Raw genomic sequence first — 60,948 nt, 5'->3', positions numbered from 1 at the left:
CTGCCTTGCTGACCAGCTCACTGGGGCTTCCCAGCACTCCAGGAGCATGCTCCTGGCAGCAGCAAGGTGACCCAAACAGTGCTGGGGATGTATCATGTTGGGTGGCAAAAGGAGGTCCTCTCAGCAGCACTGGGCTTTGGACCTGTTCCCTTGGGCTGGCAGTCCTGCTGTGCATGGGACCAAGCCCACACACAGCTTGGGGACGCTGCCCAGCCATTGCTTTTATTCCTTCTCATCTTCAAATTGGCATTATCTCTGGAAAGGCCAGCCCTGGCCTTCTCAGAGAAGCCTGGTCTGGCACCAAGCTCCAACACACTGTCTCTGCCATGGCAAGCTTGCCACAGGCAAAAAGCCGTTTCCTAGTGCACACGCTCAAGGAGACCCCCCACAGCTGAGGGCCGCGTGGTCATGCCACGGAGCAGCATCTGCTCCCCTGAGTCCTCACCCCGCACCTCAGCTCCATGGCACTCACTGGCAATTTCCAAAGCTCCTCAGAGTTTCACCTGAATTTACCTCTCGCATTTGGGGAAGTGATGGGGCAAGTTTGGGGGGAAATGACATGAGAAACCATCATTTAATACTTTCCCCGAATCCGGAGTATCACGACTGAGAGGCAGCCGGTGATGTGTGAAACCACAGCAACGAGTGCTGCAGAGATCAGCAAGTGAGGTTTTGCACAGCTATTCCTGAGCCCTGACTGTCCCTGGCAGGCAACACCTCTTCAAAATCATTTCTGGATAGCCACTCATCCCTGTTTCACCAAAATGAGAAGAACCTGTAGGCAACAGCATCATCATCCTCATCGCATGCACCTTGCTGGCGAGGCCAATGCATGACACGTGAACCATGACATGCCTCAAACAGCTGCCAGGTTTGCTGAGGACGATGGGGAAAGGCTCTGGTTTTGGGTACCAAGCATGAAACATCACCAAAGAGTTGTGCAGCTTGTGCTGCAAACCAGGAAACGGAGAGTCATTAGTCACTGTCACCTTGATGGGAGAAACGGGGCTGAAAATATGACAGCAGGAATGCTGGCAGAGGCTCGTTAGCAGGGAGGGTAGGCTGGTAGCTCTTCTGCAGAAAACTATTGCTCCACATTGGCAATCCAGCCCCTTGCTGCCCTGGCTGGTGAGAAACAAGCCCTCAGGACTTGCCTCCTCCACCCCACACCACCAGGTCCTGTGGCTTCTCCAGCTGTAGCTGGGAGTCGATGCCAGCGGTGCCAGATCTACCAGGAGGTGCCCACAGAGTCCTGGGGAAGGCAAAGCCCCATGGGGCCATGCCATTACCACTGCTGGTCAGAGCCAGGCAGACCAGGAGGACAGATCTGCTGCAGGGTGTGAGTTGGTGTTGCCCCTGGAGACATGCTCTGTGGCCACCTCACTGCTTCACATGGATGGTAGAAATTAAGAGAAAGACCTTAAATCCTCAAAACCCATGTTATCCCATGCCAGGGCCAGGTAGCATCATGGCTGCATACCCTTGGCTGCTGTAGTACATGGGAGGGCATAGCAGGGGGAGGAACAAGCTTGGGGAAACAGAAGCATGATCCAGAGGGACAATGGGCAACAGAGAGAGTACCTAATACCAGAGGGAAGAGTCTACCCACCTCCAGAGAGGGTGAAGTCACACCTTCACTTGGTGATGAGCCTTCCACCAAGAAACCAACAGGGTTTTGTGTCCCCCTCTGAACGTAACCGTACCCATCGAGGCGTGAAACCAACCTGGCACACAGCCTCCAGCCAGAGAACCCTTGGGTGAGACGATGGGAAAATGTGATCCATCACTTGCATTCCTATTGACCTACTTGTGGTATTTCCACTGATCAGCACATTGTCTCCACTTGTGCTCGGCTCTCGGAGCTTTGTTTACTGAGAAAATATCCGGTTGCCTGCCCCGGTGGTGTGTCAAAGGCCGAGAGCATTTCTGAAGGCAGCAGGGTGAAAGCTGATGAGAAGAGAGTGATTTTTTTTTGGGTGCCCACTGTGGTTTCATGACTAGGTCTTTAAAATGTGCTGCTCAGCCTGCCTGCTCTCTACAATTAACAAAAGCTGGGTGCTGTGCAGTGCTAAGAACAATACATTCAGAAAGAAGATTTTATTTTGAGTCACAAAAGGAGTTTGCCCGTGATGCCGTGGGAGGGATGCAGAAGGGAATCTATGAGAAAAATCTAAATTAAGTCCCTTTCAGCACAGGGTCACAGGCAGAAGAAAATTCGAGCTGAAAATCTGAGCTTTTCCATCATTTGCTTTGTCACTTCTTTGGATTTTCCACTCTCCTGCATCCTCTGAGCTGTCGCGTCTCCAGGACAACCCCGTCACCAGAGAGGAAGAGGGACCAGACATAGCCAGAACACCGCAGAAAACATCAGCAGCATCCGGAGAAGGAAAGGTTGTGTTGCAGTTTCCGTTCATTCTCTTACCTTGGTATGAATGAGAGAAAGCTCTTGGAGAAAGCTGAAAGAAGCAGCCTCGGGGACAGAAGAAGGGGTTGATACTTCTGATGGTCACAACTATCTGTGGAAGAAAAGAGCAGAAGATGGTGGCTGTAGCCACTATGGTGACAATGGCAGGCTGCAGCCCTGTTGCTTGCCACAGCTCTCAGCCATGGAGACACCCATGTGGAAGTCATGAAAAGTTCCAGGCTCCAGCAGCCATGAACATGAACTGTCCCTGGCTCCCGCTGCCTGACAGGTGCATCACAGCAGAGAGCAGAGCACCATCTCCACTGCATTTCCCCCAGAGGTGTGAGGTTATATCTGACCCTTCTCTGCCACCCTCCAGAGCAGCAAAGAGCGATGGGAAAGAGCTGCAGGGGGGTGGCAGTGGGGTGCTGCTGTCCCTCTGAGCTGCTCTTCTCCAAGGACCATCATCTCCTGTGCTCCCTTCCCTCCTCACCTCCCCACCCCATGCCAACCCTTCCTGAGGGGATTGAGGTGGGTGGAGAGCAGGGAAAGGCAGTGAAACGAGCCCCATTGACCCCACAGAGGATGAAGGACCCCAAAAGGCGTGTGGCTCACACATCTGGGCTGTGCTTCTGGGCAGCGATGCCAGCCTTGCAGTGCTGAGCCACCAACAGCTTCTCAACTGCTGACGCCGAGCCTGCCCCGAGCTGTGAAACCCCAAACTGCACTAGAAACTTCTCTCTATGTTGGCTATACCTGCTTCTCCTGCCTTCCTAAAAATAGAGGCTGGTGTGGGGAGCCCCACGGCCCCAGCCCTGCCGAACAAGGGCCCGGGGCAGAGCGCAAGGGAGCGGGAGCATCCCGCACGTCCCCCGCACGCGGCCTGACCCGAAAGCAGCTCTCCTGGCCATGGGCTGCGGGGGCCTGCCGCCATCAAAGCCGCAGCAAAACGCCCCAGCGAGACTCTGCCCTTTCATTTTGCGAAAAGAGAGAGTGGGAGAAGGGAAGAGCAGAAGCCGTAGGAGGCCGGTGCCCGCAGGCGCCTCCCACGGCTCCGTGCCGGGTGGGTGGGGAGGGCCCCTGGCATTGCCTTCGAAGCGCCTCGTCCTCCCCCACCCGCCCGGCAGGATGGCACCACGTCTTTTGCATATCTAGGGGACATGCAAACAAAACAAAAGCCTGGGGAGAGGAGAGGGGATGCTGCCATCTCTCCTCACCCTGCGGGCCTGAGCCCTGCGCAGTTCCGGCCAGCTCTGAGCTCTTGCTGGGCTCTCAGGAGCCACATCCAGTCCTGGCAAAGCCATCCAGCCCTTGGCTTCCACCACCTCATGAGGGTCCCCAGGCTCAGAGTGGGATGTGGTCAGAGGTCAGGGCTTGCACTGTGCTCTAGAGAGAGTTTGACAGCTCTTGGCCAAAGTTCAGGATATGATGGCATGTGCAGAGCTGAGATGGATGGGACCCCAAGGATTTGAATCATAGAATCACAGAATGGTGAGTGTTGGAAGGGAGCTCTAGAGCTCATCCAGCCCAAGCCCCTGCTAAAGCAGGTTGCCCTCAATGAAGTCACACAGAAACGTGTCCAGGTGAGTTTTGAAAATTTCCAGAGAAGGAGCCTGCACACCCTCCCTGGGCAGCCTGTGCCAGGGCTCTCTTACAGTAAAGAAGGTTTTCCTTGTGTTTAAGTGGATTTTTTTCTGTTCCAGCTTATGTCCATTATCCCTAGTCCTATTACTAGACACTACAGAAACAAGGGTCACCCATCCTCCTTAAATCCGCCTTTTAAGTGTTAACAAGGTCCCCCTTCTGTTTTTTAGACTAAACAGCCTCAAGTCTTGCAGCCTTTCTTCACAAGAGAGATGCTCTAGTCCCCTGATCATCTTGGGAGCCCTGTGCTGGACTTTCTCTAGAAGTCCCCTGAGTCTCTCAAGCTGGGGAGCCCAGAAGTGGACACAGGACTCCAGATGAGGCCTCACCAGGGCAGAGTAGAGGGAGAGGAGAACCTACTTTGACCTGCTGGCCACACTGGCCCATTTGGGCTGGATTCTCTCATGGGTGGTGGGTGAGCAGCTGCTGTCCTGCACAGCCTTTCCCTCCACAGCCAGAAGTCTGCTGTGAGCCCTTGCCCTGGCTGAGCCCCAGGGCTGGCTGTCCCTGTGATCCCACCGGGGCTGTGTGACACTGACACACCTTGCTCAAATCATCTGGATCCTCACTGGAAATCAAGAAATGGGTAATCTCCCAGGGTTGATTTGGCAGCCACTAATTTAACCTTCTGCCTTTCTCTCCTGCATTAAACCACAATCTCCCTGCCAAGGCAACATTAATGCAAATTACCCATCTTTTCCAAAACCTTACACGTATTGACCTCCATAAGGCTCTCATCGTAGGCTTTTCTTCACTGCTACAAGAATCACCCCTGTGGCTGTTTACTGCATCCTCTTTCAGCCTTCACTGTCAGCTCTCCCCTCTCCCTCTGAATCCCAGGAGGCTGTGCTCATCCCTGGGATCTCCTCAAGGGTGAGAGAGAGTGTTGCTGCTGCTGATGGCAGATGAGCCAGAAAGGAGAAGCAGACAAAAAAGGGTGAGGGGCAGACATGGAACACTGCTCTGGGGCTTTGGGAAGAAAATCCTGCCTGGGACTAAGCATCTTGATGGAGAAGGCAGTGCCTGGGGTAGTAGGGATTTATGCTGGGGTGGAAATCTGCATGCAGCCATGCTGTCTGGTAACACTTGGTCTGAGAGCCCAACCAAGACGATGCATACGTGGTCAGAGGCAGCAAAACCAATCAACTCTCTTGCAAAACAATGCAAAGGCAGAGCATTTTGTACAATAGATACTGCAATGGTAACCTGCAGCCCTTTTGTCTCGGTGCCGTGAGCTTTGATGCTCTGAGCCAGGCACAGAGGTGTCACTAGGAGCCCTCTCTCTGCGCAGTGACAGAGTCTGTACGCTTATCCTAGCCAGCTGGTTTGCAGCAGCTGCAGCCACAGCTTACTCATAGGCCAGGCTGCAACTGCCTGAGCTTTGGGACAGCATCTTGATAGCAAATCCATCATAAAAATCCCTGCAAGCCTGCACGGCAGAGGGCAGACGCTAAACCAACTCTGCCATCTACTGACTTCTCTGGCTGCCCTCCTGGCCTCATCCATCCCTCCATCCCCGTCACACACAGCCACCTGGAAAGTTGCTGCTGAAGATGAAGGGAGCAGGCAATGCCAGAAGAGGCCTGTGGCCAAGCAGGTCAGTAGCCCTGCCTGCCCTGTGCCCCATGCTTCAGGCTAGTCAGTCTCCACCTGAACTGACGGCAGCTGCAGGTTTCCCTTTGCATGGCCCAGTGCCCCTGGCTGCTCTCTGTCTCCCCAGCCACCTCCACTGTCCCCACAGTCATACAGAGTGACAGAATGGTGGGGGTTGGAAGGGACCTCTGGAGATCATCCAGTCCTTAGGAGCAGGGCCAGCAGCCCCCAGCCCAGGGCCAGCCTGGTGTGTGCCCAGCTGAAGCACTGGTAGCCATAGTGGGGATCCCCAGCCTGGCAACCCCAATGCCATGACCAGAGGTGGTGCAAAGCCCAGCTCCAGGCTGAAACCTCCCTTGGCTGGTTTCACTAACCACCACAGAGAGAATGTGGCAGAGTGGCAGACAGAACCGCCAGGCAGGAGTGGATGGCAGCCTTTGGGTAGAAACTACTGCCTGTGCACAGAAACCTGAGAGGCAAGATCAGCTCAACATCACCTCACCATTAGAATTTAAAGGCAATAACACATGCAGAGTGGAAAGAGAACAACATCACCGGTTCTATGGAAACCAGCGTGGGAAGGAGCCTCCTGGGCTAAATCCTGGCCACTGAGGCTGCTCCCTCTTGCCAGCACTGCTATGCAAAAGGGGCTTTGACTGCAAAGATAGGGGAGACACCCAAACATAAGGACAAGGGTATTTCTCCCTCTGCCCTGGTAAGGCCACATCTGGAGTTCTGTGTCCAGTTCAGGACTCACCAGCTCAAGAGTGATAGGGAACTTCTGGAGAGTCCAGTGCAGGGCCACCAAGATGATCAGGGGACTGGAGCATCTCCCTCATGAGGAAAGGCTGGGGGACCTGGGGCTGTTCAGCCTGGAGAAGGCTGAGAGGGGACCTTATCAATGCTGATAAATACCTAAAGACTGGGTGTAGAAAGGATGAGGCCAGACATTGTTCTGTGGTGCCCAGCAACAGGACGGGCGTTAATGGGCACAAGCTGGAACACAGCAAGTTCCACTTGAATGTGAGGAGAAACTTTGCTGTTTAGGTGAGAGCGCCCTGGCCCAGGCTGCCCAGGGAAGGTGTGGAGGCTCCTTCTCTGGAGGTTTCCAAACCTGCCTGGACACTTTCCTGTGCCCCCTGATTGAGGGGAACCCTCTTTAGCAGGGGGTTGTTCTGGATGAGCTCTAGAGCTCCCTTACAACCGTCACCATTCTGTGATATCACCTTGCCTCAGCCCAAGCTTGGGCCTTACAAAGTTCATACCTAAGCAATGCAGAGATGGCTGTGTGTGATAAGTGGGAGTGTCAAAACACACTTAGGATTTGTTTTCTCTTTTGCTTTCCTCTGCAGCACAGTCCCAGCACACACTAGAGCCAGACGTTGCTGCTGGGAGCACCATGGCCTCAGCCTGAAACCCCCGTCCCTATAGCAGCAGTGCCAACGGCTCAGGGGCTTCTGCACAGGGAAATGGTGGCAGTAGGATGGATGGCACACATCCAGCTTGCCTTGGAGGCAGGGAATGCTTCTCCCTGCAGTGCTCTGGGAATGCACCAGATGGAGGACGGAGACTTCCCGTGGCAGTGCTGCCTTGGGATAGTGCTACCAGAGCAAGATGAGGATCTTTAAGATGTGTCTCTTTCTAAACAGTGAGAAAACTAAAACCTTGTTCCCTGTGTAGATGAGCTGTTCCACTGGTACTGAATGGAGATATTTCCTTTTCAACAGAGCTACCAGTGACAAAAGGCTGTGTTGCAGCTCTACTGCCCACTTGTACACCATTTCCATCCTGGTCAGACACACTTGTCACCAAGAAGACATGCTTTGAACTTTTTTGGTCATGACCCAGAGAGATGCAAGTCTCCAAACTCTGCTGAGCTGTCTGTGCTATTTTCACACTTGAAAATGAGTCAACAGTTGTGGCCACACATAGTGCCTGGTGTGTGGCATTGCATATGCCAGCTTCAGCATCCCCCTCTTCCCTTTTCAACACAAAGGAGAGCCATTTCCAACAAGTGGCTCCAACCCAGGTGAATCTCAGCCCTGACATTCAAGCAAGGGCATCATCTCCTGTCCTTCCAGGAATATAACGGCAGAGGATGCTGCAGCCTGGGCCCTTCATCCCACCGACACTGGGAGCAGCCCCACTGCAGTTTCTGGGTACAAGTCACTCTTACTGGCAGATGCATAGCATTTCTCAGAGCTTGCAGCCTGTTTGTAGAGGGCTGAAAGGCCTCAGCTCATCTCACGTTCACCACAGGGGCCAGGCTGCTCTGCAGAGCAGCTGCTGTGCTGGGAGCCCACACCCAGCCCAGCTGCAGCCGAGCTCTGCCCCGGCTCTGTCCCACCACACTCAGGCTGTGATGGGCTGGGGGCTGCATACCCCCTGGGAAGCACTCTAAGTGAGTTAGCTCTCTTCATCCTCCCCAGAGGTTTCTCATAAGGCGTAGTTCCTGCAGAGCTACAGAAAAAACATGGCTTGTTCAAGCACTCTGACTGAGGAGGAGATGAGGCAAAGAACCCTAAACTTAAGATGATTATCCACATGCCAATCATCCACAGGAACCCCACAGTTCCAGCCACCACAATCAAGTCCTGCCAGAGGAACAAACTTCACCTGGAAAAGACTCTTCCAAACTCATCTCACACATAACAAATGGGACAGAGAACTGTGTGCCTCATGGCTGGTTGCTAGTTATGGCTCCAGGGGACAGATCCCAACATCAAATACAAGGGCCATGGGATTTCAACTTCACTGCTGATGGCCAGGCTCAGCCAGAATCCCAGACAGCACATCCACACCTCCCCTCAGGTCCCATCATGCCACCACTTCAGCTGATGAAAGCTGGCCTGTGGACAAGTGAACACTGCTCGAGGCACACCTCTTTCTTTCTAGAGCAGCTCCTCATAAGCCTAGGTTGGGGGACACACTTCTCCTCAGAGACTGTAATTCCCTTTTAGAAGAAAAGCAATCTTTTGTGGAAAATCTTTGGCCTAAAAAAACCCTGCACACCTGGAGAAAACTATTACACAGATATGATGCAGTCAGAGACACTTGCACGCTGAAATGGCCACTTGCAGAGAAAGAAAACAGGGGAAGAAAAAAACCCTCTTCAAGGAAAACACCCAAATGGTATTAACCATGAGGACTTTAAAAGGGACTGTTTTCCACTACTATTCAGGGAGGGGAAGACAAATGTGCAGCCATCAAGAAACTATCACTATTTTGCTGAGCCACAAGAAAATCTACCCACAAAAGTATTGAATGTTGTCAGCCCTGTGACAGTAAGTTGGGGAACCGTACTGGAAACAGGGCTAAGTGGTTTGAGAGAAAGGAAAGAAAACCCAGAGCACATCCCAGATGGTTCCCTCAGCACCAGCCTCCCTGTGCCCCACCACAGGCCAGAAGCCAGCTGGGATGCAGATCCTGTTGGCCTCCACCATCTGGACCAGGTGGAGAGATCTGGAAGGCAGGACATTGGCTTTGTATTTTGCTGATTGTGTCTGGTTCCTTACAATACTTTTAGATAAGTCAGCTGGTCTCAATTTGAACACTGATGAAATTAAGCATCTCTATTGCTGGGAAGAGCAAAGATCCAGAGATGGAAACAGCCAAATATATTGAGTAGATACAGAAAAAAATCACCATGCCAGCTCTACTCTTCAGAGCAAGTGTTTCAGAGTGGATTGTATCTCAAGGCGAGGCTGCAGGACGAGCAGATCATCTTTTTCCCCTGAGGTGAGTCTGTTTTGGACATGATGATAATTGGTGAGTGATCTCCAAGTCCTTTTCTCAAAGCTCCTTCTTTCTCATTTTGCCTTCTTTCTCATTGAGGAGAGGGAGGGAGAGTACAGCTGGGTGGCCATCTGACAGCCAGCCAAGTTCAACCCACCACAAGATCCCAGTTCTTCCACAGCCCCATTCTTTTCCCACCCTGCAATGCAGTTCCTGAGGAGCATCAGGGTGAAGCCCTTCCTGGCTTCCTGACCCCTGAATTCACCCTTATTCTCAAAGAACTGGGCTGAATCACTCCAGGCAGTAATTGCACCCTGCAGGATGGAGTCCCAGTGCTGCCACAGGCACACACCTCTCATCTCCACCATCAGTTCCCCCTGGGATGTGAGGATCTGTGGCAGTTCCCAAGCGTGCAGCCTCTGGGGTGGTCATCAGGATCTTTGAAAGAGCACTCGAGTCTTTAGCTCTGCAAAGCAAGAACATCAATAGAATCAAAAGTAGGTTCACACCACAAAGCCCACCCATCCAAAACTAGAAACAACCACAAAACCAGGCAATTACAGCATCTTCTTCTAATGTTTACCAGGTTCATTTTCTGAGCACCCACTGACTGCTGCCAAAAGCAGCCTCAGAAGAGTTTAGTGGTAGAAATGACCTCTTGGCATGCTATTGCCAGAAAAACCACTGAGTTTGTCCTATAAGGTAGAGACATGTGATTCAGATCTCTAAGAATGAGCCCCAGTCTTCAAATAATCCTGCAAGCATTTTGATACAAACCCAGAGCTCTCATATCACCTTCCTTCACGTACCTGAGCTCTGAGGGAGAAGATGTTAAGTAAGTTTTCCTCCCTGCATGGCAAGGATGGACAGACATCTACTAGGAAGATGGAACTTGAGGTTCATGGTGCCTGCAAAGAACCATATGGAAAGGCCATATTTGATTAACAGTAGAAAATAGACATCTCAGACCCAACTATGTTTTTCCAGTCCATTTATGGAGCTGCCCAACACTGTACCCACCAAAATCCAGACCAGGTTCTCCAGCTTCTCTTTGGTTACACCCAAAGGCACTATCACACATGAATTCCAGCAGAGGAGAAGGTGGGTAACCAGAGACAACAACACACCACCTATGTGATATTCTACAAACCTCCTCAAATAACTAGCTGCTTTTATTGAAAACCCCTCAGTGTGCTGTCTCCTCCAGCATCTCTGAACTGGAGCACCGCAGTTTGGTTACAGACTGTGACAGAAACACTTGTTTGCCCTTGTTTCACCCATCTGTCTGAGCCTTGCCAAGCTGCTCTACAGTTTTCAGTTCCTTAGCTGTGGGATTTCACTAGTTTTACTGATGCAATACAGTAATGTAGCACTTCCTCAGGTTAAACCTGGTGGGAAGTTGCTTTCCACATTGTGCCATTTGACAGCAGCTCTGGGACACAGTGCAGCTCCCCAGGAAGTAGCAGTAGCTGTGGGAGCCAGGAGCTTTGGAAGAAGAGTTGGCTTGCAAACAGTCTGTTACTGCTCCCTTTTGAGGACTGAGGCACTGCACTTGGACCATACATGAGCTTTGCATTATCCATCTTCCACTGGGCATTGCAGGTGGCTTTTCCAAATATCTTGTTCTATCTTCAGGCAAAACTGTAGTATTTGTATTCCTCATCTCAATCAATTTCTTATTCTTCTGTCTTTTGCTGTCTGTAAAGCAGATGTAACATTCAAAGACTGCAGCAGCAGCAGTGGAGCATGACAAATGTTGAAGTCTTTGGGATCAGTGAGTACCTTTGCATGCTGGGCATCCACACAGCAGATGAGCCTTATCCTGATGGAGTCTCCTGGAATAAGCATTCCAGCATCATGATGTGGTGTTTGCCACCCAGGAGCTGCACCATGTATCTGTCACAAGCAGCAGCAGGATGAATCCATCCACAAGCCAGGAGCAAACTTCTTTGCATGTGTGCAAAGACATCACTCGTCCTCAGGCACACACAGTTCTACTAAGAGCACTAACAACCTCCAAGTGCTAGAATATGCAAAAGCAGCCAGAGGTGCCCTTTGCTGTTTGAGCTGCCCACACTATCCTTCCTCACAGGGGTGGAAGCAATGCAAGGTGGTAGATAACGTGTAAAAAGGAAGAGACAAAAGCACACACACAGAGCTCTGCACACATGGTGAAAACCTGCTGCAGCCAAAAATCTAACAAGGGCAGACCAAGCATCCTTCCTGCCTGAGCTGTACTGACACAGCTGGATTCCCCAGCTGAGGAAGAAAGGAGTATTCATCTCAGGAAGAAGAGCTGCTCGTCCTCAGATCCTGTCACCCACACACCAGCAGCACCCAAGTCCGATGCACAAGTCCTGCTCACGGAGGACTGTCACTGCAGAATGGGTGATCACAGCAAAATCATCAGTATGACATTCTTTTCAAAGAGAGCAGCTAGGAATACATTTACTTTTCTCAAGAGAGATTTAGGGAGCTCTGAACCAGGCCCTGAAAAGAAACAAAGAATAATGGATCGTGTTGATTCAGGGAGTAAATGGCATCACTGAGCACTCAGGAAATGCAAGACCAGACTCATTTCCTACATGGAAAATAACAATGTCTTCTTTCATGCCATAAAGACTTCAGGCTCTGTATTTTCACTGTATACCAGATGACTGAAATAGTGCTACTTGAGTTTAGAGCCACTAAAGACTTAGACTGAAGTGATTGAAGCCATTGTTCAGGCTGAAGCTTCAGAAGGGCTCTGAGACACGTACAGAAACAAACCAAATACAAACGTGGTCTTGCAAGAAGAGCCTTTAGTTTCACATCCAACCACATTTGGTCAGTGAAAAGCTGAACACTGGTAATTTATCAGCTTCATGATTTGCCCAAACCTACTTCTGAGTAATCATAAAAGTAGCTGTCAGCTGAGAGACAGTCTCAAGAACACACATCAAGAGCCAACATAACAGCTTAAAAAATCCTGCAGATTGAATGATTTGAGTCATTTAATTGCTTAAATCAAGCCAAAATCCAATTTAATAACACCCTTATATTCAAAGAATATGTCACAAATAACGTGGCAACAGAAATACATGTTTAACACAAAGAAGTTAAACTGGTCCTGCAGCAGATGCTCGTTTACATATGTATTGATTTAATTACAGATTTCTCTCCCTCTTTTCAAGATTGCTAAAAAAGATTCAGAACACAGCCCCAGAACCACTCAAACTGAGCCAGATTGACTACATGCACTAATTTTTTCCTTTGGTTGTGTCTGCAGAGATGTGCAACATTTCTGCTCTTATTGACACAAACAAAGTTGGAGGCAGGGGCAGGACTGCCAGGGCTGAGACTCCTGATGCACTGCTGCATGTGAGGGAGTTCCTGGCTGAACGTCTGTGTCACAAAAGTAAAAGCTGGAATCAGGCCAGATCATCTTTGGCTTTTCAGGCTGCATTAAAGCCAGTATCTGTGCATGCTGCAGCTGTGCAGATGGGAGAGGAGCTGATATGCACAGGAGAATAAACCTTTCTGTGTTAGCAAAGCCACAGAAAGCATTTTTCCCACACAAGGAGGAACGATAGAGAAGGCTCTTTTTTTCCCAAAACCCCTCCCTTCCCAAGCACTTCTTCATGGAGACAGGCAGCAATTCTCATTAGTCACTGTTACATGGTTGTTTTGTGCCTTACAAAGATCTGTGGGAAACCTGCCTAGAATAAGCCCAGCCTTGCATCCTGCTGCAGCCCAGCCAGCGCCAGTGCCCTGTGGGATGATGTCAGAGCTGCTTCCCAAACTGCTATTTCTCATCAATATTTCCAGGCTGCCTTCCTGTGTCAGCAAGGAAAAATAAACACTACTTTTTAGGGTGCCACTATGCAGCATGTGGGCAGACAATGGGTTTCTATGCAGGGAGGAGGGTCAGCACTTGTGCCTATGCTGGGAGGATGCTTCACAGGGATGCTGTGTGGGATGATGATGCATGATGCATCCCTCAACTCACTGCCTGCCTGCACCTGTGAGCCCCAGCGTGGCTTAGCCTCCTGATCTTCTCATCATTGCACTGTGGATCTTCCTGTTTTTATGACAGATTTTAAAGCCTCCTCATCAGGCCCAGTTCATCCTTCAGCCCTGCCTGGGCAGGCCTTAGTCATGTGCAGCTGGCAGCTCAGCCCTGGGATCAGGGGCAAAGGATCCCCCCTGACTGGCTCTGTTCAGTATGCCACCTCACAGATAATGCCTATGGATTTTCCTCCTTAAATCCACCTCATCAACTGAATCTTCTGTAACTTTTTTTCTTTGCAAGAAACAAGACAAGCAGTGTAACTGTGCTCCTGATCCTGATTCAGACAAACCCATGCAAACAGTCCACATCACCCAGGGCAGGCATTGGGCAATTATTTCACCCTCTGTCTCCAAACATAGAGGTCAATGACAGGGTGCTTAGATCCTGCCTGGAGCAGAACTGAAACACTCCCAGCCCCTCCTGCCAGGGCCCTTTTACTCACAGTAAATTACTCACCTTTGTGCTACTCAGTCCTTGATGCTGCTATTCTACCAAAGTACCTTTGTGATTCTGGAGCAAAGTAACTGTGTGGCTGGTAGTTACAGGCTCACAATCAGCAATTATTGGCACAACCTCAGGCCAGGGAAAAGGAAAAAAAAGAGCGTTTTGACACTAATCTTTTCTTAAAACATGGCACTGATCCAGCACCAACAATGCTTGGTAGGTGGACCTTTGATAGCATCACTGTCAAATGTCTTATTTATATGACAACTTGACTAAAGCTGGGAGATTTTCCTTAAAATCTACTTGGTCTACCTTAAAAACCCCTTCATTTATGCATCAAAAAGTCCAGCTGGAGAACTGTCTTAATTGCCCATCATTTTTAATTAGCCCTTGTGTTTATCTCTGGAGTGATTTGAGTACAGTACCCAGATTGCACACAACGTTCCTCACACTTCTGAGCTGCACATGGTGACTTTTGATAAATACCATTTAGCCAGCACACACTTGAGACTTGATGCCACTTGGGTAGTTCCCAAGAAGCAGCATCATTCCTCCCTGCCCTCCTGAGAACGTGGCTTTTCTGCATTAGTCACTATTGCTCTACAACCTACACAAATCCAAAGGTTTTGGTTTCCAGAGCCACAGCCAGAGTGAGTCAGGTGTGGGAATGCTCTGCGGGGCTCGTAGCTGGAGGAGTGCCACAAAACTTTTGAGACAAACACACTTTTGAGGCTTTTATGGTATGCTTAAGGATCAAGAAAGAGTTGATCTTCTGATAGGCCAAATCAAAGGTTCAGTGGCCTTGGGTCATCACTGAGCCTATGGACACGGGGTATCAGGTGAGGCTGTGGGTGAGGGAGTGCCACAGTCACTCACAGGCATCTGGGCTTGGGAGACAGCACGAGCCAGGCAGGCACTAGGGGGTTATTTCAGACTGTGCTCAGTTACCAGAGATGCCCTTTGGGTGTTCAGTACATTCAGCTTCCTTCCATCCCCTCCATTTGTTTTTCCACTTGGCAGAGGGATTTACCTAAAGTGACACCTCTCTGGTGCATGTACAGTGTTGGGAGCACTGAGCCAATCGTAGTGCTGAGCAGAGAAACTTCTGACTTTAATTGTGCTGTGTGGGAGAGAGCTGCTACTTCATGCCTCTGTCAGGTGGCAAGGCAGTAAGCAGGAGATGAAATACTGCTTGGTAACGTTGGTACAGGCCTGTGCTGTGCCTGTGCATTCGCCACGTGGAGAGAAGACGAGGAAAAAACAAATTGCTCTGCTCAGACTCAAACCCAGAGCCTGCAAAGCCCAGGCTGGAGTGATGTGGGGGTAGGGATGAGGTGCAGAGGTGATGATGATGGAGGCTGGGGAAGCAGTATGTTTCTGGGGTGCAAGGGCTTTGCAGGACCAGCCTTGTTTGCAAGAAACACTGCACCTAGTTTGGCCCTGCTGAGAAACCGGGCTGCAGGGGCAGGTGAACCAGCAGCATGGGTACTGAGGAGCTCAGCCAGATTCATGGGGGCTCAGAGGGGACCTGAGGGGGTCTTTTTGGGCCACGTTTTGGGGGAATACATTTAGGTTGGCTCACAGCCAAGTTGGGTCAGCTGGCTCCATTATGTCTCCAGCCACCTCTAACACCCTACTAGCTGGCTCTGAGAGCCTCATGACCCCATGTTGCAGTCTGGCCCCTGACTTGCCACCCCTCAGTCACCTTTGCATCCCCTCAGCAAAGAAATTGTGATCTGTATGTATGACATGACCACAGCCAAGGTGCTTGTGCAGCAATATTGCCAGAGTGGTAACACACAGCCCTCTGAGACGCCGTGTGATAGTGGAATGAGGAGAGCATCCTCCTCCCCGCAACACAGCAGCAAAACCACACTTTGCACCAGTTTTCTCCTGAAGTGCTCCAAATATAACGACATACCATAACTCAGAGGGGAGCAGCAAGGTCTCAGTGTAGCAGCAGCTAAGAGGATTATAGCCCTGAGCCCAAAACATGCAGTGTTTTAAATAAGATGGTACAAGAAAGTCTGGACTCTGGTAGCCTGGTCAGTCCCAGCCTGTCCTGGTGCACACGGTTGTTCCTCGCCAGCTACAGGACTCTACACTTGTCCTTGTTGAACCTCATGAGGTTCCTCTCTGCCCAGCTCTCAGCCAGTCAAGATCTTGCTGAATGGCAGCACAGCCTTCTGGTGGATAAATTATTAGGACTCCTGAACAAAAGTGAAAGCAACAGCAGCTTGGGTTCCCTTCTCTGAAAGGGATGAGGGATATGAGCTCCAGGATGAGGGCCACTAGCTCTGACCACTATCCTGGGTGACATCAACTGTTAGCATCACCGTGGTCCCCAGGGTTGGGGCTGATCAGTCCTCTCACAGTGACCAGCTTCCCACCAAAGCTCTGCCTCCTCCTATGCACACAGCAGAATCCATGTTTCTCTCAGCTGCTCATCCAAAATCAGGAGTAACATAAATGCAAATGTACTGTCACATCTCTATCATATTACTGGGACATTTCAGAACTAGACTGACTTCAAGTAAAAAGCCAGGCTGAGGGGAAAGGGAACAACAAACACCCAGCAGAGGCCATAGGAACTGTGGCTGAGTTACTCAGTAGCATTCTTGCCCCATTTTTTTTGTTTTTTAACCTTTAGGTTCCTCTTTAATAGCAAAAGAATCTTGTCTTGTTTGTCATCACAGACTAGGACTATTTTTAACACTGCTAATGAGTGACTAACATGGGGTGGAGTAGCTAAGGCAGCTGCACAGCTCCCAGCCACCCACAAGGTTTATCTGACCATCAGAGGAGGAACTGGACCAGGGCCATCCCATGGGAGAAGGCAAAGCAAGGTGCTTGCAAACATGAGAAAGAGAATAGCTGTGTCTTGAAACATGCACAGTGAGGAAACGTGTAACAGTTCCTGCAGCTTCTTCCAAAAGGCCCCAGACTCCTCACCAGGTACTTATGTCAAACACTTGAGTATTTTCTCTGCATTTATCTCTGAGCAGGGCTCTCACAACATGCTGTTTGTATCTCATCTGCCCCTCAGAAAGAGACAGAGGAAAACCCTTTTGCAAGGAAGTTATTCCTGGACTAGAGCATTAGGAATGGTACTCAAATGGAGGCAAAGAGCATTTTCACACAAGGTCAGCCGTTATCAGAAAACTTAACATCCTAAATATGTGTGTCCTTCTGTCCCTCAGGCTCTGCAGAAATGGGTCTATCCTGCATCCCTCCTCCTCCCAGCACCGCCTTGACTGCTGCATTCACAGGAGGAACTGAAGATATCCCTGGGAAGGAGCAGATGGCAGGTGCTGAAGGCAGCGTGGCCTCTGGCAAGGCCTTCCAAGCAAGGGGGCACACGGGCTGACACCATCAGAGGGGCCACAGCAGCATCAGGAGCAAACAGGACTGTAGAAGAGTATAATATGTACACAGAGGAGTACATATGTACATACATTTTACATACCTAATACACAGGTTGTCGTGGTTCCAGCCCAGTTGGCAGCAAAGCCCCACAGCCACTCACCTCCTCCCTTCCTCACATGTCCCATAGGATGGGCAGGGGGATCAGAAAAGAAAATCAAAACTTGTAGGTTAAGAACAGGTGTAATAACTAAACTAAAAATATACTTACAGTAGGAAGAAAGGAGTATAATAATAGTAATTAAGAGGAACAAAACCCAAGGAAAGGACAAGTGCTGCCCAATGCAATCGCTCCCCACCCACTGACTGATGCCCCAACAGTGATCCATCCCTCTGCCAACTCCCCAAGTTTCTATACTGGGCAGGACATCCCATGGTATGGAATAGCTAGTTGGAGTCAGCTGTCCTGGCCATGCTCCCTCCCAGCTGCTTGTGCACACACCGGCCTCCCCCCACCCACGCAGCCCACTCACTGCCAGGGCAGGGTGAGGAGCACAAACAGCCTTGATGCTCACAAGCACTGCTCGGTGATAGCCAAAGCATCCCTGTGTTATCAACATCCTCTACAGCATAAACCCAAAATATAGCCCTGTGGCAGCTACCAGGAAGAAAAATATCCCAGCTGAAACCAGGACACATGTACATGTACAAGCCTGCCTTGTGTAGGGAACTGTTGGGAAACATTCAAACCTCTACTCCTAGGAAATCATTAGAGGCAAATTGCACTGATGGGTTGGCTGTGTTTATTGCAGGGAAAAGTAAGAGGCCTACAGACCCAGGCATACTCTGGGACATGGTGCTATGGTGCTCTAAGACAAGACAGAACCTCTGTCCCAAGCCCTCCATCCCAAGGTCAGTGCTCTTAAACAGCCAAGAAAGACAGCAAGCACTCATCTGTCCAGTGTGGAGCCTGCCTTGGCAATCTGCTTCTGTCCCCAGAGGGAATCAAGTCATATTACCACATAACTTAAAAATCAGGGAATTAAGTAATTTGGGATGACAGAACTACTTAGAGAGGTATTCCTAAATTTAAAAGAGAAGTAATTTTTATAGAAATATTAAAAGCAAGTGGCTTTTCATTGCTCATCTCCAGGGAGACAGGGGGTTGGTCTACCTTGGATTAATTCAGGTAAAACAGTTCCCCTTGCATGTCATCCCACGGTGGTTTACCTCATGTATATGCTAGAGCAACCTTGTATGAGCCACAAGCTCTAGGATCTCAAAGGGAAAATTTCCTTGAGCAACTGCATAGAGCTGTCAGAAAAAGCTGATTGTGCTCTTTTGTATTAAATTACTTCATAGGTAACATGGAACAAAAATAATAAACCCAAATCTTTCTTGTCCCTGGGATTTACCATGAAGGCTAAGCAGTCTCTCACCACATACACAGACCCAAACACCAGTCACATGAGGTTTTACTCGCAGTAACTTCAGCAAATGTATTTGCTACAAGTGAGTGGTGAAGAAATGTGAGGTATGGATGGACAATTCCTGACTGTCACTTCAGCTGCACACAGGAGCATCGAGATCACCCTGAGGTCTGTGGGATGCAGCTCCCACAAGGGATTGATCTTTCCTTGTACAGGTGGCCAAAGCCCTTCAAGCTTAATGGTTTAAAATTCAACCCCACAGGGTTTATTTAGAAGAACCTCTTCCACCTGCAGAGAGGCTGGGAAAACAGACCATTCCCACCTCCAGCTTTTTGCTCAATGGTACTTTAATTGCATCCAGTGAGGACCCAGATTTCCTCCCAGACCTGGTGTTAATTCACTGCTTTCCAGAGGATGATTATACATTACAAGAGGGTAAAACAGAGCCTTCAGGCATAAGCATATTATGTAGTTTCTGCAGGGTGTCCCTGTGAATTGCAACTAGGGTTACAAATTACTGTGCTTTCAAAACATAAATATGGTACGTGCTTTGCTGACCTGTGGTTGTCTTGAAGTCTCTTTGGCCTAAGACTAATACAGAGATATCAAATCAAGCTAAGAAGCTGCTGCACTGAATTGATGCCAACTGCATCCCTGCACTTGTCAACAGCATTGATAGGAATTGTGCTACTTATCAAGAGATGATAAATCAATAAACACAGAAAGATGAAAAAGTGTTGAGTCCCTTCAAGAGAACTACACAAAAAGCCTTAAGTAGACAATATTTCTTCACAACAGACAGTGTCAGGTTTAATACCACAGCTATTAGAAATTATTTACTGAGTAGAAAAAGGTGATTTTTCATTCCTCCAATTGTAAATAATACAGGTATTCTTCCAAGTGAGAGAAAAAGCACAGAATAGCTGCAGCTCATTTCTTCTTGATTCACAGTTGCAAACAATAAGAGTTCACAGCAAGAACTTTCGCTTTCAGAATAAAGGAGAAACATCCAGTTGCTAAAAGTACAAATCTTGTCTTCTGTCAGGCATCTGAATACCTGAAAGACACAGCAGTATGAAGACAGTCAAACAGCACAGTCCATACAATGTCTTAGGACGTTGTGCAAACAAAATTGCACCTCTGGGTCTGATGCAAGAAGGCCCTCACTAGAATAACCAGAATGACCCATCCAAAGTATCCCCAAAATATTGCACATCAAAGAACCAACATCAGAGTATGACACAGTCTCAAGACACTAATAAAAACATGAAAGCCTGAACACTTTGGGAATAATTTCTTGGAATGACTCTCCTAGCAGCGTGGTGGGTTTGTCAGTGAAAACTGCACTAAGATGAGCACAGAGGTCAGTGAGGACTTCAGCCTGGAGCCAGGTGCTCGAAATACAAAGCAAGGAGTGTCCTGGCTTCCTGGGATCTGAAACTTGGAGAGGCAGAGCAAAATGGGCATTGTGGAATGGCACACTGACGGTATAAACACCAAAACTACAGTAAATGGAGTTTGACACCCATATATCTCTGTTACTGTACCTAGAGGAGGTGACATGTCTATCTGAGGGTTAAAAACAAGCCTTTGCAATAGTCTGGAAGCAATCAAGGAAGCATCTTTATTTCTGCCTGCATAAGCAAGGCAGCTATCCTTCTCAGGTTCCAAACCTGCTGGTTTCATTACTCACCTGCAGTGGCATGGCTTACACTGGGATTTTCTGAGCCTTGGTAAGAGCTTCCTTTCCTCTCTTAAAAAACATAAAAAATGCCAGAGATGAGCAGAGATTCAACACAGAGCTAAAAGCAGGCAGTAGTTCCTAAAGAAACCTTGTGCTTTTGCAGCCCAGCCTATAGCACAGGTGCTGGGGAGCTCTGTGCTGTCTGGCACAGCAATATACATTTCCATAAATATAAATATCAGCTGTTCTTAAGCATGACACAGCATAAAGAAAAGTACATTTCACAGATAGAGCCAAGAAGCAGGGACTCCCACAGCCTGACTAGATGCACACATCCTAGGGGCTTGCCAAAGACTCCCTGTGAACATGGGCCAGTCATTTCTCATCCATTCTTTTTGGGTTGCTTGATAAGAACACGTACAGCATTACACACATGGTGTTATGAGGCTCTCTGAATATTCAGAAGGGCCCTGGAGACATCCTGAAAGAAAAAGCTTTAAGTGGTGATGGTTGGGGAACAGCAAGCTGTTTAACTTCCTTCTCAGTTTTTTCTTCACTCATTTTCTTTCTGAAAGTTTGAACAGAAGTCCACTGCTGTTGGCACCGTGTCCCTTTTTTGATCCCAAGACTGGTTTCATGAAACATCTACTATTTTGGAGGAGCTGTTTCCTCGGGCTCCCAAGCCTTGACAGGCTTACATTGCCCCCTTGGGGGAAGAGGGCACCTAACCTTGGTCTTAAATGAAATCCTAGAAGTCCAGATAGTGTCTTTAAAGTAATTAGACTGTCACTTACTGGCTGCAAAACATCTAGAGTGCGTGCTTGTACAACACATACACACAGTCTCAGCTAAACCTATCTAACCATGTACCCCGAGCACAGCTGAAGACATCACACCCTCCCCTTTCCATGCAGACACAGACAGCCATTAGACACTCTAGCAGGAGTAAGATACCAAAACACCCACAGTTGGGGTCCTCCTAACAACATAGCTTTGGTAGAGCCTCCAAGGAGGAGCTATGGATGTTTTAACCCAAATTCAGACCAGAATTGATGCAGACCAGAAGCTGGGTAACCAGTAGGTATTTCACAGCTGGTTATTTTTCAGAACCTAAGACTCTGATTGCTTCTTCACATGCCTGGTCCATTTTATCTAGAAGTACCAGGTATTTTTCCAGCAGACTCCCTAAACAATTTCACAACCCTTTTTCTTGGAATCCAATGCCAAGCTGACTCTCTGGGTAACGCCCAGGAACAGCAACACGGGCAAACCCCAACAGGGCACCAGGGCTCTGGGCAGGAAGCTTGATCCCAGAAAGCTTCTCAGAGGCAGAAATTACTCACAAGGGAGCAATTTTATCCAGCAGACCTAGATGCTTTAGGAATGTAAGCTCTTGGGAAATGAACTCCAGTCACCAGCCATCTTTCTTCTGTGTGCTGGTAGTACCTAGGACTGGGATTCCTAGTAGGTGTTAATAATAAATAAGCAACCATCATCACTTCTGCTCTCAGTGATGGCCAATGACAGGACAAGGGGCAACGGGTACAAGCTGGAACAGAAGAGGTTCCAAAGAAACACAAGGAAAAACTTACTCCTTGTTCAGGTGATGGAGCACTGGAAGGGGCTGCCCAGATGGGCTGTGGAGTCTCCTTCCCTGAAGACATTTCAAAGCCAGTTGGACGAGTTCCTGTGTGACCTACTCTAGGTGGTCCTGCTCTGACAGGAGGTTGGACTAGATGATCTTTCAAGGTCCCTTCCAACCCTTAAGATTCTGTGATTCTGTTCTTAGCTGTGGGAAATGCACTGCAGAGAGCAGGCACAGCCTTTGACATGCAGGGCAGCAGTGCTTCGTGGTGGGCAGTAATAAGCTGGTCTGCCAGCCCCTTTACCCCAGTCCTTCTAGCTGCAGACACCGAGGAAGGAGAGAAATCCCTGGCCTTTCTGGTAAGGGCTGCAGCTTCACATCCTGTATTCAGAATCCCACTGATGCCCTATGCAGCACGTCAGGTTGCTCGGGGCTTTTACCTGGCCATCTCTTTCTGGTGCTAGTACAGGAGCACCTGGTACACGCTGTATCTGCTGGCTGTAGAGATCCCAACAGCAGTGTGAAGAATGTTTATATCCACTTAAAATATTTCCCTGGTGTAAGCCAGGAGGTAAAATACTGTGTAAGTGGGCAATACCTGTTTCTAATTAAGACATATGTAGCTAAACAATCTCAAGTACCATGCTGCATGGCACGGGGTATCTAGTCAAATAAACGTCTGTGAGCTGGGCTGAAGATGGCTCCAATTTAAGAAGCTTAGGAACAGGCTGGATTATTTTGTCTCTTTACATTAGATGCCATCAAAGAATAAAGTATTTCCTTACCTCCTCCAGGAGCTGAACTTTGACTTATATTTTGTAACCTAGCAGGTCCAGTCATACAAGCAGAGCTTGAGTGTTGCTTCATGTTACATTCTTGCATGGATGTCAGACACCTTTCCTGCTGCAGAAGGCCAAGGAGAGAACCGTATTTCCTGTCAGGCTCATCTACCACGTGCAGGTCAGGCAGGGCATGATGATACACTGAACTGGGAAGACTGGGAGTCCCAATTGAAGGGAAGGGCCATAAATCTGCAGGCTGGGTGGGATGACTCCGCAGAGCTGACGGCTGGTATTGGCCTGCCATCCCAGCAGCTGAGAAACTCAGACCAGCATTTGACGTGCCCGTTGCAGAAGATGATGGATATGGTTTGGAGCAATGTGAAGAGAAATTCCAGTGATGGAGAGACATGTTATCTACTTAAAAGAGAGAAAGAAATACCTGAAGTTTCATCAATTCTTACATTTTTCCAAGGCAAACTTCAATGGGTTTCTAAGGGACTGCTAACAGACCACACGTTCATTTTTGAAGAAATACATTTTCACTTTTGTGCTGCTTATCTTAAAAATCAAGAAAATCTTACTTAAAGCAGACTAAACTACCACTACTTTCAAATAAATATTGCCTGTGTTTCTTACAGGCCACTCACTAGCACAGGCAGGTTTTTAACAATTACAACCTTAGACAAATATATTTCTGCCAAGACAACTAATTCAGTCTGAATACACTTAATGCACCTGACAGTGATGGAGGCTCCTGCCTGGAAAACAAGGACCCATTCCTGCCAATAGGCCCAGGGAGAGCTTGGGAAGCACACTATACCCAGTAAGTCCCAACTGTATAATCCAGGGCTTTGCAAGCACCAGTTTCTTACTTTCTGCTTGCAAACAATTCCAAAGGTAAGCAGGCTGCATCTTAAATTCCCCAGTGAAAGCTTAGCACCCCTGTTTAACACCATGGCCATGCAGGGAACACAGCTCACCGTTCTTCAGGACAGCAGTCTCACCCTTGTGCTTCGTGCTCAGGTCTTGTGGGTTCTTGACATTGCTTAGAGCTCTAGAAAAATGTTCATCTACCACGCTGTTAATGTCCCCTTGGAAATAGGTGAACACAACACTCTGTGACCCCCATTCTGTTTTCACAGGTTCTTTGCTTTTACATAGCTTTGGAGAGAGCTTCCTTGTTTCTTCCATTTTCAGTAACCAATACCACCTGCCAAAAAAACCCCAAACCAGTCAAAGAAACATTATTCAACTTAACATTCATAGTCAGCAGTGAATCCATCTTCCTCCTGAAACTGGTAGGGCCAGAACTTTACTAGTAGGATTAAATTCTTTATCTGGTTTCTGCTTCTTCCACACACCTTTTCTGATGTCCTTATTATACACTTCTAATATGAAACACTTAAGCATAAAAGAAAAGGAGAAACCTTTCAATGAAGCCAAACTACATTTTTCACAGTTGTGGTGGGCGTGCATTTATTCCAAGGCAAACTGACTTCAGTTAGTCTTTAACTTGTTCAATGCAGCATCTTTTCCTGGTGAGCTCTAAGTTTGGTATAACTGTACAGTATATGACCTCAAAAGGGACACTGAATCTTGAATACAGTGAATGACTCAGATGCAGAGGCCCTGACAGACAACCACTTTGTATGGGTTACCTGCCATGCCATAGCATCGGCTCTAGTGAAGAGTAAAACAGGCACATCTATCCACCAGCTGTCAATTGTCATCCTGCCATCACTCATCTTTATGACTTAGGGCTTAGGCCTTGGCACTGAGGGTGGAAACGTGCTAAAAGAACTGAAGCACTTAGATGAATAATTCAGATAAATAGGGATGGCGTTAGCACTGCATGAAACTTAGGGTGAACTTAAAGTATTTTTGTCTAATTCTGGTTTTTGCATTGTTCAAAACACACACTGGTAGGATGGAAAAAAAATAAAGAAGAAATACTCACTGGATTGTAAAATAATTATAACTTCAGATAAGGTGGAGTTGAAAGTACCTTGGTTGCTGTCAGCAGAGATCTCCGGGGGGAAAAGACTTCTGAGAGTGATTAGTTGCTTCACCTGTTAGAAAAAGACACTCAAATTATTGAAAATTCAAATTATGGCAAATTCAAGTAAAGAAATTTGTTTGGTGGGGTATTTTATTTGAAAATCCTTTGTTGGAAACAATTACTTTGAAACCTTTTTTGAGTTTGAATGTACTTACCTCAGAATGTGGTGGGTCTGCAGTTGCTTAAAGCTTTGGTAGCAAGACTGCTATAACACACTGTAACTCACCAGAAGTTATGGATTTAAGGCAGGAACTACAATAAAATAGCTTGCAGGAAGTCAACAGAAGACTAAAAGACTCCTTTTTGTTCTCCTTACAAATCTCTGCTGCCAGATATGGTAAGAGTAGGACAAGGAACGTCACAGCTTGCCCTGGAGAAGCATCGTTTTCATGCATTTGTGCAGTTTCTGGCCGCAGGGGAGCCAGTTCCACAACCAGAGCTCAGATGTTCTGCTGTAATCAAAATCAGATGTATGCTGTGTATGCAGGGAGAAAGGCCTGCTGTTTCTATTCAGTCTTCCAGCCCCATTGTCAGCTCATCACACCACGCAGCAGAGTTGATTTACCTTGGTAGCAAGAAGGCTGTTATTTTTCAGGGATCAGGGTAGCCTTTGGCAGACACCCAGCTGTATCATGCAAAACCTAACGAATCCTTGGAGTTGTGCTTCCATCCAACTAAGCCTGCATTACACAGCCTTTGCTTGACCTATTCCAATATGTTTATCCGATTTCTTTTCTAATCATAAACCCCTCAATCCTCAGAAGCTTCCTAACAAACATTGTACTCACTTGTGTCTCAAAGGCTATTCTGAAGTATCTGCAAAGGCACCTCCAAATGGTGTCTCAGGATTTCTTAGGCACGAAAAGACTGCTAAGGCTGCAAAGTCAAGTATTTAGACATTAAGAAATATGAGGATTAAGGTCATCCAGTTATAATTCATCCCTCTTAAACCTTACACCTTCATCTACAAACTTCTTGTCCATGTCTATCACATGCCGCTGTGTCTAGTTGTGCTTGTTACCTCTACCTCACCTGTACCCTCTGTTAAGTTCTGCCCCTGTGCATGATCCCTAGCTCAGCTAGCCCTAGTCCCCTGTCAACTACCAATTTCTGTTAAAACTTAGGAGTTCTTCAGAGCTCATCTTGGGATTTCTAGCTTTGCTGTTCTTGCATCTTTTCCCCAGCTCCAGTCTCTCGTCCACCTAAACACAGTGGTGGGGGTGGAACACATGCAGGTTGGTCACCAGCTAGGGAATACACAGGGATCCTCTGCAACAGTCCTCCGATTCAGAAACCCATCTCTCAGAACTTCAGTACTGACCAAAGTTTCCCAAACACAGAAAACTTAAACCAAAAACCCTTCCTCTCGATGTACAGGCACCTTCCCAAGGCACAGGAGGGGAGCAGGAACTAGCATGATCCAGCCAAACTACTGGAAGAACTTCAAGCACAGGAAAAGACATTATTTTTTCCCAGTCTTGTTTTAGAAAGCAACCCACTGTTTAGGTTAAGAAGCTTTGTGGTTGCTCAGCTGGAGACCAACGCTTGCCATGGAAAATTCCAACCCAAGTGGTGAAAGCTTGGCAAAGTCACCAGCAACCACATGGCCCAAGAAAGGACTCCATCAGGCCATCTCAAGAGCAAGCAGCAAACCAGCTCTTCCTACACTGCTCTACCACTACACATCAAAGTACAATTTAAAAAGCATTAGCTTTGGCCCAGAGGTTTATTTTTCCTGTTCCTCACTCTGTCCAAGTCAGTCATTGTGTCTTTACACCACTTTATTAACTTGCTTAGCTTGCTCATGACACTAATTGTAAGCCCTTTTAGCACCATTTATTGGTGTGCAGCATCTCTTGTGTGAGTTGTGAACACAGTAGTTACAATGGTAGAAAAAAATAATACCTTTTAAAAAAGAAAGAATGGTCATTTATCTGCTTTTTTCCCCTCATCTCTCTTAAAAGTCTTTTGTGCTTTCTAACAAGCAGTCCTAAGAAAGCTGGCTATAACCTAGGATACTCCTCTTGTTGATCACACGTATCTAAGGAATGTACCATCTCATGAGTCAGGACTTAGATTTGCAGCACTGTTGTCTTACAGAATCACAGAATTGTTTGGGTTGAAAAAGTCTTTTAAGATCATGGAGTCCAACCAGCCACCTCACGCTGCCAAGCCCATCACTAACCCACGGCCCTCAGCTCCACGGCTTTGCAATATCTCCAGGGATGGGGACTCCCCCATCTCCTTGGGCAGCCTCTCAGGGAAAAAGTTCTTCCTCATTTCCAATCTAAACCACCCCTGGCACAACTTGAGGCTATTTCCTCTTATCCTGTCATTCATTACTGTGAGAAGAGACGAACATCCACCTCCCTACAACTTCCTTTCAAGTAGTTGTAGAGAGTGATCATGTCTCCCCTCAGCCTCCTCTTCTCCAGACTGCACATCCCCAACTCCCTCAGCTGCTCCTCACCCTTCCCCAGATCTGTTGCCTGGCTCTGGACACGCTCCAGCACCTCAATGTCCTTCTTGTAGTGAGGAGCCCAACAGTGAACACAGCACTAGAGGTGCAGCCTCACCAGTGCTGAGGACAGGGGGGACAATCACTGCCCTGGTCCTGCTGGTCACACTATTTCTGATACAAGCCAGGATGCCGTTGGCCTTCTTGGCCACCCGGGCACACTGCTGGCTCATGCTCAGACAGCTGTCTTCATTACCTGAACTTCCCATTCTTTTATCTTCCATCAGGAAGTCTGCAAAAAAATATGCAGAAATCCCTCCAGTTTGTGTCTGCCACAGACTGTTGTCAAAATACAGTAGAGAAGTGGAGCTCGGGATGAAGTAGACTCAGTTGCCTTACGCTACTCTCAGAATGGGTTGGTTACAGCAAAATAAGGTACTTGTCCAAGTTATTGTTCTTTTGGGTGGACAACACACGGTCAATACAGGTTCAAGAGATGTGGTTGTTAACAGCTCACCACAAGTGACAAGCCTTTTTCACATTCTCCAGCCCTACTGGTAGTATTAGTTTCCCCTCACTGTAACACCAGACAGGGAACTCTCTGCTCTGTATTTCATCCAGACCAAAGCAGCTTTAAAAATAAAGCTAAACATTTTCACTTCCCAAGTATTGAGCAATAATTTAACAAGCAGACGTTCTCTTTCAGCAAGTATCTTTCAAATAAGGGAACACTTGAGAAAGTCAGTGAACATACATTGGAATTCTCATGGAATTCTCCTACCTTAACTCACTGTCAGGAGCAGAGTCACACCAGTCAGGCTCTCCGGACGCGGGCCGGTCATGCTGTGTCCAGCAGTTTGGGATCCTTGCCCTGGCAAGCTCTCCACACTCTGCAGTGACTGCAGGAGGAGACAAGCAGCGTTCATGAACTCCCTACATGCTTTCTAGCCTCCAGCTGCCAGTGAACTAGGCGTTCCCTTCAGCCTATCTGCTAAGAATGCATGAAATGCACTCCAACAAGTCAACCAGGTTAGGAGGTTTCAGGAATGAGGAAAATAGGATCGTAAGCCGGGGTTTTTTTATGACAATGTGTACACAATAAAGAAGACAGAGCCTGGACTTTGGAAGAGTTTAGCATAAGATGATAAAATATGGCAGAGAACCAAACTTGGTGAGGATCAGAAAGGGCTCTCCTCCACCAAGTTATAGCACATTCAGCATTAAATGGGTAACTACAAACATCTGCAAGAAGGAAAAGCTCACTCATCTCCATCCCAGATCAGCTGGGCAACCAATTTTTCTCTCTTCTTTGCTGGATCTGTTTAAGTGACTACAGAAATCTTCAGAAAGTAAAAAATACCCTTCCTGTTCTGTAAAGGCTGTAACAAGAAGAGATAGTTTGGGCTTTTCTGGTAGGAAATTTACCAAAATTACCAAATTGCAGCCATTCCAGAAATGCTGAATTGGGGTCAGATTTGCCACTCATCTGGAAAAATATACTGTGGACCTAGTCACCAAACTGGTGACATATTTTATGCAGTAGCTTTGGAGTATATTTACTCACACGGAGAGGAGGAGAGCACAATCCAGTTCCCTCTGCCTAAACACATTACAAATCTACCCTCTGCCATCTCCCAGAACAACTTAACTACCAGGCTGCAGGATTTCCCAGCACTGAGCTTAGTCTGTTATTGACACACTCTTTGCATAAGCACATTTTCATTGTGAGACAGACTGGATTCCTGTCTATCAGCTGGGCAAGTGCCCTCAACATCTCAATCCCTGTTCTTTGATCCCATTTCTAAACTGTTTCATAGAACAGAGGTTTCTTCTGCTAAAGCTTTTCAAGACCTCATTCAAGATTGTCTTCTCAAGTTGACTGTTAAAGCACTCATAAGGTTGCTGCATGGCAGCAGTTTAAAGCTCCTAAGTGAACACCTCAAAGAACTACTGGGTAAAAATAGGATGATCATCCCTGTTTCTTTCAGTATAGGAAGTGAAATAACTGATGTCCATCATTTCTGAGAAAGTGTCCTTAAACAATCCCCCAATCTCAACTATGGTGCCTCCAGTCATTCCTCCATCTCCTTTTATCTCTACACAGAGTCCATGGACACATCAAGCCAGAACAAAGCCTGAGACAACCCAAAAGGAGGGTACAAACACCATGTCCCACTGTGAACACTTACAGTTCCAGCAACACATCTCCTGGACTCCAGCTGGAACTTCTGGCATGTTACCACACGTGCTTTATAAACTGAAGTCACTGTGCACCAAACCCTGCTGTGTCTTTTACCGAGGAAGAAAGACAAGTAAGTTATCTCAAAACTCATCAGAAAAGACTGGTTTTGTTCACGAGTTTGTTTATTAAAAAGGTAGTATAAAACACAACCCCTTTAAGAAACAAAATTGAAGACAAATCAAGGGATTCTCAGATGCTGTCACACATCTAGATATTATTCAAGTGATTTTTTTTCCCCCTAAATGTTGGTTTTCTAAAGGACAAAGGAAAATGATCAATTCAACTTCTTGAAAGAAAATAAACCTGTCAGAAAAGTTCCAAGTCACTTACTGAAAAGTTTAATCTAACAATATACCTTCATGCGACAGAATGAGCAAAAACCAATTTGCTGCAAAAGGTTTCATTATTCTATGAAGTATTTTACAGAACTTTCAGAGCATCTGACAGTAAAACTTCAAGCCTTGTATAATGAGCACTAAAATACACACAGGTTAAATCAACACAAGTACACAACTCACATGGTTCATTTACCATACTGCAGTATGTTTCCTCAAATTCAGAAATATTAATTTAAAAGCCAATTACAATCTGCAGGTCTGAGGAGTTCGGCTTTCTTGTTTTAATGGATTTTCTTAGGTTATATAGTTCAAGAATTCTGGGTATGGATCTTCAATATTTAAAGGCGAGTTTGGGTTTCTATCTGAAGCTTCCAATGCATTTGGGTTTTCTTGAGTGAGTTAAGTATTTGTAATTGCAAATAGATTAACCTTATAATTGTAATAGATTAACTGAATAATGTCTAGGACATGTTTTAGCTAAAATGCACTGCATTTAACATACTAATGATTTTAAGTGAATTGCAATCCTCATACAGAATGCAAGTTGTATGAGGGACTGAAATTCAATTAAAAAAAAGTAATTAAAAAAGTCAGCAGGAGAAACAGATAAACATTTTGATGCAAAATGAAACCAATTCTCTCTTTATAGCTGTATATGAACATTCGAGAACCTCCTACCACTTACGTGCCTTGTCTTTTGAGGCTTTTTGTCCCCAACTGCCTACCTTGGCCACGCTCCTCTAACCACGTAATCTCTGACAAGAGACTTGAAACTCTGCACAATTACCTTGCCAGCAAATCACTACATAGCATTTGTTTGTAAAGCAAATTACCAATAGATCTTGAATCTAAGCAACTGACTTTGCACTGCATGGTTAAGAAAGTGATTATCTATGCCAAATTCTGCTGAAGTATCAGTTAATGCTCTTTCCCTGCTGTTATATTTAAGTGGCTTCACATCCCTTTTGTTAGCAGAAACAGACATTTCTCCAGTTCAAAACTGAGCAACTATTACCCACAAATTGTTTCAACCTGCTGCTAGTTATTGTTTTCATAATATACTGAGGGAAGGAGACAGCTTTTCTTAAAATGAACCTCTTGCCAAAAGCCCAGGGATGAAGGATACCAGACCACTGGAATAGAAACTACTAAAAATTAGAAACTGCACAAAAAGTTTGATCTTGTCACTTGTAATGAGCATGACAAGTCATCAGAAACAACTTTAATTCAGGAACAACTACAGTGAAAATTGCATTGGGGTTTTAACTTATCAATTTATTTATGACGCTGCTCAGTCAGAAAAAAGTAACTCAGTTGTTCAGCTCCAGATTTTTAAAGTTTGGTATTAAACATCACTGCTCTAGACTGCAAGATTTTCACAATCATACTTCAAAACAGTAATTTCAACTTTTGTGAAAAAATTTAGTTCGTGTCCAGGTTGATTTACAAAAATTTGCATCTGTTTAAAAAGGAAAACATCAGAAGAATTCAGTCTCAATGAAAAGCTGCTGAAAAGAAAGTCACAGTTGCATTAACCTCTCCATAGACCATTAAATGCTTCAGGAAGTCAATGAATAGTTTACAAAAATATATTTTTATATTTTACTGGGGAATAACAGAGGTAGTCAGAAGGAAAACAGCAGTTTGGGTGTAATGCCACGCTTCAGAACATTATTTGCATGGAAAAACAGCTTTTATTTTCTTAAGAATCCTAGTTAATAGGAAAGCCAGTAAAGTGTTTGGTCTCAGTCTTTGTCAGTGCTCTACTGCAGTTTGTTAAATCTGGAGGAAAAGATGACAAGACTAACATCAGGTGTGACTTTTGAAGCAAGCCAATCAAATTCGTACATCAGTTGGAGAGAGGAACACTACTGCACATATAATGATTCTTTATTTTTCAAAGTCTTTCTTCAAACACTAACCTTATTTTTTATATCTCATACCACAATAAGGCTTCATAGAACTGTACAATATTTATACATTTGTCAGTAGTTTCCCTCAATCAGTTGCAATTCCATTGTAAAACAGGCGATTTAACTGTGTAGAGTGTTGTATGACTAGGCTCACTTGCTCTCTCTCAAATAAGAAGCTAATAAAACACGATAGGCTAACAGATCTAAAGCCTGGACTCTAGAAGCTGGAAGGAAAAAAGGAACACTGAAAGCAATACCCACCACGCTAAACCACACTCTTCAGATGCAAAGCGTTCCAGCCCTCAAAGGTCTGTGGTGCTCTTCACCAATAAAAATAACTAAGGCAGAAGCAAACAACCCAGAGATGTCATACCAATATGCCACTACATGCAGCTACAAATCAGGCAGCATTTCAGACTCCCTGAACTGTTCAAACACCTGTGCTGCAGAAACACACAATTTGTACACTTGTAAAGATGAGAACACGGTCTTTGTTAGCTGTCAAGAATTACAGTTCTCCTGGGTGACACCACTCAGAACTGGAAATAGGCCACGTTAGCTTCTGATGAACCCACAGACTTCAAAACTCTGAACTGAAAGATTGTCTGTGTTTCAAGACCACCAGGTATTTTGTCACAAAAGATATTTATAACCACAGTGGCAAGTGTTGACTTCCATGCTTTGGTTGGCATAGCTACCCAAACACACCGATTACATTTAAAAAACCCCTACAAACAAACCTAGGAATCCCAGAGACTTGTGGAAAAATAGAATGGAAATTTCAGAGCACAAAGTTTGAAAATACCAATTTTCAGCATATTCTGAATAGTTCAGGGTGGAAATATAAGAATTTAGCATCTATTGTTTCTTGCAATCCAGTATGAATTAAAAAAAATATATCTGAAGATTCTCCTTACAAATGTGCTCTAGTAACCATCCACATGAACAGAACACTATGAATAGACTTTAATTATTTAGTGCCTAAATCCAGACTCTTCTATCCTTAGGTATCAAAATAATAAGATTCTAAATTAAGAATGACTATACCCAAAACGACTCCCCCAAAGTTACTCTGAATGCCTGCCACTTGTTAGGGCATCTAAAGTCAGAATGTCTTTCAAATCCTGGCCTTTGGAAATATTTCTGAGAAGGTTAGCATTTGCCTTTTCTTTATAAAATAATTCATTTAAAGAGTATTTTCTCATGACAAATGTAGTTCAAATTGTCAAAAGCATTTAAATTTTATGAAGTATGGGACACCATCTCCACTTTGAAGGGCAGGTAAGCCTAAACTAAAAGTGTTGAAGAGAACTCACACACCTCATTCTAACAAAGTTAAATGAAAACCTTTAATATTAAAGCAAAAACTAAACAAAGCCAATACACCAGTCAAAAGCCTGTTATGCATACAGACCATGAGAGTTTAAGATTTCACTTGATTTCAGATTAAGGTTTCATCAGGGCCTAGAATGTGTGTGCTGGTCTCCTTGACATAATACCAGCCTCAACAAAAGATCTAAGCTTTGACAGAAGACCTTAAAAAAGGGAGGAGAAAATATAATTTACTGAATGCTATGATTTAATAATCTGAACTCTGTTTGCCTATGTTGGCTATGGCAACATTGGTTGGTTTCTGCTTCAAGTTTACATTCACTCTACACATATCAGCATCTGTTCCAGAAAATGATCCAAACCACTCAGGACAAGAATAATTTTTAAAGGATGACATATCAAGTTCCAAGAGGTACAGGAAAATTAACAGTAAAAGCCACAAATCTTGTAATAGCTTTGCATTACTTAAGTTACATATAGTTACATAAACTGAAGGGTTGGAAGATATTTCACACTTATATAATGAAACACTGACAAGAATAGTGAGAACAAAAGAAGCCTGATGAATTTTACTGCATTCTTGGCAACTTGAGTTACTTTACCTGAACAGCCAATTAATACAAACTTTTAGGACCTCAAATACCACTTTTAATGAAAACTTGAAAGCACACAGTTGATGACATCCTAATATGCATATATTCATATGAATGTTGTCTGCAGTCACCCTGAAGAGGGGATAATCTCCAGCATCACCCTAAAAAACATGCTTCCATAAAGCATTAAAGATGTTATGTGTCTGCTTCAACATCGCTGCCTGCCAGGCTGCTGTCTGTGGATGGAGCATCATCTTCATTAACACCCTCACCGTTATTCTCCCTCTTACTGGCTTCATCATTTCCATCCTCCTCAGAGGTGTTATTAACTTTGGAAGGTTGTTTGCCTTCAGGCAATTTAACACTACTTGTTGCAGAATCTGAATCAGATGTCGTCTGTTGCTCTTTTGCATCAGGATCCTCCAAAAATGATCCCCACACCTTAAGCCTTTCTTCCCTTTCTCTTGCAGTCTCTTCCACCTATTAAATAACATTTATCCACATGATTACAAAGTCATACTTGCAAAAAGGAGTATTAACACAGACAAACTGACACAAACATTTATACTGCAGTAATATTTCAAGGCTTCAATAGGCCTTGTTGACTGTTAACTAATGATCTGTAGAATCAGTGCTAATCCCCTAAGCTGACATTCCCAACATATAATTTTTAACATCAAACAGGTCCTTCAAATTTTTGCTGAATAATTAAGGATGACTTTTGGAGACACTCTAGAAGTTTCTGAGAAGATAGGGTAGAGGTGAGCTAGGGAGGTATATGAAGATGGAAACACCAAGCACTCCTCAAATTAAAACAGATTTATAGTTTGGAAGAAGTATTTGATGAAATGAGATCATAAAAGAGTACCTGATAATCTGTTACACCATCCCACGTTTCAGCACTGAGCTGACGGCCACCAAACCACCTCCCATTTAGAGTCATCTTGCAGAGATCAGCTTCTGTTGCTTCTTTAAATGATACAGAAGCCACACCATCAGGATGTCGCTGTAAGAAGAGACAACTTTCATTAAACGGTTTCCAAATTGTTTCCAACACCTTTTAAATGTTGTTACAAAACCAATCAGGATATAGCTCCATCCTGATCATATAACTGTGACTGAAAATTCCAGTTTCCAATTTTACACTTTTTGTTCTAGTGGTACACAGAACATACTTTTTGAACACAGAAAAGATTTCAGCTAGTCTAGCTACAAACAAATGTATTTATTAACACTTCCAAACTTGTGAGCTGCATCTAAGTTACCAGGAAGAATTAGCTTGCCTTCACATAGGCCAAAGTAGACAGGTGCTTAGAAATTCATTTCCAACGAGCTAATTTTTAAATGCAGAAAAATCAGGTCGTTTCCATGAAATAAACACAGAAAACCAAATACATGCTCCATTTGTATCTAAAGAATCCCTAGAGTTTTGCACATTTACACATTACATCAATTCTGCCTATAAAACATGTAAAAAATACCTACATCAAATATGAGAACCTTCTTTACTTGACCAAACTTTTCACACTCTGTCCGCAGATCTTCTCTAATCTCATTTAGCACTAAAGGATCCTCCTGCAATGCAATCACACAGGTTACATTAAACAGAACCACTTATTTCTCCCAGTTCAATTTCTGCTCAATCACCACTGGAATGCATCTGTACAAAATACAAACTATTATGCTGCATTTCCAAAGCCACCTGGATGTTGGCAGACAGCCCTTATTTGAATTGAATCAGTGCTACTTATTAATAAGGCTATTTTGTTCTTGTTTCTCCATTCTTACATAGCTGCCCTTTACGCTTTGTTCCTTTTTGAGATGGAAAGTTGTCAGGACACACACAGTGAAAAATGACAATTTGAAAACAACATTCTTACCAACACCTTTCCCTTGCTCTTTGGGAACAGATGAATGTGCCAAGCATCTGCTTGAGATTCAAGAAAAACACCTGCCCAAACAGCAGCTTTAATTTTGATCTTAGGTGCTTCGAGTTTTGTTAAAATTCTCATGGCAGGAAGTTCACACAACATTAACTATAACAGCCCAATCTATAGCAGCAAACTGCCTCTTCCTACCTCAAAGTCCTTTGGGTGGAACATGTTCCTGATAATAACGATGCGTTCATGCCGCATTCGCGTTGCACCGTCTTTCTTCTCAGGCCTCCAATCCAGCTGTCTAATGAAATGAAGCAACAGTAAGAAGATATTGTTGCGGCTCTCTTCAGTTTCTACAAGTATTTGTTGAAAAAAAATCGTTAATTTGGCATTTCTTTTAATACATCAACTAAAACATGTATTTTGACACAAAGTTACTCTTCTAAAACAATGCAGTAATCACCCAGTTTTACCACCTCTTCTGAGGTTTTAACGTACTTAATCTATATTCCCTCTGTGAGCATTTATTTCAAATGTCAAAGCATTTTGTTAAACACTGAAAGAATAATCTTTAATTGGTTCCTAGTATCAGCTCAGATACAGGAATCAGTTGCTGCCTAGTACAATAAAAATGTCAGTATTTTACCATTTTTTCCCTAATTTAACTTGTAAAAAAAGGGAGATCAGCTATTCCCTTTGATAAAATTTAACTGCTCTTATTTAAACAAGCATGCAAGAACATCTTTAGTCCCACACAGGCACAGCTGCAAGACATATTTTGTTCCACAGTGTACAGAGCCACTGCCACAAACTACCAGTGTAACTCAGGGCTCCTCATGAAAAACACCGCTGCTCATAAAAATGCCTACTTCATACTCTACCACAAAAAAAAAAAGACACACTCACTTACACTTTTACATCCCAAAAATCTTATATTGGGGGGAGTGTGGGGAATCTTAAGTTCATTCTTGTACCTGCTACTTTAGCTGAAGAAAACTTGGATTTCCAATGCAGGTTGTTTCACAAGCACATAATGCTCTTCAACCGAAAAGGAACACCAACTAAAGACAGCTTATTCACACAAATCACTGTCAAATATCAAGTGGCCTTTTCTCCCTTTAACTAGGGCAAAATACTTTTGCACTGGTATTTAAAATGTTTAGTGGAATGCTGCTTTCAGTAAATATCAGGAGCCTTATACACTCAAACTTCCTTCTTCTTTAATCCGCACCTTCTTGATTCCAAAAGGCAGAAAAACAAGTTTTAAGTGACAAAAGCAACGAATTTAGGTACATTTGTTGGAAAAAAAAAAATTATACCAGAGACACCTGTCTGAGGGAATCAGAGATATTTCAGTATTTGCTCCTACAGAAGTGGCATCTCTCACCCTTTGCAAGCAGTAAAGTATGGTACAAACAACATGGGGACAGCCAGAGTTGTTATCACCTTACAAAAGTAAGCCTAGATATTGTGACAGGACTTGCACACTCTTAAGTAAAGAGGGAAAAAAAGTCTTTTATGACCCCTGAGTTGTAGCATTTTCTTCTCTATGTGAAAGGACCTTGTCTCCCTATGTATTATTTTAATGTGTCAACTACAAAGTAGTTCATTGTGTCAACACTGGATTTAGGAGTTCCTCCCCTCCAAACGCATGTTATAGAAGTTATTTCACTGTCAGCCAAGTCTTCAACGTTTGCACAACTCTTAGCATTCACGAAGTGAAAGTAAGCAACACTTTACTAATAGCACTTAGACTTCAAGCAATATTATACTGAAATAAAAATACCAACTTTTGCTGTTGAGACAACTTCTTCTTGTAGTCTTTACATTTCTTCTTCTTTTTGCTTGCATCATACTCCCCCTTCAGTTGGAACTTTGCAACTTCAACATGCAATTTATAGCCTCTAATTTCTGCCTCATCCAGAAGTCTCAATGCAAGCTGAACTGATTCTTTCTATTTGAAGACAAAACACAGCACAGGCTTTAAAGCACATGGTATGGTCAGATTATTTCAATAACATTTAATTAAGAATATTGTGCTAAGAATCAATTCCCATTGAAAATCATAATGCCAGCAGGTTCTTTCCTGTATACTTATTTATGTATTCTTGGTCCCATAGTGGTCTATTTTCAAGGTAAAAGGTGCAGAGGTTTCCCATTTCACCTCAGTCACTGGCACCCAAGACAGGAACACATACAGACACATTCAGCAGATGTTATGGACATTTGCAGGGGAAAGGTGGGATAAGAATCAAATGAGGTGCACAAGCAGTTTCTGGAATAAATCTTTAAAACAGGCACCTAAATTCCAAGTTATAATCCAGATATTTCAAGAATCTTCTGAATATGATTCTGAAGGTGGCCACAAATATCTTTAATGGCAAAGAAACCTGCATTTCATAGCACCACTGACCTTTAGATAGCAGCAGAGGCCATCTCCTTTAAGGTTTCCTTCTTTATCTTTGTAGAGTTTGATTTTGTGTTCTTCCGTCTGTGGATCTCGCATAATAATACCACATTTTGACATGACTTGCACAAATTCATCTTTTGTAATATCTGGAGGCAAACCTACAAAGTAAATTAAAACAGAAGGCTTGAGTATGATTAACTCTTTTTTAAAAAACCCTCCTTAGAACAAAAATCCCACAGTGTTCCTTTACATATATGAGGCTGTTACTTACCAGTCACATAAACATTTGTGTTTCTGTCATCTTCAACATGAAACCATCCTAAAAACAAAGAGTTCGGTTACATGGTTATATTAAACATGGAAGCATACACTGGTCTCCCCATTCCATCAGATTTCTAAGAATTTTTGCTAGCTCACAGGAAAAGCTCTCAACATGCCTTAATTTGCTTTAGAACAACCTATGTCTTTGCCATACACAGTAACACTGAACAACTGCCAGTTTCCACTCAGTACTCTACAGGCTGCAGCCCACATAGAAGGAAACCCTTTGCCACTTACCTGGCTCAAGTTTTCTTTTTTCCCCTTTTTGTTTTGGATTTGTTTGTTGTGGCCTTTTCTCATTTGCAGGCGGTTGAGTTTCTGATGTCTTAGAACTAACTGGTTGCTTACTTTCAGTAGCTGTGCCAGAAGCAGATGAACTGTCTGTATCATCTGCATGGAAGCCATAGTTGGCATGGTATGTTGCCAGGAAATCTTCTGTTATCTGCAAAGAAATAATGAAAATCAATCCAAAAGTTTTAAATAACTACAAATTCAGCTTTGCGTGTCTTTTAATGTCATTTTGTAATCCAGTAACACAGAAAATAACAGTATTTTAAAATTGTTTAGAAATCTTTATAAAGCCACACACACAGCAAAAACAACCAGTTCGGGCATGACCTGAACTAGACTAACATACTAATTCCATACAGCACAGCAAGTTTCTAAGTAAACATTTCACAAGCTCTGCCATGTTTCAAGCAAAGCTTTCTGCCTTTCCACATAAATTGAATTTGCCCGCAGGACAGAAACCAAGCACTCCTGACCATGCTGGAGGGATAAAGTGACACTGAAAGTAAGCCAACAACTTGTCCATAGATGACAAGTGACTGATATTTGTAACAATCATTTTCAGAGATGATGTATATTTGTGTTGACAGATAATAAATATTGCACTTGGGTATCTTAACACAGCTTATAAGGCAGTAGATTCTACTTCATATCCTACTAATAGATAAGTAACTAGCTCACTCTTTTCTAGAGAGAGACTATATTTGGATAAAACTTAAGATTGGCTAACATCTACCTTTTAGAGACCAAAATAAATAAAAAACTCTGAGTTACACCCAGCATTTCCAGTCAGGTAGATTTTAATACTAGCCACTAGCAATAACCTGCAGAAAGATAATACATCATAGCTATGTTCTAATCAGGTTCATTATATTTGACAGTAGCAATCTTAGCAAATCTTAAGTTTTACAATTGATAAAAACCAGAGAATTAAGAAGCTCTTAAACTTTCTAGTGAACAGTATCATTGACTTTCATTAGAGAACTTCTTGACAAAATGCTATTAAACCTGCAACAACTAACCACCTTCATGCAGCAGTATTATCTTTTAACTTCAGGGGGAATCTCATGCTCAAGTAAAGTCAAACTTATTGTTGGCAAATTACCTACCACAGACTTTCAAATTTTGCCAGTCAATAACAAAGACTTCTTTTCCACAACACGCTATCATCCTGCCATATATACCCTTACAACTACAAATTTAAGATGTGTTTTTGCAAGCATAAAGGAATTTAAGTAAGCATTAAGGCTTTTACAGGAACTTATGTCACACCAGGCCTGTATGGAAAACTATCACTCACGGGTTTTCTTACTTGGGGCTTCAATCCAGTTCTGGTGGAGAACACCACAGAAAGAGATCAATTCTATCTCCAAACCCACACAGTTGTACAGTTTGGGGCAATTAAGCTTATAGAAAAAGAAATACAATACCACAGGACATGCTAGCATGTAATTAACTACCAGTCACCCTGCAATGGAAAGGAATAGATTAAGTAAATGAAGAACAGACACCCTATGCTTACAGAAGGCATCCAGTGCCCGTTTTCTCATAGCAAGTGATGAAGAAAGGCAGATGAATTCAACACATGATTAGTGTTATGTCTGTGAAGGACTATAAAAAGCTCCTATCCATCAATACAGTACCATTGACAGAAAAAACATTAAATGATACCCGAAGTTGCAATCACTTTTATTTCCCATTTGTCTGTCTCCACATTTTTCTGAGGAATGCTGACAGTTAATACTTTTTTGACAGTTAATAGCTTTTTGCACTGCTTTGAAATATGCTTTAGTACAAGTTCAGCACACACTCTGGCCCTAAAGCATATCAGCATTGTATTATGAGGCTACAGATGATGATTACTTTGACCAGTCAGAATATTTTAATCTTTTGCCAGAGAACAGAGATAAGGAATTTTATTACTGCTTAAGAAGAAGAGAATGAACTGGCTCCTGCAGTCTCCTAAATCTATTTTGATAAAATATTCTTTTAAGTAATCATCAGCAAAATGAAGTAACTTGAGATATGGTGGTATCTAGCTGGGTGACTTTTACTATCCGTCCTGTTTACTAATGAACTTTGTTGTTCCTACATAATTTGTCCAACCCTTAATGCTATCTCCTCTCCATGACACAAATTTGAGATAAGCATTTAGGTGTGACCAATACTCTTTGAAAGAGGTAATTTTCTAAAAAGAGGTGAGAAAGAGGGTAAGGAACAGGGTGGGAAAAGGACACTTTAAAAAGTTACTGTGCTTACTGGATAAAGCACTCCACGGGGAGCCAGGGACACTCAGTTCTCTGCTGCTCCACTTTCTGAGTCTGGATTTTTGACATGTTTTTACCCCTCTGCAAGCCATCTGCTACACGGACACCTTACTAAGTTTACACACATATAAAACTTGGCACTACTGGTTCATTCTCATTTAAGATTCTCTGAACTGCAATGAATTCAGAGTCACAAGTAAGAACTGGCACATTACATTTGCCAAGTATATGCTATAAAATGTCTTAGTGCTTCTAAATAAAGCAATTGCCCTCATTCATTGTTACACAGTAACAAAACTACTATTTCACTTGCAGATGAGCTCAACACATTAAATTTGTGTTCCCTCTTGCCTTGGAGAGTCATGTTGTTATACCAAGTTCATTTTTTAATACTTATTTAGTAAAAGCCAAGAAGATGAAAAATTGTAACATGTCTCCATTCTGTGGAATGCCTCTAAACCAAATACACTTAATTTGTAATTGGATTTCTACGATCTAAAGAGAAGGAACAAGACTCTTCTACACATGCATAGTCTTTAGATGAAAAAAAGAGGGATGTACTACTGCATTTTCATCTAGGCCTCTTCACAGGATAGCTCACATCTTCACTACCTACAGAAAGACCAAAATCACCACAGCTATTGTGATAAAGAAACCCAAACACGTCAACGGCAGTACTGACTCGCTAAGACACACAAACATAACTGTGACTCCACGCCAGACCAGGAGAAAAGCCGACCAGAGAGCTTCACAAGAGAGCTGAAAATAGCCGGCGAAGCTGCAGATCGAGACAAAGATCATAGAGACTCCACGGTAAACACAGCAGACACCTCCGCGACGGAGACCCGACGTCAGTTGTTCTTCACCGTAAACCCTTCCTCAGGGAAACTGCAGCACGACACGGGGAAAGAGCCGCCGCAGGCCGTGTGCGGGCGGCCGGAGAGGCGCTCCGGGAGGGCCGCAGCCAGGCGGGGAGGCCGCTCCTCATCGCGGGAAGGGGGAGCGGACACCGAGGGGGCGCCACCGCCCCTCGGCCCGCACCGAGGCTCCTCCCGCACCCACCTTGGGGAACCAGGCCTTCTTCTCCCGGTCCCACTCGTAGGCGGCGCCGTCGGCCGGGTCCACGTACGTGAAGGGGTCGGCCTCGCCTTCGCCGCTGGGCTCGGCCTCGCACTGCTGCTGGAGCTGCAGCTGCCGGTAGAACTCCTCGTTGCCGTCCCCCCCGCTCATCCCGACCCGTTCAGCGGGGCCCGGCGGGGGTGTGGCCGGGTGAAGCGGAGAGAAGACAGCGGCGCCGGGCCCGGGCCCCCGCCGGAGGCGCCCGCTCGCGTCGCGCCGTCCCTGTCAGCGGCGGGAGCGCGCGGGCCCGCTCCGCCTGGCGCCGCCGGCCGCCGTCCCACAGCCCCGCGGTGCGCAGGAGCGGAAGCGCCCCCCTCGCCCCTGGCCGCGCGCGGGGGCGGGCCGGGCCGCCGCTGCCTCGCAGCGTCACCCGCGCTTACAGCCACTGAGCTGGCGCGGGCTGGTCACGTGCGCGCGGCGGAGCCAATGGAAGGCGGGGCGGGGCGGAGGCGGGCGCTTCCCGCTCCGCCTGGGGGCGGGCTGAGGCGCATGGCGGCCGCTCTCCTCGCTGCCCAACGCCGGCCTCGGCGCTCTCCCGCAGGCCACGGCTCTGTTTCACCACAGGCAGGGTCTTGGCATGCGGCTGGCTGGCCTGGAGGCTGTTCTGGCTCTCTCTCGTGCCTTGACCGGCCGTGCGTGGAGACTGTCGCAGTTTCACTTACACTATAGAATAAAGGCCTGCTGAGGGATATGAAACACTGATAGTGCCCCCTCCTGCAATCCCTTTGGCTGTTGTGTCATGGAAAACACCGGACAGTCAAGTTGCTGCTGTCAGTTGAGGAGCTGTGCAGACAGCTGGCCATCATCAACAGACCAAAGGTCTGTTTTCATATCTAGAGGCAAAGGCAAAAAAGATCCCTAGAAGTAGCTGATGCTAAAATGACATGCTCAATGTCAAAAAAACACATTGGTTCTTGCTCCTGCCTTGGCACAGGTTTCTGGTGCAAATAGTTTGAACAATCAAGCCTCGTGGGGAGAGGAAGCTGCTGCTTAGGTCTCAATGGGAGGCAAAAGTTACTTTCCAGAAGGTGTGAGATGCTGAGGATGTGGATAACTGCAGCTCTTGCACTCCCTTTGCAAAGTTTTGATATGCTGGTGCAATGCAAGGGGTGAGGCTTGTCTTCAAAATGTTGACTTGGTTTGCATTAATGAAGGCTGCATTCAGTTACCGGTGTAACCTGCTGTCTGTGGATACATCAATATTGTAAATAAAATTGTACGTGAATCAATTATTTAAAAGCCTGCCTTCAGTGACATCTAGTGGTCTTCACAGCATAGCCCAGGTCGTGTTAGACCCAACCCACATTTAGTTGCTGAATTATGTATTCTAAAGTGTTTTTATTTAGAGGGTGGATAAGCACACTGTTCAGGTTTTGGTTTGCAAGATTTAACCTAGAAGTATAAAACCCAGGTCTTAAAACTGTGCACATGTTTCAAATGGAAATTTAGCCAAACAGCCCCATCAAAGCTGACAGTGGCTGGTTGCCAGTGGCAATCTTTCTACTCAGAAATGAAAATGGCAATCTTTCTACTCAAAAATGAAAACGATATTCAATACAGAAGTTTTCTAGAATTGAGTATTCTGAGAACAGATTCATCTTCACTGTCATACTGATTGGAGTGATAATAAAAGCAAAGACACAATCCTCAGCCTGGGAAGCTCTGTAGGAAGAGCCTGCCATCAGCTAACTGGTTGGTCAACAGACTGTCAGATGAAATTGCTAAGGATATAAATACAGACTTCTAGTAACCTTTGGCTGTTGCACAAGGACCATCCAGCCTAGTTAATGGCATCTTTCATGCTTCAAGATTTTTCTCTTGGCAAAGCTATTACAATAGCTGTCCAAAGATTGTTTTGTGATCCCCTACAAACTGACAGCATAAGAGACATTTGTATTAGTTCTCAGATAGGTGTTGGATTTTGGTGAGGAGCATGAGAGGCTTAACATAAACTGTGCCTGTTTATAAAAATTGGAATTGAGTATATGTTTGGAAGTAAGATAATCACAGCCTTCAACATTGTGAGAGCAATACAACTTAAGTGTCAAACCGCTTATTTGATTTTGGCAGAGTTTTTTTACATTCATAACCTGAGTAAACATAGTGAAGTCTGTGCCCACACAGCACAGATTTCCTTAGTGTGCAGATCTGCCTGCGGCAAGTCATTGGGGTGCTGTCCTGGAGAGAAGAAGATCCAGATTCAGTCTCAGTCCCTTGGAAGTGAGAGCACGCTTATGCACAGCAGGGTTAGTGCACGCTAAATCTGATCTGAACGCTTTATTGTAGCCATGAGGACAAACTACCTCCAGTTCCCCGACACTTTTCACAGATAATAGCCTGTGTGACTGCAGCTATTGCTGCACAGCCTCTTACTGTGTTGCCACCATCTGTTCTCTTCCTCTTCAGTAAAGACAACACAGTGAGCCAACTCAGGAAGCTGATTCAGCTGAAAACTCGTCATTTTTTGAGGGTCAAGACAGCTTTCCTCTCAGCCCTTGAAATGATATAACTCATGACTGCACAAGCGCTGCTGCTGCAGCTTCTGGGGATGGTGCAAAGAGCTTGAGAATTACACAGCTCAGACCAAGCTGTCAAGAAATGGTATTTTAAATCCTGACAAAATGTCTCAAAGCAAATATTAAAAGGAGGTATTAGTGTGATGATTTTTGTATCCCTGTCTGACTCTTCTGTGTGATAAAAGGCAATCTTGGTTCATCAGAGCTGATTGTTTGTCTAAAGATACTACCTACTAAAAGTACTAAATCTTGGTATTCTATTAGAGTGTTTTGTTATTTATTAGAGAGGAACCAGCAATTCACTAGCTAATAACTAGGTTAAGATCTTAAGATGCTTTGTTATGTTAAATCAAGGAGGCAGTAACTAGTGATTAAGTACAGAGAGGTTACTCGCCTTGGGACTTTCCATGAGGCTGGAACCTGTAGCTTTTACACAGACTAGTGAGAGTGAAGAAGAGTCAAGACCAGGTCCAGAAGTGCTAAAATTTCAGTACCCTTTCCAATGCAGCCAAAGGAAATTCCACAAAACAATTCACCTTCAACTTCTAGAAAACAGTTTGCGTGGCATTGTGGCAAAGCCTGTAACTAAATGCTTGTTAGAGTTGTTTTGGCTTTTTAAAATTATAAGTACCACCGATTGAAGTGTGTAAGTGCTGTAGCTGAGTGTAGCTTGAGCTTATTCTTGAAGTGTAATATTCTTTGCAGAAACATGAGTGTCAGTGGGCAGTGCATAATTAACTATGTAAAATAAACCAATGCTTTCTATGAAAACAGAAGGGTGAGCTGTAAAATGGCTAGAACTTGATAACTGACCTTAATACTGAGTGCCATTTGCTGGAGATGCAGCCTGTTACACTATATCCATGCTTTGACATGGTTTTGTTCACTCGTGGACTTTTTAAAAGTAAACCACTATCTCACAGTGACAGCACAAATTAAGAGTCCTGATACTAAATACATAGCTAACACAAACATGAATTGTTGCATTTATCTGTATTAAAGCTGTTAATGGGTACATCTCATTCACAAAACAAATGGTGCATTATTTGTTGCAAATGGTGCAACAAAATAAAATGGTGCATCCTAAAAGTAGTATTTACTTAATAAGACTCCACACGAACAAGACCTTTGATGGAGTCTCGCCTTTCAGTATGATGTGCCTTTCTTTTATCTCTCACTTCCTTGTGGCTATAAACTGGAAAACCCTAATTATCCATGGCAGTTCTTTGCTAGATAACAATATTTCTGTATACAGACATTATTCCCATATGTTCTTATAGAATTCCCCTTGTATTACCTAGGGGTGAAGGAAATGCTTTTTGGAACACTGAGAAAAGCTTGCAAAGAAAACGTGCCTTTCTCCCTAAATCCAGTTACAGGAATGTGCAGACGTTGTGTGCATAATTATGTTAGAGGAATAGATGGAATTAATAATATCAGAGTGCTTAGGTAAAAATAAATGTTGACCAATATATCACTTCAATACAACATCATGAAGATTTGAAAGTACAGAACTATAAAAGCATAACATACACAGCATAGTAAAATTATGGCTTGAAATATTGCCAGTCTTTAACCAAAACATGTGCAGCATAGAGCAAACCCATCAATTTTGTAACAGGATACATTAGCAATAAATAGACCATCCAGCTAGAGGAGCAGTTGCACAGGCAAAGAGCTGCATGCAAAGCAAGGAAAATGATGAATTAGGAAACTGTGGTTTTTAAGGGCTACTGTGAGGTGTAGCCAAGGCTTTTGAAGTGGGAAATTTGGTGTCCAACAGAGACAAATGTCAAAGTCCAGATTTCTTTTAATTTGTTTAGTAAGATAGAATAAAGAATGATGTAAGGAACTGTAATGTTCATTGATTTTCATTTTGTTTAGAATTCCCTATGGCAAGATCCAGGAAGATAAAAGCAGGCTCCTAAGTGTGTAGGTTTATTTACTTACTTCAGTCTCACCCTGCAGCTCCATTAAGAAAAAAAGAGAAGGGGAAAATAGCAGCACAGTGTGTTTGTTATATTTGTACATAGCTCACTACCAGAGAATGTGTTAAGACAAAGAGAGTCAAATAAGGTCTCTGGAGTCTGCTTTGCCATAGATCGTGTTTCTGTGCTATTACATTTCCATTTGTTTCAGTGGGCCTTTCCTCGTTTACAATTGGGACAATAAAAGGGAGAATCCACTTGAAAATTAGTGCTTAGGGCCTTGCAGCTTGTCCTGTGAAGAGTGCAGTAAAATAAGGCCAGGCCTGATGGGATTAAAATGGACTGTCATTAAACTGGTTTAAGATGATGGCAGAGGTTGTATTCCAATGCCCTTGGGATTTATAGCTTGATTTTATTATTCTGATTAAGGCAGTCAACAGAGAGACTGCAAATAGATTGGCTCATAATGAACTCAAGTAGTGGTGCATGGATGGATGGATTTCTGCAGCTGGAAGTATCAAGGGTTAGTTAAAATTAAAACTTCCGTGACTGACTGCACTGTTTGGTTTAATTCATTTGTTGCAACCTCTGTTGTGTAATTTAATGCACAAATTCATTTGAGATAGAAGTCTCTTAGTTTAAGCAGTGGAAAAATCCATTGCGTTTTCTATCAGCAGCTCCCACAGAACAAAATGTTGGTTCAGGATACACAAAATTCATAAAAACAAGTATCATTCAACACTTTTGTCATGTGGGGTAAGAAGACATGCCTCCTGTATTTCCTGTTGGGAAGACAGTCCCTGCCACAGTGCTGCTGAGCTTTTTAGGGATATGCAGGCTGCCCATGATAGGCTGTCACTGTCTTGCCTCTGCATGCAGAGCCATGAAATCAGTAGATTTGAGCTTAGGAGGCCTATCTCACAAAGACAGTCTATCTTAATACTGAAAAAGGATACCACTTGAATAACTTAAAGAATGGGAAATTAGTACAACAGAAAATCCACCTCTCTCAGCATGCTTGAAAATGTGCAGACTGCTAGATGTGACCACGCATGCTACAGCAGGAGTGGATCAGTGGAGATAAATGGCTCGTCTGACCCCTTCCATGCTGTACAATTCTGGGGGCTTTTACTTCAAACTTGCTCTAGTCTGATTCCATGGACTGGATGCAGTTTCATCTGAGAGAAATCCATGTTGTGCTTTCAAGACCACTCTGGGAGACAGAGCAAAGTAAGGCAGGAGGAGAGGTCTGAGCAGTTTGCTTCAAAAGTGCACCGTAAATCCCAACTAGAACTCTAATACAGATCCACCCCAATTTCTTGATGTTAAGTCACCATAGCAATAAAAAAATCTGCACTGTTGAGGTGTTTTACAGAATTTCACAAGTGCAGTGAAAGGTGATTATAGATTTTTAAGAGAGATGGTTCCCTTGACTTCCTTAGGAACTGAGCAGAGCATCTCGTCACACAGCAGTCAGCTCTTACCCACATTTAGAAGTTCCCGATGGAGAAAAGGCCGGTGTGGATCTGGCTCATAATGCTGCTTCTTTTTTCACTACACCATACTACAAACCTGAGCTTGCTTTCATTTTAGCATGCTTTCTGATGTGTTTATCCATTTTTTTAACATTCGAGACAAGAAAAGAAGTAAATCAAAACTCCGCCTGGTTGGTCAAGCGATGAAGACATGTGGGTTGGCTTGCTTGCTGTAAGGCAAGTACCTGCCCCAGGGAGCTCTCGGTCACAAGTCCAAAAAGCAAGTCACCAAGAACAAAACCATTCTCACGGCCAATTCTCACACCAGCTCTTTTGATTCTTGTCCTGCCAGTCCAAGAATTCCAACAAGGGATCCGTGTTTGTGCTTGGGAGCTAGAAATTACAGCTCTGACAGCCTCTCCACAGAGTTTGATTCTGTTATTGTATATTTGCAAAAAACCAAGAAACTCCTAATAAAAGCTCTTTTCACAGACATGGCAAAGCACAACACCTCTTTCCAGGATCCCAGTAGTAGTGACTTGATGGCAAAGGCTCAGTTGCTGTCCTTTATCCCAGGAAGGATTAAACGCTTTCCTCTTCTTTGGTGATACTGTAATCTGTCAGGAGCGTGACGCTGATTTCTGAGCCGTGCATGCTGCCCGTGACTGACAGGGCTCTCGTAGGGGTATTACTCTGGGTAGCACTGGGAGGCTTTGCACACAATCTTGCCTTGCAGCATGACATTTGCTTTTTAAAATGTTGCCGGAAGCTTTTGCTCAGCCAATAAAGAGCAAAAGGATTGACACAGGAATTGCTGAAGGCCAAGGCACGGGAAAAAATAGTAGCTATCAGATGAAAGGTGGAAGCATCTACAGAAGCATGGTATGTAAAAGAGCGGTACAGGTAGAGGATGTGGTTAGGTAACCAGCAAAAGGCAAACAACGCAACAAGGACCAGCACAGTTTTTGCAACTCTCTTGCGGGATTCAATCTACGAGAGAATAATGCATATCTGGGATTAATAGCAGTTAGTGACACCTTTGTGGTGCTGGTTTTCAAAAAGGTCTAAATAAATACATTAGCAACAAAAAAACTAACAGAAAAAATAAACCTATTTCATAATTTTTGTAACAAAGTATTTCCAGTGCAGAGCATTCCCTTTCCATTGTGGATCACACAGCAATCTCATTGAGCCAAGGAATCAAGTACAACAGTAAACGTGTCGGCTCACACCGATGGGGTGTCAGTGTTTACAGCTCAGGGGCTTAACTTCTGAGTTTAATAGGGTCATAACACAGCAAAACAAACCCCATCCCTCTTTAGGAAAGCACACACACTCACAGTGAAGTTAACGAGTCATGAGCACGTGCTTAAGTGCATAGCTGAATTTGGATTACTAATATCAGCTGAGTTTATGGAGCTTTTTACTCTATTATCAGTAAAAGTTTTGCACACTCAGGAATTCAGATGTAACAATGTACATGTCAGTGCTTGCTCATAGCTTACCTGCTTACGGGCATGGCCCTGTTCTTCTGCTGGCATGTTGGATGTGCTTTTATATAAAGTTCTGGCGATAAGAAAATAGTAGACAGAAATGACAGCCAAGGGCACAATATAGAACACCAAGAAGCAAATCAGGGAATGAGCTTCCTGCAGGATCTTCTCAGATACAGGATAAGGGGCACATGCCTCGAAAGTTACGTTTTTCTCAGGATTGCTGAAAGAATACAAATCTGAAAAAATAGCCTCTGGGATAGCCAATATCATGGAGATGATCCAAACACAGCCAGCTTTACAGCAAGTCTTCAGGAGCGCATCTGAAGTCTGCAGTTCCAAGGGCTTAACAATGGCTCTGTACCTAAAACCAACCAACATCATTGTCTGAATAAATACAGAAATAATGCAAGCTCTGACAATGAAAACTTCTTGAGAATAAAGCCATCTCTGTTCTTACTAAACTAAGGCTGGTGGACTTATCTTGGAAATGAAAACAGATACTGGCTCTTTGGAATTAAGATGCAAATGTAAAAGTTAATTTTAAGCATGGATTTTAATCAATTATCTGGCAGGACTTGTCATTAAAGACTTCCCAAGGAAAGATGACTTCTACTGTTTGTATTAGGATCAGTAAGGACAATCATCTCTCCTATTTTTATGGTGCTATCTAGGAAGGTAAATGAGGGAACTAGCATGCAAAACTGATAAAGGTATGAAACAGGTTGACTAGTTTATAAATACATGAAATCAAGCACGTATGCTCTTTTCCTCTGTCTTCTTAAGATCCCAGCTAAGTGCAGTGATCTGTCTCAAAATAGTGCTCCAGTATTCATTCCTATTTATAAAACAGGAGCTAACACTGCTGTTGATTCATGGATGTGGTTCTGCAGCACATGGACTGTGTCAGTAATCTATGGATGTGTGAAAATCTGTGTGGGAAACAGGACATGGGAAAAGAACCAACTGCCACAAAGGTGGATAAACCACAGGAAACAACATACCCTGCTCCCAGACTATCAGGGATGCTTTGTGATGCAGAAAGAAGAGAACCCTCAGGGGGGCACAAGACTGACATGAAAAGAAAGGCAGTGTACAAAGATCCAGAGGATAAGACAGCTTGGTTGTACCATTTTGCACAACCTGAGAATCTGGTCTTATCCTCCTCTAGGCAAATTTAAGTAGAGAACTGCAGGCTGGACTGTTGTTTATCAAATAAAAAACATTTTTATGGACTTGTAGCATACTGGAATGGGATAGGCTGGGTTGGTCATGTAGCTGATGTTCTCACCTTTCTCAGTAACGTTACCATATAGTTACCCTGGGAAAGTGCAGCATGAAGTATTTATGTAACAGCTACTCTGAAGATTTAAATATGGAAGTAAATGTGTAAGTCATAAAATCACAGAATAGTTGGGGTTGGAAGGGACCTTTAAAGGTCAGCTAGCCATGATGGATTCTGAATTGACATTATACAGGACCTTGGAGTTACGATAGATAGTTCAGTGCAAACATCAGCTTAATATTCCACAGTAGTAAAAAAACCATAACAAACTCTAAAAGAACAACAACAACAAAAGCAAAATGTTAGGAATTATTAGGGAACCCACGGAGAGCAAGAGAGACTATTGTGCAGTGCCCTGTGTCTCTGCTTCATGCAACACTTGAACACCATATGCTGCTCTGCACACCTTAACTCAAAAAAACCCCAGAACATACTAAGGATGGAATATAAGCTGAATGGCCGGGAAGGATGGATAGGGATCACTGTCTCTTCCAACATGAGTCAGGGACATCAAATGAAGCCATGTGCAAAGCAAAAAAAAAAAAAGGAGCTGTTTATGCAACAAGCAGTGAAAGTCATTGCTAAACAAGTTCAAAAGAGGCTGAACAAGGATCTAGAAGAGAAATCCAGTGAGCTTATTAAATAGACAGAAACCACATCTGCTCAGGAGGCCATCTGAAGGCTTAGACTATAAGTGCAGTGGTGGATAGTGGTGTTTTTCTTTCTTATATGTCTTTTCTTGTCCTTATACTACCACAACTGGAGGTTAATATTGGCCTACATGGACCCCTGGTCTGACCCAGTGTGGCCATTCCTGTGTTGGTTGATTTTTTTGAAGTACAGTAACAGTAGCCTTGCTTAAACTCTGGACAGAAGAACTACTTGCTATTACGTACAATCCACAAGTGCCAGCATATAAGATTAAAATCGTTTTCTCTCTTAACACTACCATTTGTTTTGAGTTTCTATGCTCCTTGACAAGCTCATGCTGATTGAACTGCAATCTCATCATCATTTTGTTCACTCAGGAATGAAGTGCATGGAAAACTGATTGTTCAGCATCTCCTGACAGCAGGCAGATGGGAACACTGATCCCTACTAACAGTGCTGTCATTGTGACCTGAGTTGAATTTCAGGACCTCTGAGCTAAAGTATCTCTGGAAAAAATACAAAAACTATAAGATAAAATATTCAAATAGTGTCATGTCACACTAAGCACTTACCAAGCTGAAAACTGCTGTAATATTGCAATAACCATCAAAGCAGGAGAGTAATTTGTTTGTCCCCCAGTCTATTCTGTGTTTCCTTTTGGCTTTTACCTCACATGCCATTCTTTTGCCTTCTAGGATTTTAGAGCCTCACTGAGTGCACAGGACAAAGGATTTTCACTCAGTCATCTTCATGGTTTTGTTTTTAATCTTCCCTGACAACTTCAGCGCACCACTAGATAGCACCAATACACTGTCTTTTCCCTGCCTAAAGCAATTTTCCTTTTCTGTGCAATTGAGAAAAAAACCTCTCAACTGTACTTCAATCTAATAAAAGGTCAAAAGACTTCAAGAGTCTTTCTCCCTTCACTCCATTACAAAGAAGTGCTCCGATTTTTCTAAGACACATTTTAAAACTCAATGTGAGAGTGGCCATCTAGGTTTTTTTTCTTAGTCTATTACGATGTACCACTTAATATTGTGCAAAATGATAATTTCTGTTCTTTTATTCATTTCTAGCTTCACTCCTGCAGTATCTCCTGACAAATCAGTCGCGTCAGACCCACCTGTCAGCACTGAGAACAGTCAGGGTAAACACTGACACTCCAACTGAGGTTAACTGGATAAAAGACAGCAGCTTGCACCCAATTCTTCCGAAGAGCCAGGTATCCACAATGTAACGTGTTGCATCTACAGGCACACAAGTTAATAAAAGCAGTAGGTCTCCAAATGCCAGGCTGGTGATGAAGATGTTTGGAACCGTCTGCATTGATTTAATCTTGAAAAAGACTTTGATGAGTATAGCATTTCCAAGGAGACCCACTGAAATGATCACAGCATATGTAACGTAAATTGTGCACAGTATTTCTAATCCTGGAAAGGAGTCTTCGGTCCATTTCTCGTTTGTGGTTTCATTAGCAATGATTGATTTCAGTTCCATACCATCTGTAGATGCACACAAAGTCTGATTAGCTGAATGCAAGAATACTTGCGACATTTCTTTAACTGTTTCTTCTCCCCAGGCTGGACTTCAATTGATCAAAAAAAATGGTTTAATAGTTAGCTTGCAGCATATCAGCAAGGTCAATAGAAAGGTACAGATTTGTGTCTGAAATTATGATTCCCGTCGCACGTGAACTACTTTCATCCCCTTCTGGGTCTCAAAACATGCCTAAGGGAAACACACACAGATCTTGTTCTGAACTGTGTAGGAGGTGGAGAATTTTTTTATTGGCTTTTCAGCTAGTGAAGCAGAGAGGGAGGAGAAAAAAAAAAGAGAACAAGAGTTTCTTTAAAGATATTAGCTGAAATGTTTTTTTCTTGGAGGTATCTGGCAGGTATTGCAATTTCAGTAGCACTTGAGTTTGCATCTTACCTAGCAAATGTCTGTTCATAGTTTTCAAAATATTCTAAAAAGGAAAGAAAGTGAAAACCTGAAATGTTCTCAATAGTACAGGTAAGCATGAAATATACTAATTTAACACAAAACTCTACAGTGTACCTTAAGGGCAGATAAAATATCTCACAATATAGGTAGTATTTGCTGAAGAAGCCATAGAGACAGCCTCTAGTAGTTGTCTCTGCTCTGGTTAGTCTATCACAGAAATGCAGTGACTTTCCAAAAAGCAATATAAGATGGAAATCTATGGCCATAATCCTGCTACAAATTAAAGCTTAAATTTGTCCCTTAAAACAGTCCCATTCCCATCAAAACCACAACTTACACTGAAGTTTAAACAGGTTTGTAGATAGTTGCTGTATGGAAGCTTGTTATCTTGCAACAATCCATGTATTTAGTGGCTTTGGATGGTACAACTGATGATTCAAATCTTCTGGGAGAAAAATAACTTGTCATGATCCAGTCAGCAGGTAAAGGGAGGTTCTCCTCCCCCTCTCCTCTTGTGTCCAGTTTTTGGGTGCCCAGCTCAATACGGACAGGGGAACTTCTGGAGAGAGGCCAGCACAGCGCTACCAAGATGATCAGGGTACTGGAGCATCTTCCTTATGAGTAAAGGCTGCGGGACCTGTGGCTGCTTAGTCTAGAGAAGAGAAAACTGAGGGGGGATCTCATTAATATTTACAAATATCTACATGGTGGATGTCAGGAGGTTGGGGCATCCTTTTTTCCTATTGTACCTAGTGACAGGACAAGGGGTGATGGGATGAAGCTGGAACACAAAAAGTCCCATTTAAACATAAGGAAAAAACTATTTCAGTGTTGAGGTGAGGGAGCCCTGGCACAGGGAGGGTGTGGAGGCTCCTGATCTGGGGGTTTTCAAGAACCACCTGGACACGTTCCTGTGTGACCTGATCTAGGTGGACCTGCTTTAGCAAGGGATAGGACTAGATGACCTCTAAAGGTCCCTTCCAACCTCTAGCATTCTATGATTCTATGATGCCATCTCAACCCAGCATGTTAGTACTATGGGGTTTCATATCTTTAGATTAGTCAACAGTCAAATCTTACTCTATGATGAACTCTTGATTAACGTAACCTAAGCTACAAGGAATGTGACCTATTGAGCTAAATCTGGTATTAAGAAAGCCAAAGTCTAATTTCCAAACAGTGAAAGTGGAAAAGATATCAAAGAAGTGAGCTTTATGACTTGAAGATCAGTAGCTGGACTATCTTTTCCTCCAGACTGTTCTTCATCGCTGGAGAAGTGGAGAAGGTACCCTGCTCAAATTACAAAAGCAATCTTATAACGAGGTCCCTTTATCTTTAACAGCACACACAGAGACAAACAAAATCAAGTTTGTTTCATTAACTCCAAAAACTCCTCTAAGTACTATGCATGAAAATTTTCCCAGTCCCAATCCTTGGAAGCACAACTGTGCCACACGTTACCAGGTGGTGGCAGAGCAGATGGTGGATGGCAGATCAGATGGAAGACCAATGCTGTGGCCATTTAGAGTCACTGATACAAAAAAGAACACATGGGTTAAACATTCTGTTGCTTGAAAGTGTTTTTAGAAGTTCTTGTCACGATCAACCATAATATGTCCTTTTCAGCAGGCACAGTATGTAGGTTGCTCACAGATTTAGGTGCCTTTGAGGATGCCCGATTATGTTGTCCACCCACACTGGTGTAGTACTGTGCAGTATGTTTAATATAGAGCTCAGCAGCTGTAGCAGATTGTGACAGCTTAATGTCAGGTAGTTACATAAACTGTTTAGATTTCCTGTATAGAAGAAGTGGGGTATCACCAAACATTGGGAACTAATTGCTCTCCAGCAAGTGGTGAATACTCCAGGGTGGTGTCAGAATAAAACATCAGGTGTTTAGCTGAGACTGGAATTTGGCTTAAAGAAGCTTGATACTTGCTAGCAGCATCGATCCCAACCTCTTGCAGCCCCAGAGCTTGCAGAGCCATCTGATAATGTGAAATCTGAGGCTCAGTTTATGCTGTCACTTGATCACTTTGTACATCAGGATACAGGATCTGAGCTGATACCCCTCTGTGTAAGAGAGAAAACGAGGGCTGGGCACTCTCAAGCTATGTGATGCTCCCAACAGGTGGTTTGGGGGGTGACTGGGATAGGAAGGGAAAGGTGACAGACCTCCCAACCCATATTTAAATCTCCAGAGGATATCAATATGTGCCAAAGATGAAAGCAATGCCAGAAAGAATCAAGGGCTTAAAACTCTGTTTAGTGCTGGTACTTCATGTGCCGTTTCTTCCACACTGGACCTGAATTCAAATACCTGTTCATTCTGATGCTTCACATTTTAGAAGCCTACATTACCGCTAAACACAGACATACTTTCCTGCTCTCTAATAGGGCAAAGTATATGTTTCTAACCCAGCTCACAGAAGCATGAAATTCTACTTACTTTTTCTACTAAGAGGCTGTATTTTTCCCAGCTTTCTTCCTCCTTGGGGGAGTCTGGCAGAAGGAAGCTCCTTTGTTGCTCAAAATTCTTCCTACAGCCCTTGTATTGCTGCACTTGACCAGGCTAGTTGGTCAGGTTCTCTCTTTATGGAGCATAAGCACACAAAATAGCATTCTGTAGCCCCAACAAAAGCCTGAAGGACAGATAGTAAACATCTTGCAATGTAACAAATATGCAATTTGGTTGTGGTGGTAGAATTTGAGTGTTCCTGTTCATCGGTTTTGTGTGCTCTTTGTCAGTGTGATGGGTGGAAAGCAGGCAGGAGAAAACTCACCACATTTTTAACACAGATTCCAGTGTCTTTCAGTGGTTCAAATCCAGCTGAAAAGGAAGTGGTTGACATCATTATTCCAAGCAGTAAACAACTCTTAGGTGTTATTTTAGAGTTCTGTCTTCTGGTGAGAAGAGAAAAGCAATTTGGGTAATTCCAGCTATTGTTTCAAGTACCAGGCTTCACAGAAAATGAATGTTCCTTTTGAACTCCATGCTGCAAAAAAAATACAAGTAAAATACTCAGAAGTATATCATTTAGCTGTATTTTGAATGCAAATTTTCTGTTTTAATGCAGTGTGACTGCTGACTTCAGTCATTTCCATGTGCTGCATAGTGTCACCCACTCAGAAAAAGCTCTTTGTGAACCATTTGCTCTGCACCAAACTAAAACATGGAGAAAACAACCAAAATCTTTACTCCCATTAAAGAAATGCATTGTCCAAAATTGTAATCATTTTGTGTAGTGTATTTTCATTGTTTTGGTATGCATTGGTAGTACTGCAGAGATTGTTACTGATACAGATATGTCAGAATTGCCCAGATGGGTTGTGGAGTCTCCTGCTCTGGAGACATTCAAAATCCACCTGGATGAGTTCCTGTGTGACCTACTCTAAGTGGTCCTGCTCTGGCAGGTGGATTGGACTGGAGGATCTTTCAAAGTCTCTTCCAACCCTTAAGATTCTGTGATTCTGTGAAAATGGTTTGGAGCTAGAGTGCTAGAAACACAGAACTGATACACACTGAGCTACAGCTGCATTAGCCAGCCTGAGGGGGTTTTAGGTTTATTTTAACTCAAGTCATTATTTGTCTCATTCCTGCATAGGACTATTTAGTTGTCTTAATTCTTCTTTTATGTCTCAGATTCATTTTTGGATCCTTGCTTTGATTGTCTCTCCCAGCAATTTCACCATCTGTTTATTGCTGGCTGATGTATCTTGCTGTCTCTCCACTGAACAAACTGACGTTTGTATTCTCTGGGTGTTAACGGCAGAGATACTGAACAGCTTGTCTACCCTGGGCCTGAATTTTGGTAGACTCTGTTGTGGCATCCTCTCTTATAAAAGGCTTTTCTTGAATTAAGGTCTGTTTTGTGGATGAGCCTGATTGCCATCCACATGCCCAGACTGTTCAGCACGGAGCAGGATGCTGCTGTTGGGTCACCTGGAGGCAGAGAACTGATTTGAAGTCTGTCAGTCTGCCCAGATCAATGTACCTCTTTCCCTTCCAGAAAATGTCAGTAGCCTTCCTTTTAGGTCATCTTCTTTTGACAGGAAGGCTTTTTGCCCCTCCATCAAGAACATCAAGCATCCTTTACCAGCTCTAGCTAGACTCTGTAGTTTCAACTAGAATTATGTTGTCTGAAGTATCTTTTTGTCCTAGTGTATTCTGAGCTAGCTTTGCCACCTTTGTGTTGGGAAGAGCAATTCCTGCTCTCAAGACAACATTCTCAGGGATGAGTGTGTGTAATTGCCTTGTTTCTTACTTCCATCTGTGTTGCAGCTTTGGTGTCTTCCCTTAAAATTAAAGTTGCCAATAACATAACAAATACTGGTAAGATGAGGGGACAAAGAGTATCATAACTCACATCAAGAGCAAGAGTGAAGCTTTTATTTGACACACATTTCATGGGCTCTATGACTTCTGTTCCAAAGAAATACAAAGAAGTATTTCTTCCCTGTTCAGGTGAGGGAGCACTGGAAGGGGCTGCCCAGATGGGTTGTGGAGTCTCCTTCTCTGGAGACATTCAAATCCACCTGGATGAGTTCCTGTGTGACCTACTCTAGGGGGTCCTGCTCTGGCAGGGGGGTTGGACTGGATGAGCTTTCAAGGTCCCCTCCAGCCCTTGAGATTCTGTGATTCTGTGACTGTTACAAATCCATTTTTCTGGTGCTCAAGCAAGCAAGTATTAAACAGGAAAGCCTGAATTCACACCTGGAGTGAGTGTCGATTTCAGAGTCAGTGGTCCACATTTAGAGCAAATTACTAACACCTCCAGGGCCGTTTCCAGCTCTGCTCTGGCCTACTGCAAGAACAGGAATGGGTGTGCCACATCTGAGACCCTCCCTAAACAGTGAAAACATTACCTCCCCATCTTGCTGGGCATCCCTTCAAAGCTACAGGTGTGAGACAATGGGGAGGGAGGTTGTGTACAGCACTGCCTGTGCTGGATTGCTTCACTTGTAAGTGCAAGAGCTTGGTTCAGGGTCTCTCAATGTGATGTTCTTCCCCACTAAGTGGGAACATCTTCTCTATCCCGTATTTGGATTTTTTACCATTCCCTAGTGTCCTCAGCAGCTGGACACAAAACAGCTACAGAGCTGTTAAAGGGGAAAAGTATCTTTTTAAGATACCTTAATGACAATTTCCTTGGCTGTGTCACTTTCACAGCTCAACATAACCATTCATATGATTCTATGATTCTGTGATTATCCATTTAGGAGAAAAATACATTGGTTTATTACTGGTTTTGTCTTTCTATCACCTGTGTGGATTCAATTCTTCATCAAGGGCAGAGGGAGCTGTGCAGGCACTGAGACTCAGGGCATCAAATCCTGCAGTAATGGTTGATTGTCCTTTTATTTTGTGAAATGAAGATGAGATACCCAGCTTTACTTTCAAACACTACAAGACTTAACATGTTTAGGAACACAAATGACACCATTCCAGCCCTCAGTGATACAAAGATGAGATGGAGGGTCAGTTTGGATGAGCTGTGAGGAACAGCATTCAGTGACACAGCAATACGATCAAGTATGTTCTTGGTTAAAATCTAAGAAAATAGCTTCAGATTTTGTTACAATGTCTAAGTCCAGACCAGTGGAGTTAGTGGGACTCAGGCTGCCTGTGATGGGATCTCAAATGCTATCGTTCATCAACAGCTCCAAATACCTTTTATCCTGTTTCTCCATTCTTGCATCCTTTCCAGCCTCCAAGAGTGTCCTCAGCCAGTTTCTGCATGGGAATGGCCAATGAAATGGTGATGTTGCTTCTCAGAAAAGAGAGAAAAAAACAAACACTGGAAGGTAGGTATCCTTGAATATCTTCCATTGGAGGATCAGGCAATGAGGTAACAGAGCAAGCAGAATTCTTGAGGGTGTCCTTGAAACTCTCAATGATCCGTTTAATCTAGAACCATTAGAGTGCCATTACATGCTAACTACTTTCCAATACCTAAAAGCACAGAGTATTGTGCATTAAGACTTAACAATCATCTTATGCAATAGGTAATTATCTTCCCAGTATTTTGATTTTTAATCTCAAATCATTTCCCATAATGACATTTCTTTCGTTGTCCCAATAATAACTACCTGCTAAATTTAGAAAGAATTATACATCTTGGGCACAAGCATTGCTACCCTGTATTGCTAACCACTGCTGCACACTCGTAAACTGTCAGAAGAAAGCTGAAGCAAGCTGCACTCACCTTTAAGTGTCATCAGATGTACTATTTCTCTCTCACACAGTTATCAAAGCACAGTCCATGCGTTAAGCTAGAGGCAGCTTTAGCCACTCTCCCATGTAGAGACATCAAAAAGTCTCCAGGGACCCTTGAGTGAGCTCCCTAGACCTTGGATCTACACCCACTGACTTAGCTGGTATGAAGGGTGGTGGAGCTTTACACTGGTCTAAATAGCAAGATGGCAGCAGAGAGTGTTTTGCCCGAGTCACCACAGCTGCTGCAGGGATTTCACTATCATTTTTGGTTTCTTTTGCCTTGTCTAACCTACTGTTAACAACCCACCGAGCTCTGCCACCAAATAATTGTCTTTGTAGATAAATATGCTTTCAGAACCCCACCATTTCCTTGGTTTAAAGCAGAGCACACATTTCCTGGTGTACATATTTCTAAAAATAAGCAGTCTAGGAGTACATGAAAATGGCTTAGAAGTCAGAGGAGCTGTTAGATTGCTGCACACTCAGAGAACGAGCAGAGGCAGCCAGTCAAAGTGAAGCAGAGGGGAGAAGGATGCGCTTGTAACGCACCACTGCCCGCCAGGTTACGCTCACCACAGAGCCACAAAAGCTCTTCCCATCACTTAGAATTCTTAGGATGTGAATCAGAAGAGCAAAGCAATTTTTTTATTAGATTTAGTCTTTGTGCATGTCCTCTCCCTGTGAAAACCATCAACAAGGAATTCTGTGACAGAATGTCAGCGCAGATACGCTGGAGAAGAGCAAATGTAATGGTGGTGGTATGGAAGATATTGTTTCAGCCCAAAGAACATTACACATCTCCATTCTGGCTGACAACCTAAACAATGCCATGCCTGAGATACAAATGATACACTTGTTAGCTGGAAAAGCCATTAGGCATATGATGGGGAGTGGAAGTGAGCTGAAGGTACTCCCAGAACAAATAACACTTTGCATTTTACAGAAGCAACTTGACAGGCTTTTTTAAGATTTACTTCCAGATTTTGCTTTTTGAAGAGAAAAAAGTCCAATCACTAGCAAGAATGGAGCCCTGACGATGCTCCACACCATGCAGCTTGCTCTTCCTCCCGCTGTCACGCCTCCAAAGCAGGAAATATGCTACGGGAGCTGCCCAAGAAATGGCAATAACAGCCTGAAAAGTCTTCAGTATTCCAGCACTTTTCTCACTGCTTGTACAGCTTTTATCCAAATCTTTGTTGCTTCTGATCAGTTAATGCTACCATGAGGGCATTTAGCCAAAAGTTTAGAAAATCAAGGTACATTTCATCTTTAGCAGGACTGAAATAACACAATCACAGTATGCAGGAGGCAAGGCCAGTCTCATGATGCTCTCAATCCCCTTTTGCTGCCTTTTCATTTGAAATTAACAGAGTAACAGAAATTCAAACTTAAATTAACAGATTAACAGAAAACAGAGGTGGGAGGACTTCAATGATCTAGGTGAACCTGCTTCTGCAGGGGGATTGGACTAGATGATCTCTAAAGGTCTCTTCCAACCCCTCCCATT

The 60,948-nt window shown here is 44.0% G+C and overlaps 3 protein-coding genes across 6 annotated transcripts; all 3 read right to left on the bottom strand.

The window, feature by feature from the left end:
• Positions 1–19,005: 19,005 nt before the first annotated feature.
• VGLL1 (vestigial like family member 1) lies at positions 19,006–28,156 on the bottom strand. 3 transcript variants are annotated; one of them, XM_010200131.2, is made up of 6 exons: positions 28,014–28,156; positions 24,673–24,784; positions 23,696–23,925; positions 22,719–23,132; positions 20,358–20,417; positions 19,006–19,721 (listed from the first exon to the last, which is right to left on the bottom strand). In XM_010200131.2, exons 3-6 carry the CDS (start codon positions 23,904–23,906, stop codon positions 19,681–19,683), a joined length of 726 nt encoding a protein of 241 aa, XP_010198433.2. In that variant the 5' UTR covers positions 23,907–23,925; positions 24,673–24,784; positions 28,014–28,156; the 3' UTR covers positions 19,006–19,680. The 3 variants fall into 3 exon arrangements, with proteins under 3 accessions (XP_010198433.2, XP_061862798.1, XP_061862797.1); XM_062006814.1 differs by having other exon boundaries at positions 22,719–23,129; XM_062006813.1 differs by having other exon boundaries at positions 24,721–24,784.
• A 1,702-nt stretch (positions 28,157–29,858) lies between these two features.
• HTATSF1 (HIV-1 Tat specific factor 1) lies at positions 29,859–42,227 on the bottom strand. Of its 2 annotated transcripts, none has more exons than XM_062006613.1 (9): positions 41,876–42,227; positions 38,496–38,700; positions 38,209–38,256; positions 37,941–38,095; positions 37,318–37,481; positions 35,729–35,828; positions 35,136–35,225; positions 34,519–34,656; positions 29,859–34,130 (listed from the first exon to the last, which is right to left on the bottom strand). In XM_062006613.1, the coding sequence occupies exons 1-9, from the start codon at positions 42,041–42,043 to the stop codon at positions 33,846–33,848; spliced, it is 1,353 nt and encodes a 450-aa protein (XP_061862597.1). In that variant the 5' UTR covers positions 42,044–42,227; the 3' UTR covers positions 29,859–33,845. The 2 variants fall into 2 exon arrangements, with proteins under 2 accessions (XP_061862597.1, XP_061862598.1); XM_062006614.1 differs by lacking the exon at positions 41,876–42,227 and adding an exon at positions 41,519–41,636.
• Positions 42,228–48,433: 6,206 nt separating this feature from the next.
• Positions 48,434–52,834, bottom strand: BRS3 (bombesin receptor subtype 3). The gene is made up of 3 exons (XM_010208185.1): positions 52,404–52,834; positions 49,357–49,708; positions 48,434–48,841 (listed from the first exon to the last, which is right to left on the bottom strand). The coding sequence occupies exons 1-3, from the start codon at positions 52,832–52,834 to the stop codon at positions 48,434–48,436; spliced, it is 1,191 nt and encodes a 396-aa protein (XP_010206487.1).
• Positions 52,835–60,948: the final 8,114 nt, after the last annotated feature.

The sequence above is a fragment of the Colius striatus genome, chromosome 13, assembly GCF_028858725.1.
Source record: "Colius striatus isolate bColStr4 chromosome 13, bColStr4.1.hap1, whole genome shotgun sequence".
Lineage (NCBI taxonomy): Eukaryota > Metazoa > Chordata > Aves > Coliiformes > Coliidae > Colius > Colius striatus.
Note: the sequence above shows the minus strand (reverse complement) of the source record. Positions and strands in the feature narration are given on the sequence as shown.

Coding starts and splice junctions, on each gene's coding strand:
- VGLL1 (XM_010200131.2), bottom strand. CDS start 23,906: ATGGAAGAAACAAGGAAGCTCTCTCCAAAGCTATGTAAAAGCAAAGAA. Junction 23,133..23,695: donor GACTGCTGTCCTGAAGAACG/GTGAGCTGTGTT, acceptor CTCTCTTTTAAG/TAGATAACATGTCTCTCCAT. Junction 19,722..20,357: donor TGTAAGCCATGCCACTGCAG/GTGAGTAATGAA, acceptor TGTGTCTTTCAG/GTATTCAGATGCCTGACAGA.
- HTATSF1 (XM_062006613.1), bottom strand. CDS start 42,043: ATGAGCGGGGGGGACGGCAACGAGGAGTTCTACCGGCAGCTGCAGCTC. Junction 35,829..37,317: donor AAGTTGTCTCAACAGCAAAA/GTTGGTATTTTT, acceptor TCATTTCATTAG/ACAGCTGGATTGGAGGCCTG. Junction 35,226..35,728: donor TCCACCCAAAGGACTTTGAG/GTAGGAAGAGGC, acceptor ATTGCATTGCAG/GAGGATCCTTTAGTGCTAAA.
- BRS3 (XM_010208185.1), bottom strand. CDS start 52,834: ATGTCGCAAGTATTCTTGCATTCAGCTAATCAGACTTTGTGTGCATCT. Junction 49,709..52,403: donor ACTGTTCTCAGTGCTGACAG/GTGGGTCTGACG, acceptor GGTTGGTTTTAG/GTACAGAGCCATTGTTAAGC. Junction 48,842..49,356: donor AGGGCCATGCCCGTAAGCAG/GTAAGCTATGAG, acceptor ATTCTCTCGTAG/ATTGAATCCCGCAAGAGAGT.